Source organism: Castor canadensis, chromosome 6, assembly GCF_047511655.1.
Source record: "Castor canadensis chromosome 6, mCasCan1.hap1v2, whole genome shotgun sequence".
NCBI lineage: Eukaryota > Metazoa > Chordata > Mammalia > Rodentia > Castoridae > Castor > Castor canadensis.
The window spans coordinates 101,809,627-101,881,715 of record NC_133391.1 but is presented as its reverse complement, the minus strand read 5'-3'; the positions used below and the strand labels follow the sequence as shown (position 1 = coordinate 101,881,715).

Here is a 72,089-nt window from a genome sequence, read left to right as displayed (position 1 = left end):
GAAAGTTCTTACCTATACCTACTAACTCCAGAGTATTTCCTACTCTTTCTTGTATCAACTTAAGAGTTTGGGGTCTGATATTAAGATCCTTGATCCATTTTGAGTTAATCTTGGTGTAGGGTGATATACATGGATCTAGTTTCAGTTTTTTGCAGACTGCTAACCAGTTTTCCCAGCAGTTTTTGTTGAAGAGGCTGCTATTTCTCCATCGTATATTTTTAGCTCCTTTGTCAAAGATAAGTTGCTCATAGTTGTGTGGCTTCATATCTGGATCCTCTATTCTGTTCCACTGGTCTTCATGTCTGTTTTTGTGCCAGTACCATGCTGTTTTTATTGTTATTGCTTTGTAATATAGTTTGAAGTCAGGTATTGTGATACCTCCTGCATTGTTCTTTGGCTGAGTATTGCCTTGGCTATTCGTGGCCTCTTGTGTTTCCATATAAATTTAACAGTAGATTTTTCAATCTCTTTAATGAATGTCATTGGAATTTTGATGGGAATTGCATTAAACATGTAAATTACTTTTGGGAGTATCGACATTTTTGCTATGTTGATTCTACCAATCCATGAGCATGGGAGATCTCTCCACCCATTAAAGTACTTTTAAAAAGAGGAGAGGGGATAAGAAAGAGTAATAGAGCAAACAGAATTTGATCAAAGTACATTATATGCACATATGCACACATTGCAATGAAACCCCTTTTAACCAATAATATACACATGCATACCAAAAAAAAAACACCCAAAAACATAAAAAAACCTAAGAAAAAACAGAAAAGCAGTAAACAAACCAAACTAAACCATCACCACCAACAACAAAACAAAACACATAAGGGGAAAATTCTGTATTGTTACAGCTTTTTTTTTTTTTTTGCAGCTAGAGGTTGAACTAAGAACCCTGCGCTTGCTAGGAAGGAGCTCCACCAACCTAGTATTGTTATTGTTTCAAAACATGGCAATAGTCATTTTCCAAAATGATGCCTAACATTATAATGAGTTTGATTAGATGTTTGATTCTTACTGATTTAAAAACCTTATGCCATGTGTGGATTTCTTTGCAATAAAGAAGTATAAAGAAATACTTTTAAACTTTTTAAAATACTTTTTTAAAAAAGTTAAATACTTCTTACTTGTTAAAAAAGTTAATTATTACAAAAACTTATCTTTTTGTAGAAAAAGTCTTACATTTCTTCAAAGAAAAGCATTGTGATTTAGTTAGGTTAAAACTGCTTGAAGATAAAATATATTCTGAGTTTCAGTAACTTTTGATAAACATTGTTAGTTTAATCTAAGTAATGCATTCCTTTTCCAGAGTTACACAAGTACAAATGACTAATCATTTAGTGCTTAAAAGTATCATTTTCATCTTACTATGTGGTTGAATGGGTCACAACAAAAGTAAAAACACCAGCACAATTGGGGTTACATAATACATAAACAGGATTAGTTTTCGGCATGCTCCAGGGGCCAAGTCTACCAGATGAAGGGTTAAGTGATAGCCCCAACCAGGATGGGATGTCGAAATACTCATCTTTCTCATTGTGGAATCATGGCTTTGTTTATGTTTGCTATGGAATAGTCGATGTTTCAGACATTTAAGAACTTTGTTTGCTATACAAACAATTAAAAGAAAGAAAAACCTTCTCTAGTGGAAAATAGGCTTATTTTTATGGTCTTTTTGGTTTTCCTTATAAAATACCTTTCCTTTTCTTCTGTATGTGAATTTAGGTCCCCATGACTGCCTGGGTTACCGCAGGGTCATCTCAGAAGTTCTCTTTTTCTAGCTTCCTCCTTCCTTCTCCACATGCCCAGTTCTAGTCAGCTCTCTACTTAAAGATGTACAATAGCTGTTGGTTGTCAAATGGATGAAATTATTTAGCTTTGTTTTGAAGCCTTTCTGACTTTCCTGCTAACCAAAATTTGAACTATCTACTTAGGTCAGTTATTCACAGAAGCTGGCTTGTGACAGTTTTCATTGGTCCACCGTTAAGATGGTAAAATATGGAGATAGAGTTAGGGTTGTACATAGGTAAAATTAGCTAAATTTAAAATTTCGAGATTGGCTTTCCTGCTTTCTGTGATTAAAATGATGGTGATAGTTGATGGCAGAATTGAAAAAAAAGTTAAGATCTTTCTTAAAGAATGAGTTGGCAACTGTGATGGTTGTCTTCTTCTCACATCCCACTTCTGGCATTTCTTTCCAACCCACACACAGGCATGCAATCACTAATACTTAAAATTTTCTTGTCTTTTGTTGTTCTATTGGGTAGGAGTACGTTGTAGCATTTACAAAGGTCCTTACCATATATCTAATATATCATACTTGAATTCACCCCCTTTACCATTCTCCTTTATCCTTCCCTCCATAAAATTTTCTTTGCTGGTCAGGAAAATTTAATGATCTCAGTTGCATGTTTTGCATTATTTATACTCAACAATCTTGCTTCTTTCTACCTCTGTCTTTTCTCAGAGTAATTTCTGTTGTCTCTAATGTCTTGCTACTTCAATATAAATTCTACACTTCCTGTAACAACCAGTCCAAATGTCCTTTCCTGCAGTAAGTCTTTATTGAACACCTTGTGGCTCCTGCCTCATCCTCCTCAGCACTTGTGAGAATATTTATCAAAACTTCTGATAATGGTTATCATAAGAATTTTTTTTTCAAATATGTCTTTTCTCCAAGTTTTTATTTTTTTGGGTGGGACTGGAATTTGAACTCAGGGCTTCACGCTTGCAAAGCAAGTGCTCCACACCTCCAGTCCGTTTTGCACTGGTTATTTTGTGAACTATTTGTTGGGGCTGGCCTTGACCTTCCATCCTCCCAAGCTCAGCCTCTCAACTAGCAAGGATTACAGGCATGAGTCACTGGTGATTGGCTTCCATTGAGTTTTAATGCGTGTAAAAGGAATAACCTTCTTTAATTAAAAGATTTAAAATCTTTAAAAGATTAAAGATTTTCTTTAATCTTTTATCCCATAAAGCCTGAATTCAAAGATTATTTGGAAAGGACATAAAAGCTTGCATTAGATGTTTTGTGTGACAGCAGCCACGAAACCGTTGGGTATGGGCATAAGGACATGTCCGGCTTTCTGCTTTCCCGGTCTTCTGGTGTTTTGTGTGTGCCATGTGACTGACTGGTTTTGGTCTGTGAGATGTGAGTGGGAGTGGTGTGTCACTTCCAGGTGGAAGCTTTCTGGTCAAGTGTAGATTTGCTACACAAACAATCTTCAGTGGACTTGAGATGTGAGCAATAAATAAACCTGCTTTAATTCACTAACATGTTGGAGGTTGTGACTAATAGCAACAAATGTGGATACCCATACTGAATTTCACTCACTATAAAAAATGCTAAAAATTTTGAATTTTTGTTTTTTTGGTGGCACTAGGGTTTGAACTTAGGGCTTCACACTTGCTAGGCAGGCACTTTTACCACTCTACCAGTCCTTTTTGTGATAGGTTATTTTCAAGATAGGGTCTGGTGAACTATTTGCTGGAATTGACTTTGAACTGAGATTCTCCTGATCTCTGCTCCCCGAGTAGCTAGGATTATAGGCATGAGCCACTGGAGTTAGCTATTAAAAATTTCAAATTCTTTTTTGATCATTTCTTTTTTTTCTTTTTTTGTGGTACTGGGGTTTGAACTCAGGGCCTCATGCTTGCTAGGCAGGCATGCTATGACTTGAGCCACTCCACTAGCTCTCTTTTTTGATCACTTCTAATTTAATTAATTGAAAGTGTCAGGTACAAAAGTTTCAATACACTCTATTTCTTGTCTTTAAAAAATTATGAATAGAGGAAATCTGAATCATTTCAATGAGATAAACAGGGAAGACTCAAATGTTGTCCAGATACATGTAGAATAGATTTAAAAACTGACAACACCTGAAGGTGGCAAGAGGGCTAACACCTCTGAAAAGAATGGAATTTCCATCTCATTAATAAACCTGAAATATTTGTACTTTGAAACTGTTACCTCAAGAAAGTTGATTTGAAGAGTTTTTATGGCATATTTTTGGATTAAAAAAATAAAATTTGAGATCTGGGAGGAAATTTATTTAATACTTATTCTTCATTTACCATTTAATACTTATTGAACAAATTCTTCACTGAACTTATGTTGGTAAGAGTCTCGTCATGCTGAAACACACTTTCTTCAGAGGACAGATTAAAATATAAATAGCAAAGCAATAGTATGGTAGGATCATGTAAAGAAGTCTTGACCCATAGTGAATAATTTCCTATGATTCAAGGTGGTTGGGAATTAAGTACAAAAGTCAAAAAACATACTTCCTTCAAATGCTTTGTATGACGGGACAAAGATTTTTGGAGGCTTGGCGCCATCTCCTGGCGAAACATCAAGTTTTCAGTCTTCTTTTTGAGACCTTTTTTGTCTTCAAGAAATACTAATTACTTTATACTTTCTAATAAACACAATTAAGGAAATAACTGAAATTATAAAAAATGTTACTTAAAAAAACTTGTGCACAAAAAACAAAGACATATTTCTGTACAAATATCATCCACCTACATTTTTATAAGACAAGGTTCAATTTTGTGTGAGTTCGTTATATTTGCACTCGATTTATTTTTGAGAGTTACACACATAAAAATGCCACCTTTTCCTCAGTAGGAAAGAATCTTCTTTTTCAGAAAAGAAGTTAGGCTTATTTAGAAGGTTGAACTAGGGGGTGTAATGTGTATGTATGTGCATTATTTGTTTACTTATACATGCATGTATGTAGTATGTATGTAGTGTGTAGTATGTATGTATGCATAGGCAGAGTCTTTCTATTGTGGGCCTGACTGGTCTTGAGCTTTTGATCCTCCTGCTCTGACCTCTTGAGTACCAGAATTATAGGCATGGATCATTGAATTGTGGTTATATACACATTTTAATTTTAGAAGTTATTTTTAAAATGCAAGAAGGAGAAGGGGAAGGAAACTGAAAATAATGCCGTTCATTGTATGGGTTTTTACTCAGAGCTGTTGCCCCAGCTTCACTGCTGAAAAAATGTCTAAGTTTAAGACATAAATGCTAACATTTCAGGGAAAAGCCAAGGTTATTGGAATAGAATGATTGCAGTTGCTCATGAACTGACTGTATTATTGCTAAAAATGTTAGGCAGGTCTTTGATTGAATTCTTTCTTTAGGATAATGAAAGGCATAGGGTTGCTTGTGTCCATTCCTGCCACACTTTTATTCATTGCTGCTTACTTAGTGACAAAAAGAAGCATTATGCATATTGTAGACATGGAGAGGAGAGGAGAAGGAGAGAGAGAGAGAGAGAGAGAGAGAGAGAGAGAGAGAGAGAGAGAGAGAGAGAGAGAGAGAGAGAGAGAGGAGAAGGGGAGAGAGAGAGAGAGGAGGAAAAGAAGGAGGAGGAGGAGGAGGAGGATGAGAAGAAGAAGAAGAAGAAGAAGAAGAAGAAGAAGAAGAAGAAGAAGAAGAAGAAGAAGAAGAAGAAGAAGAAGAAGAAGAAGAAAGAGGAGGAGGAGAAAAGAGAATGACAGAAGAAGGAAAGGAGAGAGAAGAAAAGATCAACTGGTGCTTGCCACATGAAAACGTGGAAGGCTTTGGAAAAGATACAGCAGAACATTTCTGCTGTGGTGTTGGAGTGTTGTGGAAGTCAAGTGAGGAAAGTTAACATCTATGGGAATTTACTATATGCCACGCATGGTTAAGCACTTTGTATTGTAATTTCATTAATCCTCAAACTAAGCAAGAGAATTGGTCATTATTGTTTCTGTTTTAAAAATGAGAAAATCATGATGCTTAGTGTGGGTCAGTAATTTACTCAAAGTCACACACCACACACAGCACAGTCAAGATTTAAATTTATATCTGTCTGTCTCAAAAGACATATTTTTAATGAGTTTTCACTCAATTACTCAACAAATGTTCTCTGAATGATGCTCCAGTTTCCTTTCGCACTGTGCAATCCCACCCAGAGGCTAGAGACTCCCCTAAATTATTTCTTCAGTCAAAAACCTCTCTTCTGAGCTCCAAAGCTCTATTTGATATCCTCACTTGGGGGTTTGTGCACCGCTCAACCTAATATGTACAGATTCCAGAGTTTAGCTCCAATTGATTCTTTCTTCACTCTCTGCTTCTTTGCAAATTATAGAGCCATCAATCCAGCTAACAAAATCAGAAAATTGAGAGTCAGCTTCAATTCATCCCAGTTTTTAAAAACTCTCTCAGACCCTACCTATCTTTATACTTTATAAGATTTTGCATGATTCTCGAGATCTTGACCTCCATCTCACCATTCATTTCTGTTTCTTTGGATCTGCTAGTTAAGTGGGCTTTCTGGAGGTTTTGAGAGCAGGCCAAGCTCTTTCTCACAAAAGAATTTGCACTTGCTATCATCTTCTTGGAATGCTTCCTTGATGTTTTCTCTCAGATCTTGGCTTCAGTGAAATCCCTTCAGAAAAATTTAATCCCAAAATCTATAATTAAAATAAAATCTAATTTTTCTAAGTTGTTTCTTTTTTGTCTTTGGCTTCGCCTTCTCTTCCATTTTAATTTTTTTTTTTTGAAACAATGCCTGGTTGTGTAGCCTAGGCTGGCCTCCTTAAACTTGAAATCCTCTTTTCTCAGCCTCCCACATTCTGGGATTATAGGTGTATACCACCATGCCCAGCTTTGTCATCCTTTTTATCATAGTACTAGACTTATTTTCCCCTCTGGTACTTAGAAAAGTTTGTAATTACGTTATTTGTTTATGTGTTACGTGTCTGTTCCCTCTGTACATGGTTTCTTTTGTTGTTGTTTATCTGTTTTCCATGGCTGGGAATCTAACCCAGAACCTCACGTGTGCTCTACCACTTAACTACATCCCCAGTCTATACACTGACTTCTATGAATCCATCAGTTTCGTCTATTTGGTTCCTTACAAATCTATGGTCTAGCACTGGGATTGATATATAGGAAGTATTTAGTAAATATTTGTTAAATCAGTAAACAATTTTCAGCAGAACCTCTTGAAGCCTATTGGTATACTCAGAATGCTTGCTTTAAAGCACATAATTATATCCATTTTACAACCAAGAAAGTTTGTGTGTTTTACTATCTCCAGCATCTAGCAAGGTGTGTTTTTTGCAAAAATTGGTGTTTGAGGACTATTTTTAAATGAATGATGAAGAACTAAGGGTGTGGCTCAAGTTATAAAGTGCTTGCCTAGAGTGTGTTGAACCCCTAGTATTGCCAAAATTAAAAAAAAAAAGTAAAACCATGATAATCAGAGAGATCGGGTGGGTCCTATAGGGTGATGTACTTCTTTGTAAAAGGCTGGAGATTAGGTTCCCTGACTCTGTTGCCCACCATAGTCCTGGCATAAGGGGAGGTTCTACCTTCTATAGTCTACAAGGTTTCCCCCTGCATCCTAGAACCTGATTCCAAGTAAATTTATAATCCAAAGATCAGCGATTTGCTCATTAATGCAAGCATAGTCTATGTCAAGCCCCACCTTCCAACCAGTTCACCCAAGTCTATTCTATAAAATGGCATTCTGTAGTTGCTTATTTAGACTGCTACATAGAATTCACAGTTAATTTAAATTGCAAATAAGCACATTGCTCTCATGAAAACCTGTGACAGTAATTCAGTTGTTTGTTTTAGTATTCATCAGATGCAAGATTACTCTGGTGTAGAGGAATAGGCTAAGAAGGTGAGCTCTATGAGCTTCTTAAGCAAGTCTGAGAAAAGTTGTTTCACTTGGATTTTTTTTTTTTTTTGTGGTACTGGGGTTTGAACTCAGAGCCCTACACTTACTAGGAAGGCATATCTACCACGTGAGCCACTCCACCTGCCTTTTTTTGTTTCTTTATTTATTTATGCATATGTGCATGCATTGTTTGGGCTATTTCTCCTCCTGCTCCCTGCCCCCCCCTCACCCCCTTGCTTCCAGGCAGAACCTGTTCTGCCCTAATCTCTAATTTTGTTGAAGAGAAGACAAGCAATAATAATAAAGACAAATTGTTTTTGCTAGTTGAGATAAGGGTAGCTATACAAAGAGATTCCTAGCATTGCTTCCATGCACAAATGTGTTACATCTCAAGTTGATTCATCTCTAACTGTCCTTTTCACTAGTTCCCCGTCACTCTCCCATATTGACTTCTGTCATTTAAAGGTTTCTGTATTAGCTCGTCTACAGTGGGGACAAACACTTTCAAGTTTTGGGTTTCCTAACTATCCCCATTTCTCCTGTATGTTCTCTCCCCTTAACATGTGACCTAAGTCCAACAACACTACTGCATTTGCCCTAGATCTAAAGTCCTCATATGAGGGAGAACATACAATTTTTGGTCTTCTGAGCCTGGCTAACCATGCTAACATCAAGAGGATGTTCTCCAGTCCCATCCATTTACTTGCGAATGACAAAATTTCATTCTTCTTTATGGCTGAGTAAAATACCACATTTTCTTTGTCCATTCATCAGTAGTGGGGCATCTTGGCTGTTTCCATAACTTGGCTATTGTGGATAGCCCTGCAATAAACATGTCCACCAACTTTTTTTTGTGTTGGGTATTTTCGAGATCTATTTGCCTGGACTGGCTTCGAAACCAAGATCCTCTTGCTCTCTGCTTCTTGAGTACAGGCATGAATCACCGGTGCCCAGCTCACTTAAACTTTTATATATAAATTCACATCATTTATTGACTCTTTTATAACTCCAGCATAGAGCAGTAGACTGGCATGGAAATAACCTACTTTTCAAAACACTAGGGCCAATTTTGTGTTAACTTGGTTATAAAATGTTATCAAGTGATAGTCTCAAAAATTAAAACTGTAATCATAGCTACTCAGGAGGCAGAGATCAGGAGGATTGTGGTTTGAAGCCAGCTTGGGCAAATAGTTGGTAAGACCCTATCTCAAAAAACTCTTCACAAAAGTAGAGCTGCCAGAGTGGCTGAAAGTGAAGGCCCTGAGTTCAAGCCCCAGTACTGCAAAAAACAAAAACAAAAAGAAAAACAAAAAAGAATCTTATCTCTCTTGAGATTTTATAAGCATTTGATAACCACCTTCATAGTCTAAAACAAAGGTTGACCAAGCATGGACCAAGGGCCAAATACAGGCTGCCCTGTTTTTATAGGGCTACATCTAAGAGTAGCCTTTGCTTTTATTTTAATTTAATTTTAATTATTTACTTTTTTTGGGGATAGGCTATTGCTATATATCCCAGGCTGACCTTGAACTCGAGATCGTCCTGTCTCAGCCTTCTGAGGCTGGGATTGCAGATATGTACCACTACACCCAGCTGTACTTTTTTTGTTTGTTTGTTTTTGGAATCACTGGGGTTTGAACTCAGGGCCTCACTTTTGGTAGGCAGGTGATCTTACCTCTTGAGTCACTTTGCCAGTCCCTCAGGTTTGCCTTTTTAAATAGTTGAAAAAATTGAAAGAATAACATTTGATAACACATGAAATTATATACAACTTTAATTTTGATGTCCATAAATAAAGTGTTATTGAGACATAGCCATGCTGGTTTGTTCACATATTGTCTAGATGACTGCTTTTGTACCACAACTGCAAAGGTGAGTAGCTTTGACAGAGACTATACTGGACCACAAAGCCTGAAATATTTGAGTATAAAAATTTTATTTTATCATATTTTGAAGGATTTTTAATGGAACATATAATTTTTTCTAAAAGGACCATGGAAAATAGATATGACAGATCCCTCAAATAAACATCAAATTCTAAAACATGATATTGGAAAGAAGGGCCTAAACTATTTCCTACTGGCTCTTTATCTAAAATGTTTGCCTGCTTCTGGTCTAAAATAATGATAGTAGAGTCTGTCAATGTTTCCTCAGCTCCACTTGAGGCCTTTCTCTCTCTGGGTCTGAGCACTCACTCTGCTTGTGTTCCCAGGAGGTCAGGAACATATACTTTTGTGGAGTGGCCTTCCCAATGAGAGCTAGTGGACAAATACTAACTCCCTTGTGCCTAGGCTGGACATGTCCTACAATGACTGGAATTCCCACATGTCTGGTATTAGGTCTGGTCACAGACAGAGGTGACTTCCTTGATCAAATAGACTTTGTGGACTTCTGATACCACTGTAGTATCCCCAGAGCCCTCCTCCCAAACAGCTATGCTCACTAGAATCCCCATTGCAAACTACGCTGCTGGGGAGATCCAAATTGAGACAAATGTGAATTATTCCCATCTCTATTATTTATGGTGTCACTTTGATGTGTAAGCTACCCAGGTGTGATGAAAAATGTATAACTAAACAGTTGGGCCATTTTTTAGCTTTTTACTGCTAAAGGAAAGACAGCTTTTATTAATTGATAGTTTTATTCTGTATGACATTTATTGTCCAAATTTATCCTGAAAGATGCAGTTTGATAATTTTCTCATATTTTGAACATAAATGCTTAGTCCAGGAGAATGATTCTTGAAGTATTGAATTAATCTTTCATATTGTGAAATCATCCTTTCATTTTTTGGTAAAATTTATATTTTCTTATTTTATGCTAATAAAACTTTTCAACTTACTACATCTAGAAAACTTCTGCCCAAATTTTATTTTGCATTAGTAATAGATGAAAGCAAATCCAGTGTAAGCTAGCCAAGATAATTTTCTCCATATGATAATCAGCTATAGGTTCAGAATGTTTAAAAAGAAGTACTTCAGAACTCTGAGCAATATGTCCACATTTTTTTTCTTTTTATACCTTTCCTTTCTTTTTGTGTGTATGTGTGACAGTCCTGGGGTTAGAACTCAGGGCCTCACACTTACTAGCAGGTGCTCTGGCACTTGAGCCACGTCTCAGCCCTACCTTTCATATTTTTTCCCTGAGCAGTTACGATTGTTCAAGAATCTTGAAGATTGACAGACCTCTGGCAAACCTGACTAAAATGAGAGAAAAAACCTAAATTAGTAGAATCAGGAAGGCAAAAGGGAAGATAATAACAAAAACCATCGAAGTCCAGGAAATCATCAGAGACTACTTCGAGAACCTATATTCAAATAAATTTGAAAATCTGAAAGAAATGGACAGATTTCTAGATACATATGATCATCCAAAACTGAGCCAAGAAGATATTAATAAAACGAATAGTTCTATAACACAAAATGAAATTGAAGCAGCAATCAAGAGTCTCCCCAAAACCAAAAGTCCAGGACCTGATGGATTCTTTGCTGAATTCTATCAGACCTTTAAAGAAGAACTGACACCAACCCTCCTTAAACTGTTCCACAAAATAGAAAGGGAAGGAAAACTGCCTAACATATATTATGAAGCCAGTATTACACTTATCCCAAAACCAGGCAAAGACACCTCCAAAAAGGAGAACTATAGGCCAACTTCTTTAATGAACATTGATTCAAAAATCCTCAATAAAATAATGGCAAACCGAATTCAACAACACATCAAAAAGATCATTCACCATGACCAAGTAGGCTTCATCCCAGGAATGCAGGGGTGGTTCAACATACGAAAATCAAAAACGTAATAAATCACATTAAAAGAAGCAAAGACAAAAACCACTTGATCATTTCAGTAGATGCAGAAAAAGCCTTTGATAAGATCCAACACCATTTCATGATAAAAGCTCTAAGATAACTAGGAATAGAAGGAAAGTACCTCAACATTATAAAAGCTATATATGACAAGTCTACAGTCAGCATTATACTTAATGGAGAAAAACTCAAACCATTCCCTCTAAAATCAGGAACTACACAAGGAAGCCCACTATCTCCACTCCTACTCAATATAGTACTGGAATGCCTAGCCAGAACAATTAGGCAAGAAGAAGGAATAAAAGGAATACAAATAGGTAAAGAAACTGTCAAAATATCCCTGTTTGCAGATGACATGATCCTATACCTTAAAGACCCAAAAAACTCGACTCAAAAGCTCCTAGACAACATCAATAGCTATAGCAAGGTAGCAGAATATAAAATCAACATAGAAAACTCATTAGCATTTCCATACACTAATAACGAACAAACTGAGAAACAATATATGAAAACAATTCCATTTACAATAGCCTCAAAAAAAATCAAATACCTAGGTGTAAACCTAACAAAGGATGTGAATGACCTCTACAAGGAAAACTATAAACTTCTGAAGAAAGAGATTGAGGAAGACTATAGAAGCTGGAGCGATCTCCCATGCTCATGAATTGGTAGAATCAACATAGTAAAAATGTCGATACTCCCAAAAGTAATTTACATGTTTAATGCAATTCCCATCAAAATTCCAATGACATTCATTAAAGAGATTGAAAAATCTACTGTTAAATTTATATGGAAACACAAGAGGCCACGAATAGCCAAGGCAATACTCAGTCAAAAGAACAATGCAGGAGGTATCACAATACCTGACTTCAAACTATATTACAAAGCAATAACAATAAAACCAGCATGGTACTGGCACAAAACAGACATGAAGACCAGTGGAACAGAATAGAAGACCTGGATATGAAGCCACACAACTATAACCAACTTGTCTTTGACAAAGGTGCTAAAAATATACAATGGAGAAAAGACAGCGTCTTCAACAAAAACTGCTGGGAAAACTGGTTAGCAGTCTGCAAAAAACTGAAACTAGATCCATGTATATCACCCTATATCAATATTAACTCAAAATGGATCAAGGATCTTAATATCAGACCCTAAACTCTAAAGTTGATACAGGAAAGAGTAGGAAATACTCTGGAATTAATAGGTATAGGTAAGAACTTTCTCAATGGAACCCCAGCAGCACAGCAACTAAGAGATAGCATAGATAATGGGGTTTCATAAATGCAAATTAAAACCACGCTAAGATTCCACCTCACCCCTGTTAGGATAGCCATCATCAGCAACACCACCAACAACAGGTGTTGGCGAGGATGTGGGGAAAAAGGAACCCTCTTACACTGTTGGTGGGAATGTAGACTAGTACAACCACTCTGGAAAAAAATTTGGAGGCTACTTAAAAATCTGGAAATCGATCTACCATTTGATCCAGCAATACCACTCTTGGGGATATACCCAAAAGACTGTTACTCCAGAGGCACCTGCACATCCATGTTTATTGCGGCACTATTCACAATAGCCAAGTTATGGAAACAGCCAAGATGCCCCAGCACTGACGAATGGATCAAGAAAATGTGGTATCTATACACAATGGAATTTTATGCAGCCACGAAGAAGAATGAAATGTTATCATTCGCTGGTAAATGGATGGAATTGGAGAACATCATTCTGAGTGAGGTTAGCCTGGCTCAAAAAACCAAAAATCGTATGTTCTCCCTCATATGTGGACATTAGATCAAGGGCAAGCACAACAAGGGGATTGGACTTTGAGCACATGAGAAAAGCGAGAGCACACAAGGAAGGGGTGAGGATAGGTAAGACACCTAAAAAACTAGCTAGCATTTGTTGCCCTTAACGCAGAGAAACTAAAGCAGATACCTTAAAGCAATGGAGGCCAATAGGAAAAGGGGAACAGGTACTAGAGAAAAGGTTAGATCAAAAAGAATTAACCTAGAAGGTAACACCCACGCACAGGAAATCAATGTGAGTCAATGCCCTGTATAGCTATTCTTATCTCAACCAGCAAAAACCCTTGTTCCTTCCTATTATTGCTTATACTCTCTCTACAACAAAATTAGAAATAAGGGCAAAATAGTTTCTGCTGGGTATTGGGGGGGGGAGAGGGAGGGGGTGGAGTGGGTGGTAAGGGAGGGGGTGGGGGCAGGGGGGAGAAATGAACCAAGCCTTGTATGCACATATGAATAATAAAAGAAAAATGAAAAAAAAATGGGGCTTCATAAAACTAAAAAGCTTCTGCTCAACAAAAGAAATGGCTCTAAACTGAAGAGAACACCCACAGAGTTAGAGAAAATATTTGCCAGCTACACATCAGACAAAGGACTGATAACCAGAATATATAGGGAACTTAAAAGATTAAATTCTCCCAAAATTAATGAACCAATAAAGAAATGGGCAAGTGAACTAAACAGAACTTTCTCCAAAGAAGAAATTCTAATGGCCAAAAAACACATGAAAAAAATGCTCACCATCTCTAGCAATAAAGGAAATGCAAATTAAAACCACAGTAAGATTCCATCTCACTCCTGTTAGAACAGCCATCATTAGCAACACCACCAACAACAGGTGTTGGCGAGGATGTGGGGAAAAAGGAACCCTCTTATACTGTTGGTGGGAATGCAAACTAGTACAACCACTCTGGAAAAAAATTTGGAGGCTACTTAAAAAGCTAAACATTGATCTAGCATTTGATCCAGCAATACCACTCTTGGGGATATACCCAAAAGATTTGATACAGGTTACTCCAGAGGCACCTGCACACCCATGTTTATTGCAGCACTATTCACAGTAGCCAAGTTATGGAAACAGCCAAGATGCCCCACTATTGACAAATGGATTAAGGAAATGTGGTATTTATACACAATGGAATTTTATGCAACCGTGAAGAAGAATGAAGTGTTATCATTCGCTGGTAAATGTATGGAATTGGAGAACATCATTCTAAGTGAGGTTAGCCTGGCCCAAAAGACCAAAAATCGTATTATCTCCCTCATATGGGGACATTAGATCAAGGGCAAACACAACAAGGGTATTGGGCTTTGATCACGTTATAAAGCGAGAGCATACAAGGGAGATATGAGGATAGGTAAGACACCTAAAAAACTAGATAGCGTTTGTTGTCCTCAACGCAGAGAAACTAAAGCAGATACCTTAAAGCAACTGAGGCCAGTGGGAGAAGGGGACCAGGAACTAGAGAAAGGTTAGATCAAGAAGAATTAACCCAGAAGGTAACACACATGCATAGGAAATCAATGCGAGTCAACTCCCTGTATTGTTATTCTTATCTCAACTAACAAAAACCCTTGGTCCTTCCTATTATTGCTTATACTCTGTCTTCAACAAAAGTAGAGATAAGGGCAAAATAGTTTCTGCCAGGTATCGAGGTGGTGGTGGGGAGAAGGAGGGGATAGGGGGGTAAGGGTGGGGGTGGGGGAAGGGGGGAGAAATGACCCAAATATTGTATGCACATATGAATAAATAAAAAAAAAAGAATCTTGTCTATACCTTGATAAAACTTAAATATAATTACTTAAGTTATATTGAATTTTTTATTTATATAATGAACCTAATGCTTGATGTCTCTTAACTGTTGCAAGTAGAACAGATATATAAAAGACTTAATTAAAAAAAAAAACAATTTGTAGCCAGGTTCTGGTAGCTCACACCTTTAATCCTAGCTACTTAGGAGGATCATGGTTTGAAGCCAGCCTGGGCAAATAGTTCGAGAGACCCTATCTTGAAAAAACTCATTACAAAAAAAGGCTAGTGGAGTGGTTCAATTGATAGAGAGCCTGCGTAGCAAGCATGGGGTCCTAATTCAAACCCCTGTACCATCAACCAAAGAAAAAAAGGAATAAGAATATTTGACTTGTTTTAAATGTTTAAAAAATAACATTGGGAGAAATGACCCAAACAATGTATGCACATGTGAATAAATGAATAAAAAAATAAAAGTACATGGAAAAAAAATAGACGGCCTCAAATTGCTTTTGGATTTCCAGGTTCTTCCTATTTTTTTTTGATGGTGGAGATATATATTGTTCAGGAATTTTGGTGACATATTGGTATATGAAAAAGTTTAATAGCTGTTGACAATACTGATCTTTAGGGCTGACAGAGTGGCCCAAGTGATAGAGTGCCTGCCTAGTAAGCCTGAGATCTTGAGTTTAACACCCAGTACCACCAACAAAACCAAAACCTAAACCAAATGATTAAAATATTACCATTCATATAAAAAAGAATAGACTCATATAAAAAAACATTAGACATATTTGTAATGACTCACCAGAGACTAGCAGTATTGCTTTGAGGTGGGGAACTGGGCGACTAGGACTAGAAATGGGAGATATGCTAACCTTTGCACTGTTTGTATTTTCCTTTTTACCATTTATATAAGTTAAAAGGAAGTTAAAAAGAAATACAAGGCAGAGAAAGCAGAAGATCATTGGCATTAGAAGGACTCAGATCTGAACATTCATTATGCCACAGAGTTACAATAAGATTATAGACACGTTACTTAATCTCTGTGTTCTCATGTATAATGTTGAGATTGCAGTCATTATTTCATGTGACTGTTACAAAGTACAATTATAACATGTATAAAAGTTCTTAGCACATTGCTTGGCATATAGCTTGTAGTGGTCATATGATCATATAAAATGATTAATATTTAAAGAAATCCTGTGCTCTAACTTTTACAGAGGGTAGTTCTTATCCATCCACTTAAGAAATGTTCTCTGAGCATTCTGTCATTGACAGGTACAGCATCCAGCCCAGAAAATCACATTGCCCCATTTCTGCCATATTCAGTTTTGATCAATGCAGTCACCAGATAGAAGGGCAGAGGAAGCTTAACGTACTTCTCAATGAAAAAAATAGCAAAGACTTTGTCATCTCTTTTATCTGTCACAGCCTGCCTGAGGTTGCAAACGATTTACATTTCTCCCATAAGCAAAATGTACTCATTTTTCTTCCATGATCCTGCCAAATGTTATTGTATTACAGCATCAGTCCCAGAGCCAGGTCCTCTTTATCCGAAGCAGACCCAGATGGAGACGAGGCTACTAGTGTACTTCCTTACATTTGGTTCCCATTTCTCTGATGACCTGTGCTTTAAGCCACAGGTTATCTGTCCCTCTTCTCCATTTCTTTCCTCCTTATCTCCCAATCCCTGCACAAACCCAGGAAAGACAGGGATAATGGAACCCAAGACATTCCTATTAAAAAGGAGGACAGAAGTTATGAGTTAGTGATTATAGTAGGCAGAAAAAGCCCCTTCTCCGCAATGCCCTAATCTGCAGAACCTGTGACTATATTACCAAACATGGTGAAAGGGGTTTGCAGGTGTAAGTTTATGGATTTAAGAAGGGAAGAATACTCTGGATTAATTGTCCAGGTGGAGCAACCTAGTCACCTGACTCCAAAACAGTGGAAAAGGCAGTCACAAGAGGACACAAATCAGAGGCTGCTGTTGGCTTTGAAGATGGGTAAAGGAGGCCATGAGCCAAAGGATGTGATGAGCTCTAGAGGCTAGAAATGGTTTTCAGTTTAAAACAGCAAGAAAATGGGGCACTTGATCCTACTCCTCTTTTATTTGTGATACTGGAGTTTGAACTCAGGACTTTGTGCTTGGAAAGCAAGCACACACCTCCAGTTCATTTTGCTCTGGTTATTTTTGGAGATGGGGTCTCAGAAACTTTTTTTCCCTGGCTAGCCTTTTTTTTCTCTAGCTAGTTTCCCAGGAAACTTTTTTCCCCTGAGATCCTCCTGATCTTAGTCCCAAGTATTTAGGATTACAAGCGTGAGCCCCTGGATTGACACTTGACCCTATAATTGCTGAATTCTGCCAACAACAAGAATGAACAGTTGATTAAAACAGGTAAACAAAGTATTCAACCTCAATTTTCAAACACTTATTTACCATTTTTGTGACTTTTAAAGTCCTTTGCACTAGCAAAAACTCTATGTCTTTCTTATTATCTCTTACATTTTCTCTTCAACAAAATTGGAGAACAAGAGGGCAGAACAAGTTCTTTCCAGAAGGAGGAAGGGAGGTGGCCCAAACAATGTATACACATGTGAGTGAATGTAAAAACGATAAAACAACAACAAAAAAAGATAAAGTCCTTTGCTGTTTGTACATTTGCTTAATATATTTTAAAAGGATTCATTTGAAAATACTTGATTTTAGTAAAATAATATATGTCCTTTCCATAAATGGAAAGTCAACACTTGCTGTAAGTATGAAGTGTGTTCTAAAATACATAATAAAAATATTATTAAAATTTCATTTTATGTTCTGAGCTCAAAAGTGTATGTTTCATCTCTCACAAAGCTGTAGAAATACTCTGAGGGAGCATGAATTGTCATTTCATTGTGACATGAAGAAGTGAAAGAGAATTGAAGAGTCGTCCCATTACTACCCCACCTGTTATCACAATGATGGATTCTACTTCGGGACACTCAGTGTAATATGTGGGCCTAGCCTGCTTTGCAAGTTTCATTACTATGGTCAAATTAGACCATTCATTATTTCTGACAGACTGGAGTTTGAACTCAGGGCCTTGTGCTTGCTAGGCAGGTGCTCTGCCACTTGAGCCATGCCCCATCCCACCCACTCATTATTTCTCTCTTTTCCAACTTTGGTACTTTGTACAGCTTTTCTGTCTGAATTAAAGCACAACAAATCAATCTGCTTTGTTCTGTGATTCTTGTGTTCTTGTCTGCTCTTGTCTGCCATTTGATTACAAGTACACCATAAAGTGATTGCTCCCAGCTTTAAACACACACTGGAATCACTTGAGACCTTAAAAAATTCTGATATCTGGGTTTTAAACACAGAAGTTCTTATTCATTTGTCTGGGATGTAGTCTGGACAGTAGGGGTTTTAAAATCTCCCCAGGTGATTCTAACATACATTGAGAATGGCTGCCTTGAAATGACATTTTACTGTTGTTTGTAATCAAAGAGAGTTTTAAAACAGATTTATTTTGCTCTGAATTCCTAAACACTTTTTTCTATTGGAATTTCCTAAAAGACCAAGTGAGTGATAAAGTAGTATTTTTAGATCTTTATGTTTTAATAAACTATTAAACTTAGAGTAAAAAAGCCTATAGAGCTTTTTAATTTTATAAAATCACTAGACACAAATCACAAATATCTCAGCCATGCTAAGAATAGTGTGAACAGAGGTTTTCAATTAACTCTTTAGAAATATTGTTTTTATTTTGCAGTATTAAAATTTAACTTTTATATTAGGCACTCTTGGAATTACTATTAATTCTTTAGCAAACTGTTTAGTTTATGGTAGAGCATAACATTTTACAGGAATAAAGACGAATGGTAAACACATTTCCTACCTCTGCAAATGAGGACATCCACAGTCACCTGCATTGTAACACATAGCTTTTAATTGCACTGTTTCTGAGTAATGTCTTTTTAAAAGTGATTTTGGTTTGTATAAGAAGGAATGGTTTTCTTGTTCAGCATCTGGGTATGACTGTAATTATTAATGATAAATATATCTAATGTCTCATTGAGTTTTCTGAATAATTGGACACTTTGGTCAGAATTCTATTTAAAAGAGCTTGGAAGGAGGCAGCAGCTCTAGTTTGGAGGAAATTATTGGCAAATTCATGTGATTTATCCCATTTAACATGCAATTAAAAGTGGACGGAGATTTCTTTATTACTCTAAATGTTTCTGTATCATGCATCCTGCTTACAGAGAAATGTTACAAAAAGAAGGATGCTGATGGGTGCCGCACATTTAACATGTGTTTTTGAAACTAAAGCTTCTGGTCTTGTGTAGGAAAGACTTCCTACTGTCTGCAACTCACCAGGCAGGCTGATTTGAGGGTTGCTGCATGTTGTGACATAGACCTATCCTGGTCACTGAAAATGTGCAAGTAGAGAAGATACAGAACCAGGAACTAGTCATATATGAAGGTAATGAGAGAGAGCTTTTCTCAAATTTACTTGATATTGGAAATGAGGCATTGAAATTAAAAGAAAAATTTTGAACTTATCAGTAATAGAACAAAACAAAATCAAACCCAACTTGTCAACAATGGTAGGAAAAAGATTCACTTATTTTCATATTTTTCTTATAGAAAATATGGCTAAATGGTTGTGATTTGCAAAGGTGATCAAAGAATATAAACATAAGAATATAGAAAAGCCATATCAGAACGGTGTGTCATATCTGTTGACTTAAGAGTAAATAATTTATTTGTTTTCTTATTCCAAATAAATAGCCACATTTTCCTACAAGTTTTTAAACTTGTAATTTGCATCTCACACAAAAATGGATCTGCCCTTGTCATTCTCATGAAGCATTTTTGCTCACTGCACAGACTTCCTCATTTCCTTCCAGAGCATAACTTCCGCCATCTTATTCTTTCATTTCTGCCTTTAAAGCTGTGATTCCACTCACGACTGATTGCATCAGAGATCAGTGTCTAGGTTTGTGCTTCTTACTGCCTGGGTTTTTCATGGCTAGCTTGGGAGCCCTTATTATGTTAATTGCTATTTATGTGCTAAATGACCATCCAGCTGCATTTTAACAGTTTCTGTAGACAGAGCAGGCCGTGAACATCTCTTGTGGTTATTAACAATGGTAATTTGAGGAATGCTAACAGTTACATAAAGAAAAAAGACACCATGAACGATTTCATAGATTGTTTTCTTTTTCTTTTGTGGTACTGGGGCTTGAATTCAGGGCTTCACACTTTTGCTAGTCAGGTGCTCTACCACTTGAGCCACTCTATCAGCACCATAGATGATTTTAGTATCTCCTGTCATAACTATTTTTTCTTCCTATGTTTATCTCTACTTGGAAGCTGATTTGTTGAGCTCACATTGATTGATCCAGAATACTGCAATGGAAATACTCAAACTGGGATGAAGCCAGGTATGGTGGTGTTCACCTGTAATCCAAGAATTCAAGAGACTGAGGCAAAAGGATCTAGAATTGAAGGCCAGCTTGGGCTACATAGTGAGTTCCAGGCCAACCTTGACTATTTAGTTAGACCTTATCTCAAAAGAAATAAAAAACAAACACAAAAACCAAAAAGAAGCAGAGGTGAAGAAGGAAGTGGAGCAGGGGAATAGGAGAAGAGTGGAAAAGAGAGACTTTGATTTATAGACACATAGTTGGGCAAAATAAGTATTAGCTCTGTGGCAGGTAATGGGGACACCTGCAAGATTCCTTATTAAAGCTTCCATGCCGGTCTCCATTAGGTAACCCACCTCTGGAGGTGATTTACTGCATCTGAGTATAATACTTACCAAGTAAGGTGGCAAGCTAGCAGTATGAGATGATTCGAGTTTTGTGAATGATCAGATCAGTTTTGATTGGGACTAGTAAAGCATTTGAAACCTGTAGGATCATTTCTTGGTGGATAAAGTAAAGCAGAAACCACAAGTAATCTCCCAGGCACTAGAGGAAAGTTAATGAAGCTTAATTTCAAAGACTGAGGGAGGATGGAAAAGTAAATAAAAGCTGTGTCGATGTTTTAAAATTTAAGCAGAAAAAGGTTATGCTAATTTTGCAGTGTAGTGGTATTTTCTGCCTCTAGATGATTTTAAAATTGTGACTAGTAGGAGCATGGGAGAATTTATTTTATATAAACTTGATGCCAACAATGGTATAAATAATAAATGCAGAGTAAGGAATTTCCATTGTGGGAAATCACTGTTGTGGCATGTATATAACTTCTTTGCATGTGGAGAATGCAGGGATGTGAAGAAATATTACTATTGAAAGTGATTTGAAAAACTCATTTGCCATATAAGTCACATTAGTAACAAGGTAGATCCTCTCTGTAGAAACCATCTGGTTTGGGTGTGTAAGTCTGGCAGGGCAAAAGCATCTTTGCATAACTCCTTCACTGGATCACTTTCCAGCTCCATCTTAGCCAGAGTACACTGCAATTACAAACTCCATGTTCCTAATTTGCAGGGTGTGCAATACCTTATATTTGGTGTCCTTGAGTGATTGATAGGTATCTAAGTAAATACAACAAAGTTAGCAAATATACGGAACCCCTTTTCTCTTCAAGCCTCATGGACTTACACTTCACATATTCAGGTTCAATGGACCATGGCAATGTTATAGTGCAGTATCATTTTGTAAATAAAGGTGCCAAATACAAAGACAGGTTAACTTAGCCAGAGCTGCAGAAAGAGTTAATTGAAGAGCTATAAATAATTCTCATATTTTCTGACTTTCAAACTCCATGAGTACTTTTATACACATATGTCTCAATCAGATTGACAAACATCCTAAATTTGGTAACACTGAGCAATGTATTCTTATTTGACAGAAAGTGGACCTCAGCCCAGCATAATGGCATGTATCTATAGTCCTAGCACTTGAGAAGGACAGTCAGAAGGATCACAAGTTTGAGGTCAGTCTGGGATATGTAGTGAGACATTGTCTCAAAATAAATTAAAACAAGGATTTGGGATGTAGCTCATTGGTGAAATATGTATGCACAAGGTTTTGTGTTCAATCCCCAGCACCACAGGATGAAAAATGTGGACCTAGAAATCCAAGAAACACAAAATTGAATTTTTCCTAGACTATGACAAATGCATTTTTAGTAAACTAATTCAAAAGTTACTAACAGAAGGCCTGTGATAAAAATTAAAAAAAAATTTTTTTGTAATTTTACATTTGACTTTTTTTTTTTATAATACCCAACTGTTGGGTGCAAGTTAGTGATGAGAGGAAAGCTGTCATGGGACTGTGAACTCAGGAGAGCCATAAGCTTTCAAATAAGTTAATATTCTGAGCTGCATTAATTAATACTTTTGACTACCCTGACCAGTTAAAGACCCTTAGAGACATACATCCCAATTTCAAATCCAATTAAAATGATATCCATTACTAAATTAACCCATGTTCAGTCAAATCTTGATATAAAATGACATAGTCTCAAGACAGCAGGTAATTAATCAAACATGCAAAAATATGTCAGGAAAATTATGAATCCCCCTATTCTCATGGTTTATCTCAAAGGTATTCAAGCTCCATATATATTAGAGGTATTATATACTATGTCAATTCTTTTTCACTTCATTTAAAAGATAACACTGAAAAAATACTTCACCATATGCTTGTTTAAATGCAGTGAAAAAATGTTCTTTTCAAAGCATATGGTGATATAATTAGGTGTCTCTGAACACAGCAAGGTTGAAAAGAGAGCTATACGAACTAAATTAAGCAGTTTGCTGCACTAAGTGTCCACTCATGAGATCTTCTATGTGTTATCATTGTTTTAATAAAGAAAAATCTGAGTACTTGAGGATGAAACACACCTGCTGTTAGCAACCCTAGCTATGGTGGTTGGATTCCACACAGCTTTTCCTTCCCTTTCTCTGTGTAAACCTATGTGACTCATGTTCTCAGCCTCTCACACAGAGGAGTTCTGGCCTCATTCCAGGATTGTTGATGTTTGTGTAATGTTCTATTGCAGGGAGGTTGCTTTTATCTGCAGCTTAGACACCTTACTTCATGTCACCCCAATAGGCTTATCTTCTAATGGTGAAAGACCTTGGGTGTCTTTTCTTCGGCAAAGGATTTGTTTTAATACAACCCTCCTTGTTTTGATATTTTCAATCTTTGAAGAAAAGAAAATTTGAAAATAGGTCCTGTATGATGTAATGATAGACATTGGTTATTTGTTATTAGAAATCTAAATTTAAAAATGAATGTACTGTTGTTGGGTATAGTGGTATACACCTATAATTCCAGTGGCAGGGGGTAGAAGCAAGAGAATCATGAGTTTGAGGCCAGTTTGGTCTACATAATAATACCCTGTCTCAAAATTTTTTTAAAAAGAGTGTATTCAACAAGGGGATTGGACTTTGAGCACATGATAAAAGCTTTAGCACACAAGGGAGGGGTGAGGATAGGTAAGACACCTAAAAAATTAGCTAACATTTGTTGCTCTTAACTCAGAGAAACTAAAGCAGATACCTTAAAAGCAACTGAGGCCAATAGGGAAAGGGGACCAGGAACTAGAGAAAAGGTTAGATCAAAAAGAATTAACCCAGAAGGTAACACCCACGCACAGGAAATCAATGTGAGTCAACTCCCTGTATAGCTATCCTTATCTCAACCAGCAAAAACCCTTGTTCCTTCCTATTATTGCTTATACTCTCTCTTCAACAAAATTAGAAATAAGGGCAAAATAGTTTCTGCTGGGTATTGAGGGGGTAGGGGGGAGAGGGAGGGGGCGGAGTGGGTGGTAAGGGAGGGGGTGGGGGCAGGGGGGAGAAATGACCCAAGCCTTGTATGCACATATGAATAAAAAAAAAAAGAGTGTATTGAAATCTGGAAATGAAACATTATAGGTTCAGATGGGTTAGATTATGACATTAAAAACTTCTTTTTCTTCATTTTCCCAACTCATTACAATGTGCACTTACCAGTGGATTAAAGACAGTAGCACCTGTCATGATGTCAATGAATTCCTGAGTATACTTGAATATTAACCCTTTTTGTTTGAGGACATTGATAACTATAGTCTGGATTTCTTTTATTACAATTTTTCTTTAAAGTGCCTAATTGGAATGAATAATATGTGTTTATGTTAGGCATATGTTGTTTTCAGCCAAATTCATTGTTAACTTAGGCAGTAAGTTTCATTAATTTTAAATACCACTTTATATTATTTAAAGAGAATATTCTTAGTTTTAGTCAACAAGTATAACTGTCAGCAAACAAATGTGACTTTTACAGCAATATACACAGAAGATGCTATTTAGAATGATGACTCATGATTGCTCAATGGATTAATTGCTTTGCTTCTTTTGTGACATTTTCTGTTGGTGAGTATTGAAGAAATGAATCATTTTCTCTGGCTTTCAGCACAGTTACTTTCTAATCAGCTTGTTTTTGTTTTCACCTTTTATCAGGAGAATACTAACTTCTGAGGCGAAATGCTATAATGAGCCAAATTCTATTCCCTAGTGCAATGGTTTGTAGCTTCAGTGTACATCAAATTTACCTGGAGGCTTTTTAAAATACAGATTACTGGGTCCCATCTCCAGAGTTTTTGATTCAGTAGACCAAGGCATAGTGTAGGCAAATTTGCATATCAGATGAGATCCCAGGTTATGACAATGTTACTGACCTGGGAACTATGTTTTGAGAATTACATTTAGTAGTGTAACTGAGCTCCTGTCCTGAGGACAATACTCAGTTATCTCCACCTCAGAGGAGGCAGTGAAACATTCTACTGCTTACTGAGAAACATCTCAACCAGTGCCCAGTCACCCAAGTTCTCCTCGCCTCCCCTCCCTGTCTTTTATTTTCTACTACAGGATTTGGCCATTTAATTTATGCTTCTCTTTTCTATGCTCCCACTGCTGTTAAGTTCCTCTTTATTTTCCCTACGATACCTGGTTGGTAAAGAGAGTAGCTCTCTTTCCCTTTTCTGTGCTGAGATCATAGGGTTTCAATTAATCATTTTGGAGAAAAAGAGATTAACAAGATAAATATTCTAACAAAAAGTTTCAAGGCTTGCAAATTGTCCCTACAATTGTCTCTGTCCCATAGCTCTGCACTGTCTTTAAAACGGGAGCTGGAAGTCTCAGTGAACTTGCACTTCCTTGTTATTTTCAAGAAAGAAGCTTATCAAGGATAATACTCTTTTAACCTAGCCATGTGGCTTCTTTCCTTCATGAGAACTCATGAAGGAGGAGCAAGGGGACCTCCTTGCTTCAAGTGAATAATACATATCTTTGAGTAAATTTAGGTTTATGCCTCACTTGAAAATTATTGTACATTTGGTGTTTTATCTCTGAAAGATAATCAGCTATGTTGCTTGAAATGGTATATTGAGTAAGTCTGACTTTAGAGACAGACAGATTCAGATTAAATTCTGATTTTGTGTATTATTAGCTATGTGACTTTGCATATGTCAATTAAATACAGTGAGCCTTAATTTCTTCACCCACAAAATGGGAATGATAATACTTACTTTATATAGGTATTTACATTAGACAACACTAAAGCACTTAGCATAAAGCCTAGAAAAAGGTATTTTCAAGAGCTGGCAGCTCATATTGTTGGTAGTAGTAATATAAATAAAATACTAAATGTCTGAAATGCTAAGGATACTAAATAACTTTCTTCTAAATGGACTATGGCAAAATTATAGAAAGCTCACCTTATTCATGGATTTATTATAATTTTTTGCTCTTTTATTAGCATGTTTTCCCTCTGGCTTACAGCTTTATTGAGGCATAATTGATGTACAACAACCTGCATGTATTAAAATTTTAGAAATTGAATTCTGAGTTATGCAAACTTCAATGAAACTTAGACCACAACATGAAAGTGCATCTGTTACTTTTCTCCTTTACCTCCTCACCACAGAGAGCCATTTCTTGTCACTGAAGATTTGTTTGTAGTTCCTAGAATTTTATAAAATGGAATAATACACAGTGTGCTCTGTCTCTTATTGTTGTCAGGTTTTCTCACCCAGCTTTGAGATCCACATGGGTAGTGTATATCATTAACCCATTCTTTTTAATTGCTGAGCAGTGTTCTGTTATATGGATATATCATAATTTACTTACTTATCCATGTGGACAGTTGGGTGTTTCCAGGTGTTAGATGTTGCAAATAAAGCTGTAATGAATATTAGGGTACAAGTTTTTGTGTAGAAATATGCTATTATCTCTTTTGGGGGAAATATCTATGAGAGGAATGGTAGAGTTATATCAAAGGTATGTGTTTAACTTTTAGAGGAATGGCCAAAACTGATTTCCAAAATGGTTGTACCATGTTATATTTCTTTTTTAAAATTTTATTTTATCATTTTTTACATGAACTTACATGTGTATACATTATTTGGGCCCCTTTCCCCCTCCCCACTCCCCCCCCACCTCCAGGCAAAACCTGTTCCACCCTCTTATTCTATGATTTGTTGAAGAAAAAACATAAACTAGGCCTCTTCACTGCTTCTTAGTTCCCTTCTCATAGTGGCCTCTGTCAGTTTAAGGTTACTATATTAGTTCCTATACAGTGAGCACATCAACCACATTCAAGTTTTTGGTTTTCTTCCCTTTCCCTATTCCTCCTGTGTGCAGTCTCCCCTTAGTGTGTGACCCATGTCCAATAATATTACTGCATTTGTTTCAGGTCTATAATCTGCATATGAGAGAGAACATGTGATTTTTGGCCTTCTGAGCCTGGCTAACTTCACTTAAGATGATGTTCTCCAGTTCCATCCATTTACTTGTAAATGACAAAATTTCATTCTTCTTTGTGGCTGAATAAAATTCCATCATGTATAAATACCATGTTTTCTTAATCCATTCATTGGTATGGGGCATCTTGGCTGGTTCCATAGCTTTGCTATTGTAAATAGTGCTGCAATAAACATGGGTATACAGGTTCTTTTGTAATAACCTGAGACACATTCCTTTGGGTATAGCCCTAGAAGTGGGATTGCTGGACCATTTTGCAGATTTATTTTTAGTTTTTAAGGATGCCTCCATATTGTTTTCCATAGTGGTTGTACTAGCTTACATTCCTACTAGCAGTGTATGAGGATTCCTTTTCCCCTGAATTCTTGCCAACATTTGCTGTTGTTGGTGTTCTTGATAGTAGTAATTCTAATAGGAGTGAGGTGGAATCTTAATGTGGTTTTGATTTGCATCTCCTGTATGGCTAGGGATGGTGAGCATTTGTTCATGTGTTTTTTAGACATTTAACTTCTTCCTTTGAAAAAGTTCTGTTTACTTGTTCCTTCCTATTATTGCTTATACTCTCTCTACAACAAAATTAGAAATAAGGGCAAAATAGTTTCTGCTGGGTATTGGGGGGGGAGCGGGAGGGGGTGGAGTGGGTGGTAAGGGAGGGGGTGGGGGCAGGGGGGAGAAATGAACCAATCCTTGTATGCACATATGAATAATAAAAGAAAAATAAAAAAAAAAAAAGAAAAAGTTCTGTTTAGTTCAGTTGTCCATTTCTTTATTGAGTCATTGATTTTTGAGGTGTTTAGTTTTTTGAGTTCTCTATATATTCTGGTTATCAGTCCCTTGTTTGACGTATAGCTAGCAAAGATTTTCTCCCATTCTGTGGGTGACCTCTTCAATTTAGAGACGATTTCTTTTGTTGTGCAGAAGCTTTTTAATTTCATGTAGTCCCATTTGTCAATCCTTTTTCTTAGTTGCTGAGCTGCTTGAGTTCTACTGAGGAAGTCCTTGCCTATGCCTATTGCTTCCAGGGTATTCTCTGCTCTTTTGTGTACTAATTGCAAGTTTTCGGGTCTGATATTAAGGTCTTTAATCCACTTTGTGATGATACTAGCAGGGTGTCAGACATGGATCTAGTTTTAGTTTTCTGAAGGCAGATAATCACTTTTCTCAGCAACATTTGTTGAAGAGGTTGTCTTTTCTCCATCCTATGTTTTTGGCGCCTTTGTATGTTAAGGTGGGTGTAAGTTGCATGGATTCATATCCGGGTCCTCTATTCTGTTCCACTGGTCTTCATGTCTGTTTTTGTGTCAGTACCATGCTGTTTTTATTGCTAGGGCTCTGTAGTATAGTTTGAAGTAGGATATTGTGATACCTCCAGCATTGCTCTTTTTACTCAGTATTGCCTTGGCTATTCGTGGTCTCTTGTGCTTCCAAATGAACATTGAGGTAAATTTTTCAATCTCTGTGATGAATGTCATTAGAATTTTGATGGGAATTGCATTGAACATGTAGATTGCTTTTGGTTGTATAGCTATTTTTACTATGTTGATTCTGCCAATCTATTATTCATGGATTTCTTACATGTAGTTTTGACCAAGCACAGCAAAAAAAGAATCAGTAAAAATAAATTAATAAAGAAAGAAAAAGCAAAAGAAATTTCAAAAACAAAAGATCTTAAATTCCTGAGTGTGTATTACACAGTTCAGTTGACATGGAGAAGCTCTGAGTCAGTCTAGCCTTATGGTCAGTTGTGTTTAAATACTTGCATAATCTACTGTTCCCATACCCTTAATTTTGTGAAAATATGCCTTTCCAAAAGCAAACGGTGCTCAAAAAGCAGGGCAAAAAATTTTATGGTAATCTTCTCAGGCCCAAAACAGCATGTAATGTGCTTAATTTAATTGATAAAAATGAAATTTCAGATTTGTTGAAAGGCAGCATGATGTTAGAGGAAGTGAAGCTGTGTTATAGGAAAAATATATCAAGCCTCCACAGTATTCATGATAAAGAGCATGAAATAAGGTCTTCCTTTTGCTGCACAGCATTAATATGTGTACAATAGTAATTTTTATAATAGTAATATAGACTATTCCAGGTGGTTTCAAGTTACAGATGTTCATATCAACTATATGTACAAAACAGGTAATTTGAGTGATTTTAGAGTACTGAACTCTGTACTGAGTGCTTGTGATTTTTCCTCAATGGTGGTTTTCTTGGAACCATATTGTACAACACCAAGAGTCTGTTGTCCAGAAGTTCAGATTTGGAAGGGTTCTCAGAAGAATCTGACTATCATCACTTAAGATTTCATTTATTGAGTACCTGCTATATACCTGTTACTATACACCTTCCCATCTATGGTCTCTGATACAAAACTATTGATCATCTGAGTCCACACAGAGGTAGACTACTCACTTGCTTTATACAGGTCTCTATTCCAGTGACCCATTTCAGATCACTTTTTGACATTTGCTCCATAATTTATTAAAATCTACATCTCTATTAACTTCAGCTCACTGAGTCAATATATACATATATATATATGTTGGGTCAATATATACTGAGTAAATATATATATATATATATATATATTTGGGGCAAGGGAAACTTTATTTTTTAGTTTCATGTTTCAAATTCAAATCATGTACATTATTTGTCCTTTAGGATATTCAATATTTGACTTGGGCAATATTACTTCGTCTGAATTTATTTGGAGAAATACAATTTAGCTATTTTGCTTGTAAATATAAAAAAAGGTGTCAAATTAGAAAACTGGACATTAGCTATAGTAATATTTTAATTGATCCACATTTTTGTGACTTGCTGCTGGATTGTTTAGCATTTACCCCTAAGGTTGGTAAAATGTGCTTTGGGGTGTCATGCCAGAAATGACATCTTTTGTGTAAGTGGTCCCCCTCATTGCACTTGGTCCTACCAAAATTCACTGCTACCAAACATAGTTATAAGCACTGGTGAAAGCCAAAATGAATCTTCAGGTTTAAAGATAGGGGTTGTGGGAATGATCTGGTCTACTTTTACATTTCTTAAAAATAGGAATTGTTTTACAGCTTAACCTTTTTAGTTATCATCAAAGCATATTACATTAGCATATACTTTGAAATATAATTTATAACCAAATCATTTATAACATAAATACACTGGCACTTTAACACAAGTGCAAACTTTAAACACAATTAGGGACTTTTATTTTATTTTTTGGTGGTACTAGAGTTTGAACTCAGGGCCTTATGCTTGCTAGGCAGGAACTCTATCATTTTGAGCCACTCAGTGAGTCCTTAATTAGGGACCTTTAAAATTAGGCCATAGTATAAAAAGTCCATGGTCTTACATTCTGCAAATTCACTTTCTAAAATTGTCTATTTTTGTAAGATAAAGGCCAAGAGAACTTTACATATGCGACAAGTTTGCTGCTACTTTCTTACTTAGGAACTTAAAACTTTCATATTATACAACTCCCTACTTAAACAAGCTTTGCAGGGATGAATGAAGCCAGATTACTGTCACAATAGCTTGTACAGTACTATAACACAGAAATGGTCTTTGAAAGCTATTGAGTAATTTACATAATACATAGAAAATCCTTAGTAATATCTATTGAGTGATCTTCAATGCTATTTCTGTGGCAAAAAAAGCTTTAGTGTGTCTGTCGACAGATGCCTCTCCACTGCATTCAAGAAAACAAGGCCACTGGGGTGTACTGTGCCTCATTCTAATAAGCCCCAAGTGCCCATTACACATTCACAACTGTACAATTTAGTAAAATACAATCATTAAGAAAAATTCACATTTTCTTTTGGCAGTACATTAGGTTGTTGGCATGCTACTGGTTTGGGTGTCCTTACAATGTTAAACTTCAAAATGTCCACCATCCAGTTTTCAATCCTGGTATGTCTTAGATAGATGATTATAACATGATTCACTATAAGTAAATCTACTGAACAACCCCATGAATCTTAAATTACTTCTCCCCCCAGTACACAATAGAAAAAGTTGATTCCTTTACTGTTCCCTGAATCTAAACTTCAGTAGTCTCACTTAAAAGTTGTTCAGTTGAGAACACCATCAAGTACAATTAATGAGGATTCCAAGATGGTGGCTAGAGGGAGGAAGCAGAAAGCGTGCCTTCTAAAGTAAAATTATGGAGAGATGCTGGAGATACACCTTACAGGAAAAACCACCAAGAAGAGGCAAAACTGACTCCTCCACACCCCCAGACTTGCATAGCATTCCCAGTTCATGTTAAACAGAGAAACCAGGAGGGCTCCTGCACCACCACCAGACGCCAGTGTCCAGGCTGCTTGGGAAAAAGCAGACCACAAGGTGAGCTAAGCGGCACATGGTACTCCCAAAGACAACCCTGGGCCAGATCAGCATAGCCCCCTGTACAGACTGACCCCCCACCCAAGGAAAAAATAAAAAAAGCACTCAATAATAAGCAATAACAACAAAAAAGACATGTAGCAAAGAGGGCAGGGCACATGAGCACTGAAGGGGGGGAGGGGAATCCCTCATGGAACTGTAAATAAACAAGCCAGCTGGAGAAGACAGGAGTGGCAGTGGCACCCGTCCAGCAACCAGGAGTGGAAAAGCTTGTAAAAGTGGTGGTGGGAGGAAAACTCCACAGGAGAGGGGGGAAGACCCACTTTCTATGTGAACTGTAAATAAACACACTGGCCTGAGAAAGCGGGTGCAGTGTCACCTCCCCCAGTGTGCTTGGAAAGGGGAAAGCTTGTAGCAGTGGTGGTCACACCCAGGAGAACTCTAAGTAAATAAAGCCTGAGGGGTCAGATGAGTGTTAAGCTCACCCCTGAGATCTGCATAAATAAAGCCTCCAGCAACAGCAGGCTGACAGCAGCGGGCAGGCAAGCCACAGCCTCAGATAGCCATTCACAGAACAGTCTCCAGACTCTTTATTTTTTCTTTCTTCCTTTGATGGGACTAAAACTGGACTACACAAACTGTATTGCATTTGAACTTGTGACGTTTTGTGGTGTTTTTTTTGTTTTTTTTCCCCCTTTGATGAGACAATGACAGAACTACTTCTGAGACATCTCCAGGATTGGAGGCTGAGGGACTAACACCAAAATTATTAAGACTGAAACTTTATTGCATTTGAACTTGGATATTTTAAAATTTTATTTATTTATTTATTTAATTTATTTTATTTATTTATTGTTTATTTTATTTTTTTATTTAAATTTTTTTTCTCAATCCTCTCTCTGTCTCTCTAATGCCGGTTCAGCTTACTGTTGATCAGTACACCATCTCTCCCTGTTCATATCTTTGAAAATTTTCTTTTTTTGTTTGTTTGTTTAGGTTTTTTTGTTTACTTGTTTTTCCCTCTTTCTTTAACTTCTTTGCTTTCCCTCTCCTCTCACCCTTCCATTCTAAATATCACCATTGTTATTATTACAAGCTAGAAAATACTTAATTGCACACAGTACAGGGACAATAACAACAGCCAGGGCAATGACAGAAGACAGAAAAAACATGGAAACCAGATTCTCTACAGCAAAAAACTAGTACAGGAACCAGAGGGAAATGAAGAAAACAGATACTCAGATCCAGACTCCAACAAAATGAAGATAAACTATGCCAAAGAACCCAATGAAGCCCACAAGAATAATTTAAAAGAAGAAATACTACAGGTAATCAATGAGAATTTTATAGAGATGATACTGGATTGGGTCAACCAAAATGTACAGGGGACACTCAAGAAATTCCAAGACAACAAAAATAGAGAAGTTGAAACAGCACAAGAAGAAATAAAAGAAACCATAGAAGCACTGTATAAACACCAAAGTGAAACAAAGAAAATGATTAATAAAGAGATAAATGAACTCAGGATGAATATACACAACATTAAAGAGGAAAGGACCCAGGATATGGAAAACCTCAGAAAAAAGAATGAAACAGAATTGCAAAACAAAATGGAAGGCCAATCCAGCAGAATAGAACAAACAGAAGACAGAATCTCAGAACCTGGAGATGAAATGGTAATTAAAGGAAAAACTGAAAAACTACTGGTTAAAAAACTCAAGACCTGTGAAAAGAAAATGCAAGAACTCACTGACTCTATCAAAAGACCAAACCTGAGAATCATGGGCATCGAAGAAGGAGAAGAGGTGCAAGCAAAGGGAATGCATAATATATTCAACAAAATAATAACAGAAAATTTCCCAAATCTAGAAAAATCTATTCCCATACAAATGCAAGAGGCCTCCAGAACACCAAACAGACCAGACCAAAATAGATCTACCCTTGGCATATTATCATTAAAACAACAAATACAGAGACTAGAGAAAGACTATTGAAGGTTGTAAGAGAGAAAAGACAAATAACATACAAAGGTAAACCCATTAAAATCACAGCAGATTTCTCAACAGAAACATTAAAAGCAAGAAGAGCTTGGGGTGAGGTCTTCCAAGCACTGAATGAAAATAACTTCAACCCCAAGATACTCTACCCAGCAAAACTATCATTCAAAATAGATGGAGCAATAAAAGTCTTCCATGATAAGCAGAAACTAAAACAATATGTGACCACAAAGCCAACACGACAAAAGATTCTTCAAGGGATTCTGCACACAGAAAGTGAAACCCAACATAACCATGAAAGGGCAGGCAGCACCAAACCACAGGAAAAGAAAAAGCAAGAAAGTAGAGGGTAACATCAATTTAGGTACACACAATCAAACCTTCAAACAACTAAGACAACTAAATGACAGGAATCACCACATACCAATTAGTACTAACACTTAAGGGTTTTTTTTTTTAAATTCATATGTGCAAACAATGTTTGGGTCATTTCTCCACCCTCCCTCCACCCCCTCCCTTACCATTCACCCTGTCAATTCCCTCTCCCCCCACCCCCTCGATACCCAGCAGAAATATTTTGCCCTCATCTCTAATTTTGTTGAAGAGAGAGTATAAGAAATAATAAGAAGGAACAAGGGTTTTGCTAGTTGAAATAAGGATAGCTACACAGGGAGTTGACTCACATTGATTTCCTGTGCATGTGTGTTACCTTCTAGGTTAATTCTTTTTGATCTCACCTTTTCTCTAGCTCCTGGTCCCCTTCTCCTATTGGCCTCAGTTGCTTTTAAGGTATCTGCTAGAGTTGCTCTGCATTGAGGGAAACAAATGTTATCTAGTTTTTTAGGTGTCTTACCTATTTTCATATCTCCCTGTGTGCTCTCGCTTTTACCTTGTGATCAAAGTCCAATTCCCTTGTTGTGTTTTCCCTTGATCTAATGTCCACATATGAAGGAGAAGGTAGGATTTTTGGACTTTTGGGCCAGGCTAACCTCACTCAGAATGATGTTCTCCAATTCCATCCATTTACCAGCAAATGGTAACATTTCGTTTTTCTTCATGGCTGCATAAAATTCCATCGTGTATAGGTACCACATTTTCTTGATCCATTCGTCAGTAGTGGAGCATCTTGGCTGTTTCCATAACTTAGCTATGGTGAATAGTGCCGCAATAAACATGGGTGTGCAGGTGCCTCTGGAGTAACCTGTGTCATAGTCTTTTGGGTATATCCCCAAGAGTGGTATTGCTGGATCATATGGTAGATCAATGTTTAGCTTTTTAAATAGCCTCCAAATTTTTTTCCAGAGTGGTTTTGCTAGTTTACATTCCCACAAACAGTGTAAGAGGGTTCCTTTTCCCCCACATCCTCGCCAACACCTGTTGTTGGTGGTGTTGCTAATGATGGTTATTCTAGCAGGGGTGAGGTGGAACCTTAGTGTGGTTTTAATTTGCATTTCCTTTATTGCTAGAGATGGTGAACATTTTTGCATGTGTTTTTTGGCTATTTGAATTACTTCTTTTGAGAAAGTTCTGTTTAGTTCACTTGCCCATTTCTTTATTGGTTCATTGATTTTGGGAGAATTTAGTTTTTTAAGTTCCCTATGTATTCTGATTATCAGTCCTTTGTCTGATGTGTAGCTGGCAAATGTTTTCTCTAACTCTGTGGGTATGTGGGTGTTCTCTTCAGCTTAGAGACCATTTCTTTTGATGAGCAGAAGCTTTTTAGTTTTATGAAGTCCCATTTATCTATGCTATCTCTTAGTTGCTGTGCTGCTGGGGTTCCATTGAGAAAGTTCTTACCTATACCTACTAATTCCAGAGTATTTCCTACTCTTTCCTATATGATCTTTAGAGTTTGTGGTCTGATATTAAGATCCTCGATCCATTTTGAGTTAATCTTGGTATAGGGTGATATACATGGATCTAGTTTCAGTTTTTTGCAGACTGCTAACCAGTTTTCCCAGCAGTTTTTGTTGAAGACGCTGTCTTTTCTCCATCGTATATTTTTAGCTCCTTTGTCAAAGATAAGTTGCTTATAGTTGTGTGGCTTCATATCTGGATCTTCTATTCTGTCCACTGGTCTTCATGTCTGTTTTTGTGCCAGTACCATGCTGGTTTTATTGTTATTGCTTTGTAATATAGTTTGAAGTCAGGAATTGTGATACCTCCTGCATAGTTCTTTTGACTGAGTATTGCCTTGGCTATTTGTGACCTCTTGTGTTCCCATATAAATTTAACAGTAGATTTTTCAATCTCTTTAATGAATGTCATTGGAATTTTGATGGGAATTGCATTAAACATGTAGATTACTTTGGGGAGTATCGACATTTTTACTATGTTGATTCCACCAATCCATGAGCATGGGAGATCTCTCCACTTTCTATAGTCTTCCTCAATCTCTTTCTTCAGAAGTTTATAGTTTTCCTTGTAGAGATCATTCACATCTTTTGTTAGGTTTACACCTAGGTATTTGATTTTTTTTGAGGCTATTGTAAATGGAATTGTTTTCATATATTCTTTTTCAGTTTGTTCATTATTAGTGTATAGAAATGCTAATGAGTTTTCTATGTTGATTTTATATCCTGCTACCTTGCTATAGCTATTGATGCTTTCTAGGAGCTTTTGAGTTGAGTTTTTTGGGTCTTTAAGGTATAGGATCATGTCATCTGCAAGTACAGATATTTTGACAGTTTCTTTACCTATTTGTGTTCCTTTTATTCCTTTTTCTTGCCTAATTGCTCTGGCTAGGAATTCCAGTACTATGTTGAATAGTAGTGGAGATAGTGGGCATCCTTGTCTAGTTCCTGATTTTAGAGGGAATGGTTTGAGTTTTTCTCCATTAAGTATAATGCTGGCTGTAGGTTTGTCATATATAGCTTTTATAATGTTGAGGTACTCTCCTTCTATTCCTAGTTTTCTTAGAGCTTTTATCATGAAATGGTGTTGGATTTTATCAAAGGTTTTTTCTGTATCTATGAAATGATCAAGTGGTTTTAGTCTTTGCCTCTTATAATGTGGTTTATTACGTTTATTGATTTTCGTATGTTGCCCACCCCTGCATTCCAGGGATGAAGCCTACTGGGTCATGATGAATATTCTTTTTGATGTGTTGTTGAATTCAGTTTGCCATTATTTTGTTGAGGATTTTTCCATCAATGTTCATTAAGGAGATTGGCCTACAGTCCTCTTTTTGGAGGTGTCTTTGCCTGGTTTTGGGATAAGTGTAATACTGGCATCATAAAATGTGTTAAGCTGTTTTCCTTCCCTTCCATTTCATGGAACAGTTTAAGGAGGGTTGGTATCAGTTTTTCTTTAAAGGTCTGATAGAATTCAGTAGAGAATCCATCAAGTCCTGGACTTTTGGTTTTGGGGAGACTCATGATTGCTGCTTCAATTTCATTTTGTGTTATAGATCTATTCAGGTGATTGATATCCTCTTGGTTTAGTTTTGGATGAGCATATGTATCTAGAAATATGTCCATTTCTTTTAGATTTTCAAATTTATTTGAATATAGGTTCTTGAAGTAGTTTCTGATGATATCCTGGACTTGGATGGCTAACACTTCCCCATCTAAAGACACCGCTTGATAAAATGGATTAAAAAGGAAGATCCAACAATTTGTTGCTTACAGAAGACCCATCTTACTGACATAAATAAGCATTGGCTTAGGATGAAAGGCTAGAAGAAGATTTACCAAGCCAATGGCCCCCGAAAACAGGCAGGAGTAGCACTACTTGTCTCTGACAAAGTAGACTTCAAACCTACATTTATCAAATAAGATAAAGAAGGACATTCCATACCAATAAAAGAGGAAATAGACCAAAAGGAAATAATAATTTTCAATCTGTATGCACCCAATGTCAACGCACCCAATTTCATCAAACATACCCTGAAAGACCTAAAAGCATATATTAACTCCAACACAGTGGGCGTGGGAGACTTTAACACCCCAGTATCTTCAATAGATAGGTCATCCAAACAAATAAATCAATAAAGAAACCCTAGATCTAAAACATACCATAGATCAAATGGACCTATCTGATGTTTGCAGAACATTTCATCCAACTTCTACACAATATACGTTCTTCTCAGCAGCTCATGGAACCTTCTCCAAAATAGATCATATCCTAGGGCACAAAGCGAGCCTCAGCAAATATAAGAAAATAGAAATTATACCATGCATTCTATCTGATCACAATGCAATAAAACTAAAACTCAACAACAAAAGTAAAGACAAAAAACATGCAAACAGCTGGAAACTGAATAACTCATTGCTTAATGAACAATGGGTCATTGATGAAATAAAAGAGGAAATTAAAAAATTCCTGGAAGTCAATGAAAATGAAAACACAACCTACCGGAACCTATGGGACACAGCAAAGGCAGTCCTGAGAGGAAAGTTTATAGCTGTGAGTGCATATATTAAAAAGACTGAAAGATCCCAAATCAATGACCTAATGATACATCTCAAACTCCCAGAAAAATAAGAACAAGCAAATCCCAAAACAAATAGGAGAGAAATAATAAAAATAAGAGCTGAAATCAATGAAGTAGAAACCAAAAAAACCATACAAAGCATTAATGAAACAAAAAGTTGTTTCTTTGAAAAAATAAACAAGATCAATAGACCCCTGGCAAACCTGACTAAAATGAGAAGAGAAAAAAACCCAAATTAGTAGAATCAGGAATGCAAAAGGGGAGATAACAACAAACACCATGGAAGTCCAGGAAATCAACAGAGACTACTTTGAGAACCTATATTCAAACAAATTCAAAAATATTAAAGAAATGGACATATTTCTAGATTCATATGGTCATCCAAAACTGAGCCAAGAGGATATCAATCACCTGAATAGACCTATAACACAAAATGAAATTGAAGCAGCAATCAAGAGTCTCCCCAAAAAGGAAAGTCCAGGACCTGGACTTTTTCTACTGAATTCTATCAGACCTGATGGTCTGATGGATTCTCTACTGAATTCTATCAGACCTTTAAAGAAGAACTGATATCAACCCTCCTTAAACTGTTCCATGAAATAGAAAGGGAAGGAAAACTGCCTAATGAATTTTATGAAGCCAGTATTACACTTATCCCAAAACCAGGCAAAGACACCTCCATGCCAAGTTATGGAAATAGCCAAGATGCCCCACTACTGAGGAATGGATCAAGAAAATGTGGTGAAAAAATGCTCACCATCTCTAGCAATAAAGGAAATGCAAATTAAAACCACACTAAGATTCTTCCTCACCCCTGTTAGAATAGCCATCATTAGAAACACCACGAACAACAGGTGTTGGCGAGGATGCAGGGTAAAAGGAACCCTCTTACACTGTTGGTGGGAATGTAAACTAGTACAACCACTCTGGAAACAAATTTGGAGGCTACTTAAAAAGCTAAACATTGATCTACCATTTGATCCAGCAATACCACTCTTGGGGATATACCCAAAAGACTGTGACACAGGTTACTCCAGAGGCACCTGCACATCCATGTTTATTGCAGCACTATTCACCATAGCCAACTTATGGAAACAGCCAAGATGCCCCAGCACTGACGAATGGATCAAGAAAATGTGGTATCTATACACAATGGAATTTTATGCAGCCATGAAGAAGAACGAAATGTTATCATTCGCTGGTAAATGGATGGAATTGGAGAACATCATTCTGAGTGAGGTTAGCCTGGCCTAAGGACCAATAATTGTATGTTCTCCCTCATATGTGGACATTAGGTCAAGGGCAAAAAACACAACAAGGGGATTGAACTTTGATCACAAAATAAAAGCGAGTGTACACAAGGGAGATATAAGGATAGGAAGGCACCTAAAAAATTAGCTAGCAGTTGTTTCCCCCAACACAGAGAAACTAAAGCAGATACCTTAAAAGCAACTGAGGCCAATAGGAGAAGGGGACCAGGAACTAGAGAAAAGGTTAGGTCAAAAAGAATTAACCTAGAAGGTAACACACACGCACAGGAAATTAATGTGAGTCAACTCCCTGTATAGCTATCCTTATCTCAACTAGCAAAAACCCTTGTTCCTTCCTATTGTTGCTTATACTCTCTCTTCAACAAAATTAGAGATAAGGGAAAATAGTTTCTGCTGGGTATTGAGGGGGTGGAGGGGACAGTGAGGGAGCGGAGTGGGTGGTAAGGGAGGGGGTGGGGGCAGGGGGGGAGAAATGACCCAAGCCTTGTATGCACATATGAATAATAAAAAAATAAAAATTAAAAAAAAATCTACAAAAGAAACAGCAAATGAAGTGCTTCACGGGCTTGGAACAAAAAAAAGGAAAAGTGGTATCTATACACAATGGAATTTCGTGCAGCCATGAAGAAGAATGAAATGTTATCATTCGCTGGTAAATGGATGGAATTGGAGAACGTCATTCTGAGTGAGGTTAACCTGGCCAAAAGACCAAAAATCGTATGTTCTCCCTCATATGCGGACATTAGATCAAGGGCAAACACAACAAGGGGATTAGACTTTGATCACATGATAAGGCAAGAGCACACAGGGAGGTATGAAGATAGGTAAGACACCTAAGAAACCAGATGGCATTTGTTGCCCTCAATGCAGAGAAACTAAAGCAAATAGTTTGGGGCAACTGAGGCCAATAGGAGAGGGGGACCAGGAACTAGAGAAAAGGTTAGGTCAAGAAGAATTAACTTAGAAGGTAACACACATGCACAGGAAATCAATGTATGTCAACTCCCTGTGTAGCTCTCCTTAACTCAACTAACAAAAACCCTTGTTTCTTCCTATTATTGCTTATACTCTCTCTTCAAAAAACTAGAGATAAGGGCAAAATATTTCTGCCAGGTAGCGAGGCGGTAGAGGGGGAGAGGGAGGGGGCTGGAGGGCAATGGAGGGGTCGGGGGGAAGAAATGACCCAAAGATTGTATGCACATACGAATAAAATAAAAATTTTAAAAAAGTACAATTATGTAGCTATTACATCACAGTGCACAGCATATAAGAAAATGACATAGTCTGATTATATTTTTATATTACAGTTTTACATAGATTAATTCCTAGTGAGTGTTTCAGACTAATTGACCACATAATTTGTAAGCATAAGTAAACTTAAGCATTAGTTACTTTGTCATATACTTATCTTTAAGTAAGGTTTTAAGTTGAAATGTCATTATTTCTTATGAGAAGGATTAAAGAAATTGGGAATCCAGCAACTTGGTGGTTTGGGAAGAACACTTGGTGATGGTGGTACTCTAAAAATTTGGCTTCAGCATAATTCTGATTGGCTCGAGACTTAAAAAGCAAGCTGGGACTTGATAAATTAAGAATTCCAATTTGGATTACTTGGACAATTTTTGTTCTTCCCCCTGTTTTGCATGGCCTTCCATGCAGCTGCTAAGAAGTTATAACCATGTCCTCTTTCTTTTTTCTTACGAACAGTCTTCATCTGGGAATTCTGCTCCTTTGTTGTCTATTAAACTGTTGTTGGTTCCAGATTAAGGGGCTGGCATGTTATACCTTTCTCCACCTCCCATCTTCAGCTTCTTTGTCACCTTTCAGTCTGCTTTTCAGATTGCAGGATTCCCACTCTCCAACCTCTTCCTTTCTGCCAAGCCCAGGATAACAGGTGATGCTTTCTGATGGATCCTTTCCTTTGTCTCAGTACAGAAGTTTTCATGGGCCATTCTGCTGGGTTCAGCCTAGGAGCTGAGTGTCTTCAACACACATGTTTGAGAGAAATCCCAGTTTCCTTTTCCACATTGAAGCCTCCCTCCCTTATAGGGAGAGACAAGGCATGGATGAAGCACAGTCTGCGAGCACTAACTAGCTAGCTGCTGATCACCCTTGAGTCTCTGAACCAAACTCTTCTGCCTCTTTCCATTTTTTTTAAAGAAAGATCACAAAGTTCATTTTGTCATCCTCTGTTACTTAATTATTTTGAAGGACTGGGGATTGAATTCTGGGCTTCACACTTGCTAAGCAAGAGCTTTATCACTTGAGCCACATTACCAGTCCTTTTGCTTTAGTTTGTTTTGGTGTTACTGGGGTTTGAAGTCAGGGCTTCATGCAAGTCAGGTGCTCTACAATTTGAGGCACACCACCAGTCTGCTTTATTTATTTTTCAGATAGGGGCTCATGCTAACTCTGCCCAGACTGGCCTCTGGCTGCAATTCTCATACCCCAGCTTCTGAACAGCCAGGATTATAGGTGTGTACCACTATACCTGGCTGTGTGTTTACATTTAGATAATTAAGGAGGAAATGTGTTGTTACTAGTGTTGGTAGGAAGACTGATATTGAAATCTTGATATTTTCTTATTTGTGCTTATGGGATCAAAGCCACTCCTTTCCTTTTTTGATAAAATAGAAACTAGAGCAGAGAAAAATGAGCAGTAACATCAGAGTCTTGAGATATACGAGGGTGCGAAACCAAGAAATAGGGATCATGGGGCCACCTTGTGCATAAAATTGGTAATATCTATCTGCTTATCTAGAGTTGACATTTCCCAGCCTGGTGGCTTGTAGTAGCTCTCAGTTTTAGCTGATGGAATGACAGCTGAAGTAGTAGATGGAAATTCTGGAATTTATTTTATTTTTTGGGGTAGTAGGGATTGAACTCAGTGCCTTGCAATTGCTAGGCAAACACTCTACCATTCGAGACATACCACCTCCCCAATTTGGAATCTATTTTAATGAGAAAAGTTTTTGCCATCTTTTCTGCCATATTCCTTCCTTTCTGCAAACATCAATATGTGTATGGTGTAGTGTGCAATACAGACGCCACAGAAGAAGAAAGCACTCAGGGTTTCTCAGGGAACATCAAAAGACTCCATGTTCTTAGATGACCTGGTAGAATGCAGCCACTTTGCTATCCCTGAAATGCTCACCTTTGGATATATGAAAGAAGCTTCTGTTCATTTTCCTAACTATATTTTAGATCCTCATTCTCATAGCAACTTAACTTATACCTAAGTAGTAGCACTTTATTCTATAGACAGACTATTGAATATGGAGGACTCTAGGGAAATCCTTGAATCCTGGGAACCTATCCTTGAACTGGAGGAGGGGCAGAGTGGACAGACAAAGAGCACATATGCTCATTATAATATATTTGACAAAATTTTATAGAAAAGAAGAAAGGCATCACCTTAAAAAAAAATTTGTGTAGGCTAGATATGATGGCATATACCTGTAATCCCAGGTACTCAGGAGGCAGAGATCAGAGTTCAAGGCTAGCTTGGGCAAAAAATTAGTGAAATCCCATCTCAGTAAATAAGCTGGATATGGTGTTACACACCTGTGATCCTGCCTACGTGGGAGGCATAAGTAGGAGGATTGTGATCCTAGACTGATCCTTAGCAAAAACAAAATCCTCTTGCAAAACCCTACCTGAAAAAAATAACTAAAGCAAAAAAAGGACTGCAGGTATACCTCTAGTGGTAGTGTCTGCTTAGCAAAAGCAAGGCCCTGAGTTCAAATCCCACTGCTGCAAAAAAAGAAAAAAACACCTTACCCCCCAAAACAAAAAACCCACACAAAACATTTCTTTCTTTCTTTCTTTTTTAATGTTATGGTTGGATCACATATAAATTCTGTTTTTATTTAGTTTTTGGTGGTTCTGGATTTTGAACTCAGGGCCTCATGCTTGCTAAGCAGGTACTCTACACCACTTGAGCCACTCCACCAGTCCAAAAACCCATTTCTTTTAAAAGAAAGACATTGGACTGGTGGAGTGGCTCAGTGGTAGAGTGTCTGCCTAGTAAGAGTGAGGCCCTGAGTTCAAACCCCAAGATTGTCAAAAAAGTAAAAAAAAAAAAAAAAAAAAAAAGAAAGACATCACTTAAAAAAAGCTACTTTCTAATATAAAGTTTTAATCCTTTTGGCATACTTAAGGCTTAAAAGCAATTACTTTAGTAGGCATGTTCCCATTATCTATTACTGTGTAACAAATTTAGGGACTTACAGCAGGAATCATTTTACTTTTTTCTCATGATTCTGGGAATAAACTGAGTTCAGCTGAGTAGCTCTTACTTGGGATCTCTACGTAGTGGTAGTCTGATGGTGACTGGGGCTGATTCATCTCCAGGCTTACTCCTTCACATCTCTAGAAGTTGATGTGGGCTTCAGGCTAAGACCACAGGTATGGCTGTTGTCCAAAAACTTTCTGTGGGCTGATAAGGTCTTTCCTCTTCTTTATGACATGTGACTGGTTCCAAGAGGGAGTGTACCAAGATGACCAGGTAGAAGTGACTTTTATTTTCAGAATCTTTCATCATTTAAAGAGGCTGGGGATGAGAAATTGCTTTATTTTCAAATGCAGTGAGTGTTGGCTCCTCTATATTTAGCGGCCCATTCTTTAGCTTATCTCTTTTCTCTCGCCTTTTACCATAGGTGGTGAGAAAAGTCAGGTGGCAGTTTCAATAGTCTGCCTAACATCTCTTCAGTTAGAGCTTTGAAGTTAGTAAAGCATCCTTCTCATTTCCCACGTCACTACAGGCAGCACTGTTGCCATGCCTCACGCCATTCCTTACCAAGTACACCTTTTCCTCCTGCTTCCCATTGCTTTTCTCTTACTTCACTTGAGCCTTGACTTACAGCCTCCTTCTGGCTTTCTTGGCATCCGTTGAAGCTCACTAGGTTCCTACCAAAAGTCTCCCCAACATTTCCCCACTTCTGCTCACTACTTGGTCCCAAAGATAATGCTACGTATCTTAGGGTTTTGTCACAGCAGTGTCCTACTTCCAGGTGCTAGAATCTTTCTTAAGTAATTATCTATTGTTATGAAGCAAATCATTCCATTACATAATGTCTTACTGTAGCAGGGAGGAGGATCAGAAGAAAACAGTCTAAGCCTGAGTCTTGAGAAAGTAGCAGGAGATAGGGATGGCATAGCAGAGAGATAAAACCTGAGAAATCTAAACGTGAGGAAGGTCACGTAGCTCCAGAGAGGGGAAAGACACATAGCACTGGGGTAAAGTAGCCAATAAAATTAAATATAACCATATATGGATTAGACCTTGCTTTTTGCTTCTGTAACCTGCTTGCAAGGGTATATAAGGTGAGATTCCTTTGTTCTCGGGGCTCAGCCTTTGGACACTAGTCTGCTGCATCTGTGCTGGCACAATAAAATGTTGGCTTTCTGCTAATTGCCTCAAGAGTCCCATATCTCAGCTCGCAAACTCCCGCAACATTACAAAAACAAGATTCTGGTCATCATTACCCTTTTATGGTTCTGGTGTGGATTGGGCTCAGCCAGGCAGTTCTCACTTGAGATAGGAGCTATGGTGGCCATCAGTAATCTTATGATTTCCTGCATTTATACTTTGGTTTTTCTGCTCCATTTATTGTAATAGCTTTCCTAGCAACTCCTACTGTAAAAACCTTTTCATCTCTATCTAGCTCAAATGCTGCTATTCAATAATGCCTCACCAAGCTTGCCAGTTAGAATTGATTTCCCTCTTCTGTAACTCATGGTTTCCCCTTCTCCTATGAAATATTGCACAATAGTATTAGTGTACATGCCAACCTGCCTTATCAACCCCACCAGGAACGAGTTCCATGGGGCAAAGGCCTTGGTTTATTTTGCTTTATTTTCCTGGAATGTCTTAAAGCAACAGGTGTTCAGACATATTTTTTGAATGAATGGGGTTGGGCGCCAAGTTAGAGATTCTCTAAATAGTTTAGTGATAAGTTCTGCAAGAATATTTCCTTTTCATTGCTTTAAAACACCATTGAGGCCATTAGTAAAAAGCTTTCAGAATTGCACACATGTGATAAAGCTTTTATTTCTTTACTTAAGAAATGCTTTAGGATGTGAGGGCAATCTGGATGTGACATCTGTCACCCCACTGATCACCAGGGTTGATTCAACTGATCTGGCTGGCTAGGTGGTGTCCCCTTCCTCCCTCACTTGTTTCTTGTGTGTCCCTCCTGGAGCTGCATGCTCAGTCGAAGAGTATGAACACTCCCTATAGAGGAGGACAGTTCTTCAGTCAAGGGTATACAAGTAGCTGTGCTCCCCTGCTAGAACCTCCAAACAATCTCTCAAGAAATGCTTTGGTTTTAGATTGTGACTGATTTTATCTCAGAATTTTGAATGAGCTGAAAAGCAAAATGTCTCCAAATAATTGCTTACTTGACGTGTAATTTTAACTAGTGACTTAAAGTGATTTTTTGTTTCATTATAAGGTAAGTGCTTCCAGTGGATTGCAAATACCCTTTGCTATTAGAAAAGATGCATTTTTCTTGAACTGAGAGTATATGTGTTTGTAATTTTTAGATTTATTAAATTATGTTTCAGAAACTCTATTTTTACTTTTATGCTTCAATTTTAATGCTCAGCCAAGACTAAAAAATGAACATGTACAGATCAGATTTCAAACAAATGTAGAATGGAAACCTATACATTTGAAAATAAAAGTTATTTAAGAATATGGTAAGCCAGATGCAGGGGAGCATGTCTATAATCCCAGCTACTTGGGAGGGTGAGGCAAGGAGGATCACTTGAGCACAAGGAGTTTGAGGCCACCCTGGAGAACATAATGAGATCTGACCTCAAAAATAGCACAATGAAAGAATGTGGTAGCTAGCCTTCAAAGTGGACCTCAATGATCCTCACCTTCAATTTTCAAACCCTGTGTAGTCTCTTGCACATTGTGCAGGGTTTGTCTGTGTGACCAATAGAATATGGCTGAATCAAGGCATATGACTTTCAAGAGGAGGTCAGAAAAGGCAGGGCAGTGCAGTTTTTGCTTTGCTGTCTTGTTTCAACACTCTGGGGGAATTTATCTGCAATGTTCTATGGACATTTATAGGGACCCATTTTGACATAATTATAGCCATCTTGGTTGTAAATGCTTTCTAGCTTGCTAGGTTACCCTAGCAAGCATTACAAGCTGTATAGGATAAACAAAGTCATTACAATAGTTAGCAAAGCATTTCATGCCAGCCACCAGTGCTCAGACTGTTCTTAATTGTTTTTTTCTAGAAAGTTCAGGTATACTCTACCTGGCTGCAGACCACCTTTGTCTAGCTTAGAATATAAATCCCTTCTTCCTGCCTCGGGGTGCAGAGATCCTCTGTCTTGCTGTCACCTAAGACATGTTCTGCCTATAAGTCTTTAAACATTTACATTCTGTGCAGTCCTAGATTTTCCCACCTCTTTCTTTGGTCTCTTCATCCCTTCTACCTGTGGTGACCAGTTCCTGTACACTGTTATTTTTTTTTCCCTGAAAAAAAAAGGAAATTTTTTTGTGGGGGAGGGGGCGTAGTTCACATAAAAGGGACTAAGATTTCTTAACAAAACAGCCAGAGACCATTATCAGTCAAATGAGTAAGCCATCTTGGAAGTTGATACTGTAGCCACAGTCAAACCTTGAGATGACTTCAGCCCTGGCACTGAACCTGACTTTGTGAGAGATCCCCAGTCCTAACTTCCCAGATAAGCCACTTGTGATTTCCTGATCCCCAGAGGCCACAAGACAATAAACTATTATTGCTATTCAAAGGCTCTATATTTTGTTACACAGCAAAAGATAACCCATACAGAGATGTTTTCTAAATTTATAAAATTCAAATAATGCAAATAACTGTGAGGGCACCATAAAGAATTCTTTAATTAGATAACTATAAATCTCACAACACAGATACTTTTCCAGTAAGTGGTATAGTTGTCAAGAACTAAGTAGAAAATGTGTTGGACATGGATTTGGCAAAGAAATTATTGTTTTTTAAAGTATGATGACTTGAAGATGGGTACCATACTGTACATATGTTCAACTGTGACAGCTAAACTTATTTCCTCAGTAGAGAATTTTGCAACAGGTTCCACCTATATACATTAAGCGCATAGTTTTATTGACAGAAATCCCCTGTATAGCCACTTGCAGATAAAAATACCTCAGTAAAGAACCTCTTATTATTTTTTGGAAGTTCAACATTACAGTAAATGATGCTTGGGTTTTGTGACATTGCTGTTTGTCTCTCCATATGGGAAGCTGAGCCTGCACACGCGTGGTAATGCATGCATCTCCACATACTTACTAATGAAGCAAGGTAAAGAAATAGAAAAGATTTTCATTCCTTCAATGTGCAGCTGGTGTGTGATGCCAGATGTAAAATCATTGATGTTTTTGCCAAGTTCTCAAGATCATGTCATGATTTATTTAAACTCAGACAATAAGAATAGGTTGATTTTTAGAAAATAGTCAAACTCAAAGGAGAGTGATAAGTGAGTAAGAACATTTCTTTTAAGATAAAATATTGACTAAAATATTAAGTCAATAATCTCATATTAAATTAAATATGAGATTATTATTTAAAATTTTCATTCTTTATAGGTCACTGTGGTTTTCCTCTGAAGAAAGAGTTAATGGCTTTACATCTAATTCCTCATCTCCTATGGAATTACTTTATAATGAGGCACATAAATTCACTACAGCTATAATTGAAAAAAAAAACCAACTATGTTATTTTGAAACAAATGTTACAGTTCCCTACCCAAAATGTATAGTAGATGGCATGTCTTCTTTTAATAGTCTTAAGCATTTCCTTGGATACTTTGTAATTCATGAAGTTAAAGTGGATTGCAACAGAGACCAAAGCTTTAAGATGTCTTCCAGGGGGTCATTACCACCATCTGCAGTATCAGGACATGAAGCATAACAAGGGATGGAGACTTTGTTTTTCCTTCAGAGGAACCTATTTACCTAGCTATAAAAACTACAGGGGTCATTCTTTATTACTGTCACCATTAGAGGCAGTTGTGATCTAGAACTATTAGAAAAAGGAGCTAAGTTTTATTGAATTTCTGCTATGTGCCTGGCACTTGGGCAATTTACTTGATTTTTTCACAAAACACAAACAAACAAAAATGACTGAGCACAGTGGCTCAATCCTGTAATCCTTACTACTTGAGAGGTGAGAGATTGGGAGGATTGCAGTTTGAGGCCAGCCTGGGCAAAAAGTTCATGAGAACCCCATGTCAATCAATGGCTGAGTGCAAAGGTATATTCCTGCTATCCCAGCTACACGAGGAAGCACAAATAGGAAGACTGTGTCCAAGATAGCAGAGTCATAAAGTGAGATCCTATCTGAAAAATAACCAACACAAAAAGGGATAGTGGTGTGGCTCAAGTGGTAGAGCACTTGCCTAGCAAGAATGAGGTCCTTAGTTCGACCCCCAGTACAGCCAAAACAAAAACCCCCATGAAACTCAAACGTGTGTTTAAGGGTATAATTTCCTTTCTTCTCCCCATAGATTCCTGGCAGATATTTTTTCTTATTGTGGTAAAATATAGATAACACAAAATTTACTATAATAACCATTTTTAGGCCCACAGTGCAATGGCCCTTCTTAAGTACACTCACACTGTTATGCAACCATCATCATCTCTGTCTCTAAACTGCACAGGGGGCAATTTAAACTATGCAACACTTCTTAGAAATCTGGACCTCTTCATTTCTCAAGAAAAAATCATCCAGGAAGAAGAATTGGTAAATTTCCTATGAGTATATTTTATTTTTATTTAACCTGATAGCAAACCAATAAACATTTTGGTATCTTACAGAAGCAAGATACCATACTAGGTAGTTTAGAGGAGATGAGATGCAAACATTACTCTTATGCACAGCCTGGCATTCTGCAGTCTGGCTGGATTCTCTTAGTGCACTAATCCATTCAAAAGTCTAGAACATCTTCTCCAGGCCTAGAGCTCTGCCAGGTGTTTTGCATGCATATAGTGGAAGGTAGTCAGAGTCCTGTTGTAGCTGCATTCATGGAATTATCAGTGCTGCCCTCATGTCCTCCCCAGCTTGATGGGAGGAAGTTGGAAGGGTGATCCTGAAATCTGTATCATAAAGTCCAACTTTGGACTGAATGTTTATTTATACACCATACTTTATAAATAGATAGAATCTTACCAATTCTTACAGCCCCCAGAGGTAGGTATATTTATCATTTCTATTTTCTAGATGTGGAATCTTAGGTGCGCAGGTTGAATAATGTCTGTGGCCACACTGAGGTGGAACTGGCTCGAGCCCAGGTCAGCTCATTCAGAAGCTGTGCATTTGGCCCTACCTTTCACTGCCTCTGTGTGCTGTGGCATTAGTGTGGACATAGGACCTTCATGGAGCTCCTTCCAAATTAGTCATGAAACATAAATCACTCCTCAAGAGGGGTTTGGGTGGAGGGAGAGGAGACAAAAAGCCAGCGCCTTCCATTTGGAAAGAAATATGAGATTAGAGGAGTATTTCCTTCCACACAGCAACACTGGTAGCCCAAAGGGTCCTTTGCGGAAATCACAAAAAGGCAAACTTACACCTTTTTTTTTTCTGTTGGGACTGGAGTTTGAACTCCAGGTTTTGTGCTTGGAAAGCAGGTGTTCTACCACTTGAGCCACACCTTCAGCAAATATCATCTTAAGTGAAGTTAGCCAGGTTCAGAAGCTCACTTTTATTTTTATTTAACCTGATAGCAACTCAATAAACATTTTGGTACCTTATAGAAACAAGATATCATACAAGGTAGTTTAGAGGAAATGAAATACAAACCTTACTCTTACAAAGGCCACATGTTTTCTCTCACATGTAGAATATAGACCCAATACAAATACAAACAGTATTACGAAAAACAGGTCACACTAAGAGGAGGTCACATACGAGAGGGGGAGTATAAAGGAAGGAAGTTAAGAAGGTGAATATGGTTGATGTACTTCCTATACAAAAACAAATATGGAATTTTTAAACCTGTTGAAATCACCATAAGAAGGGGACTTAGGTAGATAGGAGAAAAATAGAGGGGATGAACCAATTTGGGTTATAATACATTCATACGTGGAAAGTCACAATGAAACATCTTGTATAGCTATTTTAAACAAACAAAAATGTCTTGTTTTTTTTTTTTTTACAAAAATCAGAGAGCAGGAGGGCAAAACAGGTCCTGTCTTGGGGGTTGATACCAGTGGGAGAGGGGGAGGATGTGGAGAAATGGTGTAGGAGGAGGGTGAATATGGTGTAAATACCGTATACACATGTAGATGTACATGGAAAATGAGATCTGTGGAAACTATTCCAGGAATGGGGGAGAAGGATTAAAGGAGAATGGTGGAGGGGGTGAATTCAACTATGAGATATTGTAAGAACTTTTGTAAATGTCACAATGTACTCCAGTACAGCAATAAAAAACAAAACAAAACAAAAACCAAAAACCAAGAAAGGAAACCTTTCCTTTCACTACTTTATCCAGGAAAATTTTATTGAAAATATGATAACTGTGATTCAGTGCCAGATCCTGGAGTCTGCAATTCACACTATGGTGCTGCAGCACAACTGGTACAAGTCTGCTGCACAGCACCTTTAACTCTTAACTCCTGGTACGGGATGAATTGTGTCCCTCCAAGCATATGTTGAAGTTCCAACTCCTCAGTTCTTCAGGATGTTACCAGATTTTGAAATAAGGTCTAAATGAGGTGATTAAGTTAAAAATGAAGTCATTAGGGTGTGACCCTAATCCAGTATGACTCAGGTCCACATAAAAAGATGAGACACAGGGGCACATGTGTATAGAAGGAGGGTCACATCTATGTGAAGAGGTAATAGGGGGTTGGCCATCTGCAAGCCAAAGGCAGGCCTCAGAGAGAATCAGTCCTGCTGTCACCTTGACCTTGGCCTTTCAATTTCTAGAATTGTGAGAAAAAGAAATTTCTCTTTAAGAAACCCAGTTTCTGGTCTTTTGTTATGGCAGCTTTAGCAAACTAATATACACTCATAAAAGTTTGAACTTAACTAGGTTAAAGCATGGGTGTGGATACACCATGATGGGACTTCATAAGGGACAACACAGAGGGAAGGAAGGATGGAGCGAGGAAGGAAAGGAGGGAAATAAGAAGGAGAGAGAGAGAGAGAGAGAGAGAGGAGAGACAGAGAGAGACAGAGAATACAAAGGAGGTCTCTTCTTTTGAAACATAAAGCAGAGAGGGAAATTATTCAAATAATTATATAGATAAATTCATAATTATAACAAATGATGCTATATGCTACAAAGGAGGTAGTGCTAGATGAAGAGTAGAAGGGTTGGATTAGAGGCACGAAAAGTAGCATAGAATTCTTATACTGGTGTATGAATAAATGGAAGTTTGGAAAGACCAGCTAAGAACTGTATAGAATTTCAAGTTATCCTCTTTTCTATTACTCATAAACATTTTAGCGGTCTACAATTTAGCTAGGCTACCTTTGAATTCAAATTTTACTGTCATTTTGTTCTTTAACTTGTGGAGGTTGTTGAGCCAAAGAATCTAACTGTGGCTGTGGCCCAAGTTGCTGTTGTCACCAGCTGCATTACACACTGGTAGTTTCAATAAACGGCCATAATCGCCAACAGAGGAAAGAAAAGAATTATCTTCCTAATCCACACTCTTTGGGAATTCTAAGGAGGAAACATGTAATTACTAGAATTTGGCTGGCATATTGCTTCTGGTGTGTAAAGGAAAGTCATGGGACTTTTAATGATAGAAAATGGTCCAGACCTCAGGTTTGTATGTCTTCAAATAAAAATAAATCCTTTAAGCAAAGTACTGTTACTTCTGGGTAAATTTCATTAATTTTAACTGGAAAAATAAATTGTTATTCTGTATAATTATTATATTATATTTCTGTATAATTATTCTGCATTATTATTATATGCATCTCAGATGCATATGTTAGCATTGATCAGATAATAATCTGATTGAAGGTATTTTTTTCTTTTGTGGCAGTACTAGGGGGGTTTGAATTCTGGGCCTCAGACTTACTAGGCAGCCACTCTACCAGTTGAACCACTACACCAGCCCTAAATAACCAAACTTTTGCCTTCAGACATTTAGTTTACAATTACTAAGTTATTAAATTAATGTGAATAGATTTTTACATAAATATTTTGTACATCTATGACAATTTATTTCAGCTGTCTTTATAGAACTAGAGTCAATTCTGTAAAGGTACAAAATTCTTTAAAAATATCAGTTGAATAAAATTTTGTGATAGGATGTAATTGCAAAACATTTCTAACGACATAATTCACATTGCCCATGAATAAATTCTATAGAGAAGAATATTTTTCTTTGAATTCATGGATTTCTTGTTTCTGTAACTATTGCAATAGTATTCAAAAGTCCATTTAGGAACTCAGGGGAGTTTTGTTTAGGTTATTTGATATACAAGTATGAAGAGAGGTAAAGATGTGTGGGAACATAAAATAAGAAGTATAAACATCTCAGCACAGTTTAGTTCTTCTCCCCTCCTTTTCTCCCTGCTTTCTTTTCTTTGTCCCTCCCTTCTTTTTTTCTCCTTCCTTTCTCTGTTCTTTCAATTAAAATGTACCAGCACACCATCATGAATTTTCTCTGTACAGAATGGAAACATTTAAATGGCTTTCAGGAAAGGACCCCAATGTACAAGATGGTCCACTGTTTGGAATTTGCCATAATCAAGAAATAACTCTGCAATAGAACATTTTACTATTATAATATTCATTGAAAAAGGTCTTATTTCACCTGTGCATTTCAATGAGCATGTAAATTAGCAGAAGGAGGTATAAAAGGTTTAGAAAAATAACAAAGTTGACTGTACAAGAAAACACAGAAAGCCTGACTAGATTCTGCTGTACATGAAAATCTACTGTTTAGAAAACCTGGTGATGACCCTCGAATAGTCCACCTGCACTGATCTTTCTGAATTCCTTTAGAACTTTAGAGGCTATGCTATGAAATTTGGTATTTTACGTTGCTTAAAAGACTTAGCTGATAGAGGTGTGGCTCAAGCAGTAGAGAGCCTGCTTTGCAAGCATGAAGCCCTGAGATCAAACCCCAGTCCCACTCAAAAAAAAAAAAAAAAGAATGAATGAATGAATAAATATGTAGAAATACAAGTAATAGTCCACAACAGACCATGACACATATGCCCTTACTGCATCTCTAGAATATTCTGCACGCACCATTAGGACCACAGAAAATTTTTCATATTGTTTGTTTCTTAAGCAGAAAGATGTGATAGTGGAGCTGCATTTTATTACTACTACCAACTTTACTTTTGAAATAATGTCTTAAAGTCTTCAGCAAATAATCTTGCTTTTCCTCCTACTAAACTTGACATACTGATTTCTCATTTAAAAACTATGTCTTCTTGACTTTCTGCCTTTGACAATGTCTGGTACTAGTAGATCAAGGGTGGATTTGGGGATACAGTCAGAAAACTATTTTCATCCATATTTAATGTTAATTAGAAGCTGTTTGATGCACAGTGTGTTCCTAATAACTAATAGGAGGCTAAAGAAGACTGACTCAGAGGCAAGGCTTCTAAGGCACAGGAGAAATATACACAGATAATGCAAAAAAAAAGCCAGCTGAGCACAGAACATATCTACAAAAGGCTCCATCGTAAAATAAGTTGGGGAAAAATCTTTTTCTTTTTGATACAAATTCCCACTATGTAGTCCAGGTGGCCCTCAAACTTGAGATCCTCCTGCTTCAGCCTCCTGAGTACTAGGATTACAGGTGTGAACCACCATGCCTGGTTAAAAAAACTCTTTTTTCTCACTTTTTCTTATTATTAATGTACAATTCTAAAGTATAAGTCATTGGAACTTATTGAGAACCATAACAAAACTTTTATTATAAACCAAAACCCTTTGTGAAAGGAAATAGTCATTTTTGAGTATTTTTTGATAGTGTATTGTATTAAATATTTGGAAGTTATTTTTTGCTTGTAATGCAATCATTTTCATTAGAAATGGTCAACTGGAATATTGTCATGATTGACTTACTTGACAAATAAGCTCTTTAAAGCATTATATTTCTTTCAAAATTATGTTTGTTAGTATTATTGAACAGGAACTTGCTATTATAATTAAGCATAAATTTATTATTACTATTTTTTAGCATAAATTGTTTTTCCAGGTTAAGGTATATAGTTTTTTAAATTATTTATTTATTTATTTTTTGTGTGGGGTGTTTGAATTCAGGGCCTCAGGATTGCTAGGCAAGTACTCAGTCATGTGAGCCACACTCTCAGCCTTTCTTACTTCAGTTTGTTTCAGATAGGGTTTCATGCTTTTGCCCAGGGCTGGTCCTCTCACCTCCACTTCCGGGGTAGCTGGGACCACGGTGTACAGGTATGTGCCATCCAAACCACCTGTAGCCCTAAAGGTTTTCTTTCTTCCTTTCTTTTTTATGAAGATAGCTCAACATCTCTGACTATGAATAGCTTTGGTAAAATCTTTTTCCATGGGAACTCACGGAATTTTTAGTTAAGAAGATCTTAAAATACTGTTGTCTCAAACCAGACCTCTTGCTTCTGAGTATTTGAAAAAGTATCACAAGTGATTCTGTAGGATCCTAAAACTTGAAAATCACTATCTTGAAAATGATGTATCTGAAACATTTTGCTTTCTGCATTTATACACATAAAGTAGTTATTGATCAACAGTCTGTGAGAGGCACTACCCTGGGTACTGGGAAGCATGGAGGACAAAGAAGACAAGTCTAGTAGGGAAGGTAAGAGCCTTGAATAAAATGATGACTACTGTCTGCTATAAAATGAAAGCTGTATGAGAAAACTGTGTGAAGGTGTAGAACAATTTAAAGTAGTAGAGGACATGTGAGCTGATGTCAAACTGTGTGTGTGTGTGTGTGTGTGTGTGTGTGTGTGTGTGTAGGACAGATGGCTGAAATTTCTGGGGGAGCAGAGATTGTATTACAGGGAAAGGAAATGGCAGGAGTGAAGGCAGTGTGGAGTGAACAGGATCATAGCTTGGCTGGTGCTCAGTGAGATAAGAAGAAGGGAAGACTGAAAGGCAGTTTGGAGTGATTTGACACAGTTTGGAAGATCTTTGTCAGCAGACAAGGGGGAGTCGCAGAATATTTTTGGTAAGGATTGATCTAAATCAAGGTAGAGCTCAAATAAAGTGGAAACTAGATGGACTATTTGGAAGAGTTATGGGACTGTAGTCAGGGAGCCAGGTGTTAGTCAAAACTGAATTAGAGATCAAGTGAGAGGAAAGGAAAGAAGCAGAGAGTTTAGAAAAAGTGGTGAAGAAAAAACAGATCCCCCTTGGTGTTTAATTAGATATATTGGGGGTGGTAGAGATAAAGCAAGATGACTTATGGTTGTGAGCTGGAGAGAACAAGTGTACTCTTAACAAACAAGGAAGTCAGCAGAAATTGGTTCTTGGGGAAATGTAATTACAGAAATTTTACTTTGAGGTGCTGCCAGGATTAAGCCCTATAAGGGATAAGAGGTAAATTCATTCCATTACCACAGAGTCCTGCTGTCAGACCAATGACCTATCTTACTTTTTCCTGGGGGCGGGGAGGGTTCCTCCTCTCCTTTGGAGTTCTCTGCTTCTTTCTTGGATGGGAATTACCAGGCCTTTTCTGTGTTTTTGAGTTTGATACTGGAGAATCTGCAAGACAAATGAATTTTTCCTTGTTAGTATCAATTACTTTTCATATTCAAATGTCAAGGGTCACTATCTTTCTCTTCACTGGGTCTTATCAAAGATGGCTTGTATATCAGCAGTTAAGCTGTGTATGAAGGACAGAATGAGTCTCAGGGAAGGAATATCCTATCTTATTATCCAATGGGATTTTGCAGTTATGCAAGTAGAACTGAAATATTGGACAGAAATCAGGGTTAGATGGATAGCTGGATTGATTTGGGAGTTACCTGCATGGAAGTAAGTGGGAAAGCAGCAGAGCCAAGATTTTCTGAGTGTATGATCTTACCAAGTTCTGTTCTACAATTCACATTTTGTTGGTGATTGGCTGTGTCTTCCAAAATAGATTAGCCTGTAGCAGGGCATAGTGATTCATTCCAGGTTGTTTTCTTCCTCAGTTCTCTCTCTCTTTTTTTTTTTTTTTTCCTAATTGGCTTCCTCTTATCTCTAACAATTTTACAAATGTTTTGGTCTAAGCATTTCTCCTGTATCTACTGAGGTCAGAGGAAAGGAAAACAGACTGAAATCATCATCCCCTCAATAGTGTTTATGGAGGGCTTTGCATGTGATAGTGTTCTAGATGTTTCAATCATATCATACGAGTGATTGAAGTTAGATAAAAGAAAGTCCTATCTTATATGGCAACTGTTAAAAATTAGAATGAGAGGGGCATAGATTCTAAATATGGGAGAAATGATTAGGTTGGGTGTTGCCTGCTAATTGATAATGGAACACAAGATCGTGTATGTTCTTGGAATAATATGAGTATATTTTCAATAATATTTCTTATAATGTAGAAACCAAGGTTTGTCTTCCCATTATTCTCTTGTTTGTTTAATTTTTTTTGAAACAGTCTCATTATATATCCCACTAAGGCTTGGAACTGATGATTTTCCTGCATCAATCTCCCAGGTGTATGGACCACCATACACAGATTTTCTGCTATTTTTTATAATTGTGTAAGTACAACCCCTAGCTTGTGTTGTTCTTTATATACGATTTCTTTGTATCTGCCATTTCCTCCACATTGGCTTGTATGTTAGCTAACAGAAGAGGAAATCCCATTATTTCATGTAAATCTTGTTTGCAATAATGTGGAATTAAAGTGTGGACCAGAATCAGGTCTGAAACACTCTTTAAGTGAGAAGTATAAATAATTGTCTTGCTATATACAGTGGACTATTATGCAAGTAATGAATTTTTTTGCATTAGTTGTGCTAAAGAGAAAATAGCATCCTAATTCAGCAAGAAGTATTTGTGTTTTGCATAACTAGGACATTTCCAATTTAGGGAATGGTGGTAGGTCAAATGTCAGGGAAGAGGTCAATAAAAGACTAATATAATGTATGTTCTCTTTTTCTGCAGATTTCTGTGAATAGACCAGAAGCTGACCTCTATATGATGTTAAGGTGCAGGTGACATTGAGTTGAGGCAAATCTGCTTAATAGAACCTCAGTCCCTTACTTTGTCCCCATCCCCAAATGCAGCCTTCTTATCTGCTTCCCCTCTAACATGGCCCACCTCTGGAAGCTCCTGCTCTGACCTTGACCCTTGCCATTTACTTTGGTGGCTCTGATGGTGGAAACAGCTGAAGCAGCTGGTGTGGGGGCACGGGGAATTTATACTCAGGTAGTGTTTTTCCTCTTCATCTTTTCTGTTCTAAGTACTCTTTCTGGCCAAGGCATTCTTCTAATTATAGCAATGGCTAAATAAGGTGAACTTTAGGAAATTTTTAATTTCATAATGTTATGAGTTAGAGAAGAGTTTTTCAAATATTTTCTTCACTTATTATTTACCTTGTATTCTACATTGTGGGATCCATCTAGTTAATTGATTAATCATCTAACTACTACTGGCACAGTTGTAGACAAGTTATTTAAAATCTCAAAGCTTATTTTTCTGTTTAAAAGTGGGACTAACAGTGCTTAAATTATACATTTGTCCTGATGATGAAATGAAACCATACAGAACATACATTTGATGAAAAAATCAATTCAGTTCTACTTGCCACCTGTACTGAGATGTTCTGACTTCATTGGTAATTTTGAATTTTTAGTTTTGAAAATGGCTTCTATTGTTTTCTACTGACATATAATAACAACTTCTTGTTGAGTGCTTATTATGTATAAGGCACTATGTTAAGTACTTAACGTGAATTCTCACTACAGCATCAGGAGGTAGGTTCTACTATTTCTATTTTGTACAGTTTAGGTAGAAATAACTTGCATAGTGATAGCCTGTTCTGTCTGTCTGACACCAAGATGTGTATTCCTAACTGTATTACACTGCCTCCTAGTGACCATCTTCTAAACACAGGTGTCATATTTTAAGAGTATAATATGTAAACTTAAGCAATCATTGCATGATGACTGGGAGGTTGACTGTGTGGCGGGAAATGTTGCACTTGGGGTGGACAAAAATGATAGGTATGGAGTAGGAATTCTATGATGGGTGTATCATGGATCATAGGTATCTGAGAACAGTTTCTCTTCCTCTCTGGAACACTGGTTAAGAACGCTTGGAAGTTCTATGACCTAGGGAAAGCTCAGCTGCCTGAATCTCGGTCTCCCCCTCAAAAAGTGATGATATCACTTGCCTCATAGCATTTTACGGGGATTTAGTTTATACATATATAACCCTTAAAATAGTGGCTGACACTTGGTAAGTGACTGATACTTGTCAGATACTATTAGAATTATTTATTTATTTATTGCAGATTTTTTTTAAGTTTAAAAAATATCCTTTTTTTGTTGCATTGGGGGTACATTGTGACATTTACTAAGGTGCTTACAATATATCTTAGTTAAATTCACCCCTTCCATCATCCTCCTTTATCCCTCCTTCCCTCCATTCTTAGGCTCAATAGGTCTCATCTTTCCATTTTCATAAATGAGTATATATTATTTATACCATGCTCACCTCCTACACTCTTTCCTTATGTTCTCCCCCCTCCCATTGGTACTATTAGAATTTATGTGTACTTCACTTTATGTGTCTATGTGTGCATAATTGTACTCTTGATTAAAAATGTATAGATTTACTTAAGGATGTTATGAGGTTTGTCTACATTCAGACTTTGGAGTTTTTAATGTATTATAATAAAGGAGAAAGTGAATTGCTACCCTCAAATTTCTCCTACCTTAAAAAGCAATTATTATTTAAGAATTAATGGAATGAATTATCTTTCAAATGTTTAATTCTCATTTCGTACTTAAGATATTGAAACCTGCTAAAAATTAACATTAATAAAAGACAAATATATTTAATGACCCAAATTGTCCTTACCTTTAGCAATAACCTCAGATTACAAGTAAAGAGAACTTAAAATATGTGACTATGTGGAATCCTCTTTTCTATTCTTTTCACGCATGCTTGTGAGTGAGCGGCATAGTTAGACATCTTAGCCTTTTTGCCCAGCTCAAGGAGGTGTTAATAAAGTAACATTATGCAAAGTGCATTGAGGTCCTCAGGAGGAAAGTGTTATATTAATACCTGCCTCACAGTGATGCTCTCAGACTTAATGATAGAAAGTTGGTAAATTGCCTTGGTCGTCCCAGGCACATCCTGATGAAGCATCATTTTGTTTTATTGCGAAGAGCTTACACAGAATGCAAGTTAAGGGGGAAATCATATCCCAGTGTTTATTTTATAATCAGAAGTGTATAAAATAAATAGAAAAGATTTTGTGACAGTTATAAGTTGATCACACATATTTTCTCTGTGTCACTTTTGGGAAGAAGTAGAATGTGTAATGCAGTTAAAGCTGAACACTCTTATTAAAGTATATAATGTATTTAAGGACACCAATATTCAAATATTTAAAAATTAAATTCCAGTTTTCAAAGAGTCAACCTCCTTTTTATATGATTACTATTGTTTGGCATTTTTGAGACGTGTCTCAAATCGATACCTGTAATACTTACAAACATCAGTAGGGAGACTAGTATTGTAAACACATATTCTTGCTGTAGGGTACATTTAAAATGTCTAAACACTAATCAATATAGAGAAATTAAGTATTGACTAAAATAGCTTTATAATAAGTAATTATTGGTTTGCTCTTTTAGAAATTAGACATTTTCACTTTGGGAATAAAGAGTAAATTTACTGTCATGAAATTAAAGTGTTTTTGACCTTTTTGCACAACTTTCCTCTCTCTATGAAATGATTAGGTTTAAATATGATTGCACAGCTGTATTATGTTGCAAGCATCAATTTTTAATTATTATAAGGTCAATGTTAGAACAAATGTGATTAGTACAGTACCTTAGTGCTCTTATTTACTTTCTGCTCAAAAACCACCCTGTGTTTACCCAAAGCAACTCATATCTCTATGATGATATGGTTAATTAGACTTATGCCAAATCCCCTTTTTTTGTCCTTCGTGTTCATCCTCTGTGTGTTATTTTGTTGATTCTTTCAGTTTTTTAAAATACAAATTGCTTGACTTACCTCTTTCCTCCATAGAGGGACATTTATTTTCTGCTGTGTCTGTGTGTACATATCTCTTCATAGATAGTAATAGCATCAAAATCCTTCTGCCTTGTAGAACACAAACATTTTTTCCATACAGAACCACAGAAGACTGATGTGAATGAAGCCTACTTACAGAGAAAAGGATTCACTTTTCTAGGCATAGGTTTCTATAGTTCTTTGTTTGTAGAGATTTGCCACTGGTCTTTCTTTTTCTCCACTGCACTTTATGACTTTGAACTTGGCTTTTTAATTTTAAAGACACTACATATAAAAACTGTAGAATAATACATGATCTATATATTATTTATTAAAATCCTCAAGATTTTCAATATTAATAATTAGTGATTCAGATTTTAATGCAAAATGTTTATCTAATCCTTAACTAGTCTTCAAATTTCATTTTCTGTTGCTAAGTTGTTTATGTTTTTGAAACAGCAATTAATTAGATAACATATTATATAGATTTTTCTTGTACTTATTAAATGAAGCAGCATATACTTTCCTACAGACTGGAAGATGCAGGGCAGACATTCCATCTTCTTGGCTCAGGGAATAGTCAGAGGCTGGCTGAGCCCACCTGGGAGTCTTAAGAAGCAGCAGTAGAGGACAGGCCATCAGTAGGCTATGGCAAGGGGAAAGGGGGCTGGTGGGGACAGGACTCATTCATCCTGATAGCAAGCAAGGTGGCTATAAAGGAGGTAAATTTTGCCTTTGATTCCTTCCTAGTTCCTCAGTGAATTGAGTATAAGATCTTTCTCCTATGATAGATGATGCAGCTTCTGTCCCCCTCCTTATTCATTCTGTTATTTTTAGTCACACATTCTGAAAATTGTTGCTTTTAAAAAAGAAATATGTAAGGTATCTTGTTGAAAACCTTTAAGACTTTATCTATAGGGTCTAATGATGGAATTCTAGGCATTGAAACAAAGAGTTAGGAGATTTTTGGGCATTAGATGGTTGTTCAATGAACCTCTTGTATTATTCAAGAGTCAGCTTACTCTGCGTGGCTTTTTGTAAGCTCAGTTATGACACCCAATGCTGTGAGCCTCTTTGAAGCACTTTTGTGTCAATGTCCCCAGAATCTCTGACTATACAACGTGGGTCCGGGATAGGCTTGCATTTCAGTTCCTGGTTTCAGCAGCTGTGCCCTTAATCACTAAGCTATACAGACTCAGCATATTTATAATATTTATACTTACTATACTTTCAAATAGTATAGTATTTGAACTATACTATTGTTCAAATCATCTAAAACAGAGAACTGCAAAACTTTTTATGTCTTTGACAACTTACTTTTCATTATTGTTTACATTGTCACTGGATAGAGAGAGCGTTCATGTTTTAAAGATAACAGATTTAATTGCCAAGTTCTTCTTATTCTGCCATCTGCCATTCCAGCTCTCCTACTGCCTCTATGCTCACTGCTTATACACCAGAATATTTATAATAGTGCACTATAAGCGATGCTAGAGAAATTATTTTTCGTATAAACAGGGCATGGTGGAAGCAAGCAAGATATTGTTATTATACACTAAAGTTATAAAAGGCTGTATACATATATGATATGTCATATATATATATCATACATATATATATATTTTTGGTGGGGCTGGAGTGATTGCAAAGCAGGTGCTCTACCTCTTGAACCAGTCCATTTTTCTTTGGTTATTTTGGAGGTGGGGTCTCGAGAGTTATTTGCCTATGATGGCCTCAAACTGTGATTCTCCAACTGTCAGTCTCCCATGTAGCTAGAATTACAAGTGTGAGCTACCAGTGCCTGGTTCGTTGTTCAATTTTTATACATGTATACAAAGTATAAATGTATACTACATATTCATCCTCCTTCAACCTCTCCATTTATCCTTCCCCAATCCCACTGGTACTCACTATCAGACAGGACCTATTTTACCTTTCTGTCCTTCACTTTTTAAAGTATTTATTAATTTATTCAAGGAAGTTTCACCTTGGTATTTTATACTTGTATATATTATACTTTACTTAGATCAACCCCCTCTATAACTTATTCTTTCTATAAGGGCAAAGGCTTTGGAACCAGGAGAACATCACTATTTTAAGAGATCACAAATCTGATGCAGGAATGATAGGGAGCCTTTCTCAATTACTTTCACTCTGTTCAACTTTTATCTCCAGGACATAATTAAAACATTTTCAAGAGGGGAGAGGGCCAGCTAAGGAACTTCATTTTAAATCTCTAACAATCTCTTGATTTGCTTTCTTTTAAGAATGTATCAATTTCATCTAGATTTCAGATATATGATAATTTGCCTAGATTAGATATTTAGAACAGATTATACTCAGTTCACTTTAGTAGAGTCTAGTTTAGGGTGTGTGTGCGTGTGTACTGTATCTGTGGCTCACAACTTGAAAGTACAAGCATTATCTATTGGTATATATTTTAAATTAAGTGAAATCAATACATTCATTATCCACCTTTGTTTATCAGGATATTAACTATTAAGCCATAATTTGTCCCTCTCATATTTTTGTGTGATACAGAAAGATCAGTGCTTACACAGACTGAAAAAATTAAGGAAGAATTTTGGTCATTAGTTTCCTTTTTTCTTTTTGCCATTGTGACAGATCCTCCCAGCAAAAATCTCTGATGGCCCATTTGTATGTGCAGGACTTCACTTACTCTAAACCAAGCTGGGATAGGGAACCTTGCCAAAGCTATAGTATTTAAAATACTATTGGAAAATGGAGTGTTTGGACAACTTGGAGTCACTTTACCTATTAGCATATGGTGTGGTGAGAAATTTTCATGAAACCACATGAATAGCCAATTATCTTATGAAAACATGATCAACCCTATTAGAAAAATAAAAAATAACATCATAATGAGATAGTTTATACTCACTAGATAGTAGACATTAAAAATTAGGACAAGTGATGGTGCAGAGAGAGAGAGAGAGCAATGAAATTCATAAGCTTGTACTGGAGTTTCAATAGGTGCAACCACAGGCAGTATTCAGATTACTTAAGCAATGTTTCAGGCATTAAGTCTTTAGTTACTGGGTTGTGGGAAAGTCTATGGCTAGGATGCCAGCCAGATGAGGTGATTAATTTGATCTGGTGTGCCAGAAACTTTACTGGTTTAAAACTGAGTCCTATATTCCAGAAAATTTCTCAGTCATAGAAAATCTAGGAGCGTTTAGGTCATCCTGTGGCCAAAGTAACAGCAAGGGGAGGTTCAAGGAGTTAGTGTGGAATTATTTCAATATTTAAAAATTGATCAAGCCATACTGGTACATATATATATATATATATATATATATATATATATATATGCAGAACATTTTCTTTTGCTACATCCACTTTGGAAAGAAAATTGGCAAATTGGCATTATACCATGAAATTCAATACTAACATACCTTATAATCCCCAAATTCCACTTGGTGGCACATATACTTTGAACAAGTGTATTAGGAGATAGGTTCAAAAGTTTCATAATAGTCTTATCTGGAATAAAAACTGAAACAACCTACCATTCTGAAACAAACCACCAGATGAATGTATTGTAGTTTTTTTGTACGATGGAATACTATGAAGTAGTAACAGTAAGGACCGTAGCTAGAAGCACCAGTATGAATTCATCTCACAAGTAATATGGAGCCAAAGAAGCAAGTTGATGCAGCATATACAATTATAAAGAAAGGAAATGGAAGACAAAAATGTCTGGTAATGATTTATGGGATAAAGAAAGAGGATCACAACAGGCTTTGAGTTTCTTACAATATTCCATTTCTTAAACTAATTAGTGATATATGGTTGCTCTTTTCAACCTAAGATATGTTTTATAAATTGTTTGATATGTATATAATATTTAATACAAATTTAAATCCTCAAAAGTCTTTTATCATCTTTCATATACTTCAAAGGGAGATGAGAAATTACTCATTTAATATTTATTGATGCTCTACTGTGAGTTAATTGTATAGAGACAGAAAAAAAAAACAAACCAAAAACAACCAAAAACCCCAAACCCAAACCCCTGCCTTGAAAGTGAGGATAGAAGGTGGTGGTGGGTGTTGGAGGTGGGCATTTTCGATAGTGTTCAGAAAAGGCCTTTGAGAGCTCACACATGCAAACAGAGGCCTAGACAAAGTGCTGAATCAGCCATGTGAATATTCTTGGGGAAAAGAAATCCAGGCATGGTGAAGACCTCACTAACTCATAGGACCTACTCTAAATCCATCCTCTTATCCACTCTCAGAGCAGTCATCTTCTTTCCTCCGAGTAGAACTATTTTCTACCCACTAACTGTGTGCTTCTTTCACCTGTCAGCCCAGGTTTTTCCAAATCTAGCCCTGTTAACTTTGGCAAGAGAGCCCCCAGACCTCCCAATCACCAAGATTACTTTGTTTTCTTATTGAACAATAAATAAGAAAGGACAATATTTCTCTTTTTGGGTGTGTGGAGAAAAGCAAGTTTACATGAATGATTGCCTCAACAGAGGCAGATTGCTACTTGATACATAATAAAACATTCTGAAGTCCCCTGATGACCACAGTGTTTACCAAAGCTATAGAGCCAATCCTTAGAAAGACCTGGATTGAAAGTTTTCCAAGGTCAGTGTACATTATTATGTTTTACAGGGTCAACTTTTGCAAGGAATGGCTTCTTATCTTCAGTCTAGATACTCTTTTTGAGCTCCAGACTTATGTATCCAACTACCAATTCACCACCTCTCCTTGGATATATTATATACACTTCAAATTTCATATGTCCAAAAAACCAGGTATTCATTTTTTTGCCTTAAAAATTCTCCCGCCATTTTATTTATTTCAGTAAACAACAAAATCATGCTTTAATTTGTTTAGCCTTCAAAACTTTTAATCATGCATGACCTTGTTTTCTTTTAAATGCTTTTATCCAATTTTGCATAAATTCCTGTTCACTGTTGCACCCTAAGTCTACTCACATTCTTTGCCTAAATTAAGGCAATGGTCTCTTGTCTTTCTACAGTCCACCTATGTGAATTTAGCTTTCATTATGTAGCCCATAGATCTCAGGGAGCAACCAAGATATTTTAGGTGGTCTATGAGGTTAAAACTCATGTATTAATTATTATATTTTGACATTTTCACGGTTTTTGACATTTTCAATGTTGATGTAAAAACAAAATGATAGTGAGTAAATTGCTAGAACCCAATGATGAATCAAGACAGTGGCACCAAATTTTACAACTAATCAACATCATTAACAGTGAAATAAGTCATCTAAGAATGTTCTTGCTAAAGTAGCAACACTGCTGAAGTACTACTTATTCTCTTTACTCTTGAGACTACACCTTTCTAATGATTTATGTGATGAGATGGGAAGTATTCATAAGGCATTTCTTTTGTCTGCTGAAGTATGGTGGTTGTCTGGAAGGAAAGCATTGTTGGGTTGCTTCAGATAAGGATTAAGTTAGTTTTTTTTCTATAAAATATCAATTTGCTTGAAAGAACAATTGACATAAAAATCATATTTATTCAGATTTGGGTATTTTGGTAGACATTTTCTTAAAAATGATGAAATAAGCCTGTAAGTTCATAGAAAACATTTGGCAGTGATTGTTGCTAATGATAAAGTTAAAAGATTAAGAGTGAAAATTTGAATTTTGGAAAATTTATTTAGGCCACTGTGAGACTGGGAGCTATTCATCCTGACAATTTTTTTGTTGACATTAGAAAGGCTGGAATATGGCTCATGTAGTAGGGCACCTGCTTAGCAGCATGAGGTCCCAAGTTCAAACTCCAGAACCACCAAAACAAACTGGAAAACAAAAACCTCAAACTAGAATGGGTCAATGGATCTTTTTGTAATAGAATAGGCAGAGTTCATTAATATGTTTTCTAATTTAACACTGAAAACAACCTCTAAAAAACTGCCATTGTTAAGTTTGATATAATGTTGAAGGAAAATATTGTCACTATGTGAAAAGGTAATTTAAAAACTCATGCCTTTTCTAATTTCATTCTCTCATAAGGCTTGGTTTTCTTAATATGCTTTAAAATAGAAACAAATTGAATGCAGAAGATACAAAGCTCCAATTGCCTTCTATTAGGCCAAACACTAATGAAATTTACAAGTGCATAAAGCAATTCTGCACTTTTTGCTATATTTTTTGGCTTGAAAATATACTTGGTTTTCAAAATACATGTTGTTTATATTATTTTATGATAAGTTAGTTTAAAATGAATTAATAGATATTTGAAAATATTCTGACTAAATATTGTGAGACGTAACCCTCTTACAAAAAATGCTTTTTGGAATTAGCTAGCATTTGTTGCCCTCAACGCAGAGAAACTAAAGCAGATACCTTAAATGCAACTGAGGCCAATAGGAAAAGGGGAACAGGTACTAGAGAAAAGGTTAGATCGAAAAGAATTAACCTAGAAGGTAACACCCACGCACAGGAAATCAATGTGAGTCAATACCCTGTATAGCTATCCTTATCTCAACCAGCAAAAACCCTTGTCCCTTCCTGTTATTGCTTATACTCTCTCTACAACAAAATTAGAAATAAGGGCAAAATAGTTTCTGCTGGGTATTGAGGGGGTGGGGGGGAGAGGGAGGGGGTGGAGTGGGTGGTAAGGGAGGGGGTGGGGGCAGGGGGGAGAAATGACCCAAGCCTTGTATGCACATATGAATAATAAAAGAAAAAGAAAAAAAAACCAAAAAATCCAAAAACTGCTTTTTGGAGTCCTTGACGATTTTGAAGTGAAAAGTGATCAGAAATTAAAACATTAGAGAACCCTGCTCTAGTTTGTTTCCTGCATGTCAGACAAAGTGAGTGATGCTACTCCTTTTCTCAACACCATGCAATGTGTCCTCCCTCCCAGAGTACTTGCAGTGGTCCATGAGGTCCTGCCTCCTTGAGTCCACACCTTTTACAAGTCTCTCCTTTGTGTGTTGCTCTGGACACCTTGGCCTTGCTGCAGTTTGAAACATGCCAAGCCCATCTGGTTGCAGAGTTTTTCTATTTATTCCCACTTACTTATTTCTTGATTAGGCAAACATGACCTTTAGGGAGTTCTTCTCTCTTGCTTTCTCCTTTTCTTTCTCAAGTTGTCACAATGGAAATTCTTATTACCTGATTGTGTATTTTACATTTATATTTTTCTTGTTTATTGTCTGTCCCTGTTATTAAAATTGTCACTTTCTTATGTAAAAGACTTTATCATGATCACTGACTCAGCCAGGGGATGTAGAATGTGATAGGCACATAGTGAATGTTTGTTATATAAATGATTTAATGACTTGTCTTAATACTTAGAGGTTACTCTAGCAGCTTCATCCATCCCTTAACTTGCAGCCCAAAGGTAGAGAACTTAACATTGAGGAGCTCTCTATATGCACATTTTGGACTAAGTCAAAGAAATGGTCCTTCATGCTAGTGTGGCAGGATGGCAACAGGCCTTTATAGGATTTCTGTTTAGCAAATGGGACCTTGAAATACTTTAGTCCTATACTATTGTCATGGTCTACCTTGATGGAGAGTTCCCATAACAGTACATTATATTATGCTTGAACCCTATTCTATATTGTGGAGCTCATTTGACAGACATAAGAAGTCACAGAGAGAAGTATATCGATCCCTATAGTGTGTTGCTTTTGTTGAGTTCTGCTAATGGATATCTTCCTTATGTTGTGTAAATCTCTCTGTAGTGCAACTTTCTTTTGGTGGATTGGATACCATTAAGTTTTTATAACCATCAGAGAAGATTGCAAAAATTTCACCACCACTAGCATTTTATCAGAGTATAGGGCAGATTGTGTCTCTGCACACAGAGATACTTTTCTGTGCATAAAGCATAATTCCAATGACATTCTTCACAGAAGCAGAAAAGGAATCCTAAAATTCATATGGAAACATGAAATACCTCAAAAACTAAAGCAATTTGAGCAAAAAGAGCAATGCTAGGGGTATCACAATATCTGATTTCAAATTATACTATAGAGTTGTAGTAGCAAAACAGCATGGTACTAGCACAAAAACAGACATGTAGACCAATGGAATAGAACAGGGAGCCCAGAAATAAGTCTATACAGCTACAGCTACCTGATTCTCAACAAAGGTACTAAAAAACATACACTGGAAAGAAGACAATTTCTTCAAGAAATGGTGCTAGGGGCTAGCTGAGTAACTCAAGAGGTAGAATGCCTGCTTAGCAAGTGCAAGGTCCTGAGTTCAAACCCCAGTACTGTCAAAAAAATGGTGTTGGGAAAATGATATTGACATGTAGAAACCTGAAACTAGATTCCTATGTCCTACTTTGTAAAAAAATTAATCCAAAATAGATCAAAGATCTTAACTAAGATCTGAAACTTTGAAACTACCAGAGGAAAACACAGGAAAATTCTTCAGGATATAGGCAGAGGCAATGACTTTGTAAGTAGGATTCTAATTTCTCAGGAAATAACAGCAAGAATTGGCAAGTGGCATGACATCACATGAAAAAGCCGCAGTCAAAATGGCTATGACCAAGCATGTACCCAAAGGAATTAAATTCAGCATACAATAAGAGGCACCTGCACACCCATGTTTATAGTAGCACAATTCACAATAGCCAAACTATGGAATCAGCCTAGGTGCCCACCAGCCAATGAATGAATAAAGGAAATGCAGTATATATACACAATGGAGTATTATTCAGCCATAATAAAGAATTAAATCATGTTGTTTTCAGGCAAATGGACAGAATTGAAGATCATTACGTTAAGTAAAATAGGACAGTATTAGAAAGACAAATATCACTTGTTTTGCCTCATATGCAGAGTCTAGACTAAAAAAAATGAATGACATTAAAAAACAGTTCATTTGGGGGTGGGAAGCCGTGAGAGGGAGGATGGTGAAAGAGATGGTGAAGGGTGTGTGAATATCTGTGAAAACAGAATAATAAAATCCATTAAAAATGTTTTAAAAAGGGGAAAATGGGGGTAAGAAAGAGTAATGGGGGGTGAATTTGATCAAAGTACATTATATGTCTTCATAGATATATCACAATGGAGCCCCTTTGTATAATTAATACATTGTTAGTAAAAAAGAGAGAAAAAAAAGAACATGAAAGTAGAAGGGGTACTATTTGGAACAGGAAGGGAAACAGTGAGAGGGAGGAGGGACAAGAGGGGCATAGGGAGTGACTATGATCAAATTACTTTATACATATGATTGAGAATGTCATAATTGTTGGGTCTAGGACCTAAGGCAGATGAGTGAGCATCCCATCCCCCCTGGAGAGCAATATCATTCCTGCATCCTGAGGAGTTAGAGGCCTGCATTCCTGCACCCTGAGAGGGACTTGTAAACTGCATTTCTGTATCCTAAAGAAAGATACAGGGTCTGATAGATCTGCCACAGGGCTGATGAGCAAAATGCTCCCAAGATTGTTTCCCCTCCCCCAGTAAAGGTGCAAACCAAACCAGTTCACCCGCGAAAGTCCTTGATTCCATGGCCAATGAGAAAACCCACCTAATCCAGAGTTAAAACGTCCATAAAAACCCCAGCCTTCCCTGAGCACCGAGCTACTGGTTTCCAGGCTCCTCTGCATGCTCTAGCTGTAGCCTTTCCCGTCTCGTCTCTCTAATAAATCCTACTTCCTATACCGGCTTTGGCTTATCATTCAGCTGCCTCACGAGCCAGTTCCCTGGCCTCTGAAGGCAAGGACCCTCGGCACTGGCTCGCAACACTCCAAACTGGCACATAACACAATCAAACTCAGTTTTTTATATAATTAATATATGATAATCAAAATTTTTACAATAATAAAAAAACCATAAAACTTGAAAATAATAGTAGCACCATAAGGCTCTACCAATACTTTCCTCTATTCCAAAAATTTGTTTAAGAAGGATTATGACAGCTTGTAAATATATCACGTATCTATTTGAGATACATCAAAAAGATAAATTTTTATTAAAGTTAAGTGAAAAGAGAAAAATCTCAGAAACAGCATTACCTTTTTAAGATCAATAATATTTACAAATGCTTAAGCATATAAGCAGACATTATGGTAAAATAAATTAAAGAAGATGTATCTATTTTGAAATCCTGTTACTTTTTGATTCTATAGCAATGATATCTTGCTATCAATATAACTATTAAAATTCTAGAATGAAACATTTTAGTTTCGTTAGTATATCCTTTTCTCAAAATCTCAAATAATTTTGAGATAAGGACAAACTTACCACCATTTCATGAACAATAGGAACAGGCTTACAGCACTTAAGTCACATGTATGAAATCCTACAGCAGGGAAAATAAGTGGGAACACCAGGACACAAGCTCAAGTTTTCAGATTTCTTGTCCTGTCCTGTGATGCTTTCATTTTACTACTGTATTTTTACTATATTATTTGAGGTACCAGGTCATGCATAAGGATTATTATTTATTATTTTGTTTAATTAAGTTCATATTGATTTAACATTCATAACAAATACCTGACAATGTAAATGAAATCCAGAAAATTATGAAGTACCATTAAAAAAGTATTTGTTTCTCAAAATCCAGTTTCAATAGCAAATAGAGGACAGAAGGAAAGCAAAATTTGTGAGTTTATACAATGAGATACTATCATATAAAACTGATGACATGTTTCAGAATCTGTTAAACACCTCGACATAAGTAGTAGAGGGAACTGGATATCTCTTCAAATATCTACTCCGTGTAGTCATGAAAATCTCTCTTCAACACCAGGAGTGGCAATTATTTATCCAAGTGAACACTTTTCTTTGTTGTCAAACATTAGTAAGAAACAACAGGCAAGTGAGGCAAAGAGAGAAAAGCAAGAGAGACTGGATTTACACTGATTTAAAAATGCTGAGTGTAGTAGTTATTAATTGCAGTAAAAATTAATTAGATTTGAATTCAATGTTGAAAGCAGCAGCCTTCTCTTAGATTTCTCAGTCTTTTTAAAAATGAAAATATAGGAACCCTAGAACATGATTTGATTAAGACTTTACTTTCAACGGTGGTAATAACCACATTAATTTTTTATTGCAGTACCTTTGAATGCTAGTTATCTATTTAACTTTATGATGCATGTCATTGATATACCTAACTGCTGGAAGATGATATGCTAATATCCTTATCATTAGTGCTTACTGATGTGTGAATTAAACATTGGTACAAAAGATGCTTCTCACCGTCGTGTAAATGTTAATTAAATTGATAAGTATAAAAACACTTCTTTTGAATAACTTTTAATGCAAGCAGTTAGAAAAATATGTTATATATCAGGGTGTTGTGATTCAAGTGTTTTGGGGTGAAAGAAAATGGCTTTGACAGGTCCCTGCTTAGACTCATTGAATAAGTATCTGGTTTTCATATTATGTATTTGGACACAAATTTTGAATATAATAAAGTAATAAAAATTATTTACAAGAAAGATAATTCAAAAGTCAATAGGAAGGGAAGGCAGCCAGAAAAATACTAGCTTGATTTTTTTTTTTTTGGTAGGATTGGGATTTGAACTTAGGCCTTTGCACTCACAAAGTAGGCACCTCTCTACTGCTTGAGCCACAACTCCAGTTCATTTTTGTTCTGGTTGTTTTGGAGATGGGGTCTTTTGAACTATTTGACAGGCCTGGCATTGAATCTCAATCCTCTCTATCTCAGTCTCCTAAGTAACTAGGATTACAGGGATGAGCCACTGGCACTGGCACTGGTATATTTTTTTAGCTGCTTAAAAATGGTGTAAAGATCAAGAGAAGCGATAGTGCTGCCATACTTCTTATTGGTGAACACATATATGGAATATTGCCTTCATAGTGAGGGATTTGGCCATTGTAGAGGGGAGAAAAACCAGCATTGGGAGAAGATGTAGCATCACGAGAATGAAACCAGTCTGAAAGTCATGGGGACATTTGGCCTAAAGGGACAAAGACAAAGATGGAGGCACTGGCTTCCTTTATTTTACTTTATTTTTTTTTGAGTAAGGCATTGGCTAGATGTTCTCCTTGTTGTAATGGTTAGTAAATACTTTGAATTTCATCACTGCCTTTGTCTATTGATGAATATTATCTTCAAGTACATCAAAGACTATTATAATGAAT

The 72,089-nt window shown here is 36.8% G+C and overlaps 1 pseudogene; it reads right to left on the bottom strand.

Moving 5' to 3' along the window:
- Window positions 1–40,257: 40,257 nt before the first annotated feature.
- LOC141423908 (proline-rich nuclear receptor coactivator 2-like) lies at window positions 40,258–40,621 on the bottom strand (annotated as a pseudogene).
- Between the last annotated feature and the right edge of the window lie 31,468 nt (window positions 40,622–72,089).